The sequence below is a fragment of the Amblyomma mixtum genome, chromosome 2, assembly GCF_055824585.1.
Source record: "Amblyomma mixtum isolate Tamu chromosome 2, ASM5582458v1, whole genome shotgun sequence".
NCBI classification, from domain to species: domain Eukaryota; kingdom Metazoa; phylum Arthropoda; class Arachnida; order Ixodida; family Ixodidae; genus Amblyomma; species Amblyomma mixtum.
In genome coordinates this window covers 138,431,617-138,503,705 of record NC_143013.1, presented here as the reverse complement: position 1 = coordinate 138,503,705, position 72,089 = coordinate 138,431,617, and the positions used below count along the sequence as shown (strand labels likewise).

The 72,089-nt window shown below is 46.6% G+C and overlaps 1 protein-coding gene across 1 annotated transcript; it reads right to left on the bottom strand.

The window, feature by feature from the left end:
- Positions 1–51,901: 51,901 nt before the first annotated feature.
- LOC149361078 (uncharacterized) lies at positions 51,902–65,808 on the bottom strand. Its single transcript, XM_089572583.1, has 4 exons — positions 63,487–65,808; positions 55,620–55,717; positions 54,680–54,900; positions 51,902–53,848 (listed from the first exon to the last, which is right to left on the bottom strand). Exons 1-4 carry the CDS (start codon positions 63,530–63,532, stop codon positions 52,126–52,128), a joined length of 2,088 nt encoding a protein of 695 aa, XP_089428709.1. The 5' UTR covers positions 63,533–65,808; the 3' UTR covers positions 51,902–52,125.
- Between the last annotated feature and the right edge of the window lie 6,281 nt (positions 65,809–72,089).

Here is a 72,089-nt window from a genome sequence, read left to right as displayed (position 1 = left end):
TGATTCAAGGCACAGGAATTGGGACAGCGTCCTGCCGTTCATCACGTACGCGTTCAATACCGCGCGTCATGAGACTACTGGCTACAGCCCCTTCTTTTTACTCTATGCTCAGCCCCCCACGCTACACCCTGGACACCATACTACCATGTTCTGACGAGCTTCCTGAAGATTCCGTCACCACTGAGACACTCTGTCTAGCCGAAGAAGCCCAACGCCTTGCTCGTCTTCGTGTTCTCGCCTCCCAAGATCGGTCCAAAGCCCGCTACGATGCCCGCCGCCGTCACGTCACTTACAGGCCTGGTGATTTGGTCTTGTTGTGGCGGCCTATCAGAAAGCGAGGATTGTCTCAGAAGCTGCTGTTCCACTACGATGGACCCTATGTCATTATTGAGCAATTTAGCGAGCTCAATTACCGCGTGGCTCACCTCACGGCAAGCGGACGTCGTTCAGCGCGAACTGAAGTCACTCACGTTGCCCTGCTGAAGCACTACCATTCGCGCGGCGCTTCTTAACTCGCCCAGCGGGCTTCGGCTGCGTAGGGGGATGTGTGACGCCCATGAATAGGCCTATTCTACCTATTCCTATTCTACATGGTCGGCGTTGCTGACTAAGCCGAAGATGAGGAGAACGAGGTTGGTGGCATCTGGTGCTCGGCAAGCGGACCCAGCTGATCTCAGTCTTCCGTCCCGGTCTTAATAAACCCTGGGCGTAACAATATGGTTCCCAGCTGGCTAAGCTCCTTTACGGCGTTTAACATTTTATTTTACTTGAAGCGGTGTATCCAGGCAGAATATTTCTTCTTATCGCAACTTTCGACGCTGTTCTGCATCTAACGGACCCTTAGGTGGCGTCCCAATTCCCGATTTTGGGACACTGCAATATGCAAAAACAAAAGATTGAGTGCATGAAGAAAAGAAGGCCTCGGTATTCAGGGTTTCATATACTTAAAGCGATCCCACTATTCGATATTTTAACAAGCAATGGAAATATATCCGCAAGCTTAGAGAATGGACGGCGCCATTGGTTCCAAAACGCACTGGCTAACCTGTTGCTGGAAGTGGTCATGTTTCAGAACTGAGAGATTTCTGAACTGAGAGACTTCCGCATGCGCGATGTCCCACACGGCACCGCCTTGGTTTCCGCATAGCGTCCCGGATAGTCAGCCGTGGAAATTATCCATTATTGCCGGCCTATGATACAAGGAGTTTACCCAGATGATCCATGTCGACTTGGTCAAAGGGTACGCAGGGCGGTGCGACTGGTTGGAGCAAACTCACGGGCTTTAGGAGAGGTGACTTGCTACGCTGGCATTAACGACATCTTCGAGCGTAGTGGCGGATTGTGGCAGCAAGTTTTGGCCAATAATAGGCCTCGTGCACTCGAGCGAGGGTGCGTGTAAATCCAAAGTGACCAGAGGTGGGCTCGTCGTGAGAGACAAGAAGGATGTTGGTACGGAGGTCTTGCGGCACAACGAGGAGGTAGGCGCGGTCACTGTGGCTCGAGTTTTTCTCGAACAGGATGCCACTACGCATGCAAAAGGAGGAAAACTGCCGCGAGTTCTCCCGGGGTACAGTGGCAGTGCGTCCCTTCAAATGGTCAATGACAGATCGCAAGTTCATGTCAGCTGGCTGCCTGGCCATTGCGAAGGAATCTCTAACCACTACCAGGAAACAACTGGCGCCATCCGTGCTGTCACCATTTAGCTCAGTCGCTGTGCGGGAGAGTGTGTCGGCATCTTCCTGTTTGCGTCAAGACTTATACACAATTCTGTAATCAAATTCCAAGAAGCAGAGGCTCCACCTTGGTAGGTGGTCTGATGGGTCCCGTTGATGGGCCGGCCAGCACAAGGAATAGTGGCCTGTCACGACTTTGAAATGCCGACTGTAGAGGTAAGGTCGAAATTTCATCGTGGCCTCCACAACCACGAGGCATTCATTTCCCGAGGTAGAGTACTTGATTTTAGCGCGAGGCCGATCTCGACTCGCATATGCAATCACTCGTTCCACGCCATCTTGGTGTTGGGCTATGAAAGCTCCCTGGTCGACGTTGTTGGCGTCGGTGTGGTTCTCGGTGGCAGCGTCCTCGTCGGAGTGAGCAAGGATAGGGCTTGTGTGCAAGCTTTGGCGCAGCTCCATGAAAGACTCCTGTTGCTCGGTAGTCCACACGAACGGGGTATCGTCACGCGTTAAACGCGTAAGGGTTTCGGTAATCTGGGATAAGTCGGAGATAAAGGGTCGGTACTAGGCGCGCAGACGAAGGAAGCTTTTGAGCGTTTTCTTTGAAGTAGGAACCAGAAATTCGACTATGACGACAGTTTTGTCGGGATCGGGTTGAGCACCATCGGCGCTGACAACGTGGCCGAGAAACTTGAGTTGTTCGTAGCTAAAGTGGCATTTTTCTGGCTTGAGCGTTAAATTTCATCGTGGCCTGCACAACCACGAGGCATTCATTTCCCGAGGTAGAGTACTTGATTTTAGCGCGAGGCCGATCTCGACTCGCATATGCAATCACTCGTTCCACGCCATCTTGGTGTTGGGCTATGAAAGCTCCCTGGTCGACGTTGTTGGCGTCGGTGTGGTTCTCGGTGGCAGCGTCCTCGTCGGAGTGAGCAAGGATAGGGCTTGTGTGCAAGCTTTGGCGCAGCTCCATGAAAGACTCCTGTTGCTCGGTAGTCCACACGAACGGGGTATCGTCACGCGTTAAACGCGTAAGGGTTTCGGTAATCTGGGATAAGTCGGAGATAAAGGGTCGGTACTAGGCGCGCAGACGAAGGAAGCTTTTGAGCGTTTTCTTTGAAGTAGGAACCAGAAATTCGACTATGACGACAGTTTTGTCGGGATCGGGTTGAGCACCATCGGCGCTGACAACGTGGCCGAGAAACTTGAGTTGTTCGTAGCTAAAGTGGCATTTTTCTGGCTTGAGCGTTAAATTCGCCAACCACAGAGCATTTAATACATTTAGCAGGCGCTCAAGATGTTCGTGAAAGGTTTCAGAGAACAGGACCACGTCATCCAGGTAAACTAAACAGGTTTGCCATTTCAGGCCAGCGAGGACAGTATCCATCATTCGCTGAAACGTGGACAGCGCTGAATAGAGACCGAGGGGCGACATCTAAAATTCAAATAGGCCATTAGAAATAACAAACCAGTTTTTTCTTGGCCCATTTGATCTACCATATCTTCTAGTACCTGCTCTTTACGTCAATCGAGGAAAGATATTTGGCGCGGTGAAGTCTGTCGAGCGAGTGGCTGATGCGGGGCAGTGGGTATGCGTCCTTTTTAGTCATGGTGTTCAACTTCCAGTAATCTACGCAACAGCGCATTGTTCCATCCTTTTTCTTAACCAGAACGACAGGCGAAGACTCTGAGGTGGTCGAATATTGCGGTCATTAAGCATCGCCTTCGGTTGTGTTTGTACAGCCTCGCATTCTATAGGTGAAATATGGTACGGCTATTGTCGTAGGAGGTCGACATCGGCGCACACGATGATGCAGTGTTTTGTAATGGCCGTCTGTTGAACTTTCGAAGACGTGATGCAGGCTTTGTATTGAAGCAGTAAAGCACGTAGAGCACGGTGTTGAACATGTGATAGCCCTGAGCTGATGTAAGTGCGATCGAGAGTCAAGTTCTGACCAGGGTGTCGAACCGGCATTTTTTCGGGTTCGGTTCGGGTTCGGGTTCACGCCTTTCGGGTTCAGTTCCGGGTTCAGCTCCAAAGGGCTATTCCGTTCCGGTTCGAACCGGTTCGGACTGTCCCGAACCGGTTCGAACGGGTTCAAACGGGTTCAAACGGGTTCAGGACAAAAAAAATTAGAACGCAGATGAGTTTCAGTCAACCCTGCTATGCGTTTTCATTTTTCTGGCACATCGGTATACAAAATAAATGCAAAGATTTGTTTACGAGAACATAAAACTGTGATAGTTGGTAAGAGTTCATGCTTAAGCAGCGCAGTAAACAGGACAAAAGGAAGATTGGAGGCGACACAGACGCTGACTAACAACTGGTTATTACATTCTCGGAAAAGTGTATGAAGGTGCAGGACACAGTGAACAATCCAGAAAACAGAAGAACAAAGATTAAAACTAAAAAACCGTACTGCGCATGCACATCATAGTCGACTCATGACATCTTTTTCCACGAAATATGAAGACTATATTCCATAGTAGACAGCACTCAGCTATCTCCTGGACCTCACGCAGTTGCAAGGAAAGCCTGACTCCTTCTCTACCAAATTGATGGATTGTGAAGCAGCACGCCCATCTGCTTTCTTCCTGATCTTAAAGGCCTCCACCATCTCCCTACAAATTCGATCTGGGTGAATAAACAGGATACTTGTCTTTCTAAGTGGGGAAGGAGTGGGCATTTGTTCGAACATCACAGATGGGTGAAAAAAGTAGCGGTGTCGTACAACTTGGCTTAGCATTCCAGCGAGTGCAACGATTGCTTCCCCCAGTAGATAAGACAAGTGTCGTGTTTAATAACCATTTTTGCATATGTAGGGAGTTGGTCGAGGCCTATGTGATCAGGAAGGAAGCAGATGAGTGTGTTGCTTCACCATCTATCAATTTGGCAGATAAGTAGTAAGGCTTTCATGGCAATTGTGTGAGGTACAGGAGATAGGGGAGTGCCGTCTACTATGGAAGATAGTCTTCGAATTTCGTTGAAAAAGACGTCATGACTCGACTGTGATGTGTATGCGTAGTATGGTTTTTAAATTTTAACCTTTATTCTTCTCTTTTTGGGGTTGTTCCCTGAGTCCAGCGCCTTTATATACTTTTCCTAGAATAAAATAACCAGCTGTTAGCGCTCCTGTCATCTCCCGTCTTCCTTTTGTCGTGTTCACTGCGTGACTTAAGCATGAAAAAATTGTTTAATGCGAGATGTTCTCACTTTACCCATTTTACTTATTGTCCGCAGCAAAGACGAATTTGCGGCTAGAGCCGCAAAATGAAATGAACTCGAAATTAATGAAAATCGGCTATGTGTACGCTGTAATCCACCTTATGGGGTGTAAGGCGAAAAGCCGGTGGATTTTGCATCAACAAGACCCTCCTGATTGAGCAGTTCGGGAGACCCCGTCGCGCGATTAATAGGCCTCCCTTGAAGCTGGAGTCAGTTGGGACTTTCTCGTACACAGTCTTCTTACGGGGCCCCAAGACTGCCGCCTCACGCGCCCTCTACGTTCCCGCGCACCACTGAGAAACAAAACTGCCATGTATCGGTACCTACCTACAGACGGACACCTTTCCGTAGCCTCAAAACCGACTTGCCAGTCCCCCCTCCTTTACTAAATGGTAAGAAAATGGGCGAGAATCCCTCCACCGCCCATCTGCCGCCCAACGAGAGCCTCGTTGGAGCACAGGTTCTCCCTAACATCCAGAACTTACGAAACATATTTTATTTAAATCACCTATTCGACATCGCCTTTGTGACTCCCGTTATGTATCGCGAACCCCTATAGCTCAGTATCTTCAAAAACACAGCTAATCGTAGCTTCTCACTACAGTACAGTAAGAAATTACGATATTGTCTTATTATGATGACGTCAACCTCCTCTATTCTGATAAAAATAGTATCATAAAAACACACGCTTGGATGGGTTGAGAACGCTTCGTTTTTGCACGGACACGAATTTTCAACAGCCCCGACGCGGTGGCTCAGTGGTTACGGCGCTCGGCTGCTGACCCGAAAGACGTGGGTTCGATCCCAGCCGCAGCGAACGAATTTCGATGAAGGCGAAATTCTAGAGGCTTGTGTACTGTGCGATGTCAGTGCTCGTTAAAGGACCCACGTGGTCGAAAATTCCGCAGCCCTTCACTACGGCGTCTCTCGTAGCCTGAGTCGCTTTGGGACGTTAAAATCCAATAAACCAAAACAAACAAACCAAATTTGCAAATGCGACTTTTCCTGGGGCGCTATCAAAGGGAACCTTTGAGTTAACAAAATTTTTTGTGCCCTTGATAGAGTGATAAAGAGTGGTTAATCTGGCGTGCGCAATTTGTCCACCAACTTGTTTCAGGCATTTATTTTCAAAACTACAAACGACCTCTTTCTGGCATCTATGCTTAATAGGCGACTAAGTGCTCGCCTGTCTTTTCTGGACATGCTCGCGAGGAAAACCGCGTCGATGGCCTACGAGGGCAATCATTGCCTACGCGTTCGCCGGCTCGGCCAGGCATCCCGAATGGAAGAAGCGCGGTGAGCGTGAGACGGGGGCATCGCCGAGAGCGAAGCTACTGACCATGGTCGAAGATCAACTAACAGCAGCGATTTGATAATTTTGAAATCCTTGCTGGCCATGCCGGTCACGTGGTATGCACAGCCTGCCCAGTCGTCTCCATCTTTTGCGCCGCTACCATATGCACGCATTGTCATACAGCGGACAGTGCAACGGATGCATTCTGCGCCACAAGTGCTTCGCTACTTCGTCGCTGCACCAGCCCAGGAACGACAGAAGAAGCTCGAAACACACGTGTGCAGATTTCTGGCAACGCTTCGTTGATCCATAGCCGACCAGATGTTTCCTCGGATAACTACATTCCTGCGGACCACAAAATCGCAGAAGCGCCTGCTCTGACGGAGACGTTGAACACCAAGTGCGAGCTCTCCCTACTGCCAGGAGTAATTTATGTGGCCGACCTGCCACCAGTTGCTATGCACACTTCATCCATGATTAGTTATACCCGTCCCTAAATTTGATAGTTCGCAGCAAGGTCCCAACGACGATTAAATGACCGCCCTAGATAGCCTGGAAAGAGCAGCGACAGGCTCTGCTTTGCACAAGTAGGCACGCATAACGCAGTTTTATAATAAACGCCACTTTTAGCGGCCTTAGTATTTTTGGCTGTTGTGCGAAGAATCCACTTGCTACGAACATCAGATATAACGAACGGAAGCCGCGTGACCGTCAGGTTCGTTATAAGTGGGCTCGACTGTAATTTCAATCGGTCACAAAAACCTTTTCCACGCTTCAGACATGGACCTTGCATGTTAGGATGAACCTTAGCGCCAAAGGGAAGTTTGTGCCGTGGTCAGTGCATTTCTTCCTGTGCGAGCAACGAGAGATAATTTGAGAAATAAAATGATATTTTTGTCGTAATGCTGTGTTGTTTTAGGACATACTTACGCAGTCTCTTAAAAAACCCATTGACATCATACATTTCTTTAAAACATTTATATCTGCAACTAAAAACTCCGGAACTCCATGCGAACTCTTCGTGTTGATAGGACCGCTTAGCGTGTGGAAAACACGCATGATGAATGAACACGCAGAACCGCCGCGTTCAACGAGGTCACTGTTCAGACAACAGTGCACTTAAGCGCGCAGGAGGAATACGCTGCGCAAGTTCGACCTCCTGACTAGTTCCCCTTTCTTGACGTGTGCGCCGTCTGGAATTTTCATGAGCGGGCGGAGAAAGGGAGTTATGGTGGCATGAGGCCTTATGCCGAGATCGCTGAATTCGACGCTGTCAAGTAAGGCATGAAGAGGATGAGAGAGGTTCCAAATATTCCATGCAACAACCATAAAAAGAAGCCTTGAAGATAGCCGAGTAGCCTAAGGCATCTGTAAAGAGAGTTTTCTGTTGCGCCGCCATGGGTACAAATCGCACTCGGAGTCAGAGAATAGAGAATGAGTACTCTTATAGTTGTTCTTTTTACTGCGTTAATAGTATAGCTTGCTTTCCCCCCCCCCCCCCCCAAAAAAAAAAAAAAACCGCACTATGTGTGTGTGTGCGTGCGTGCAGCCTCCATCCTTGATGCACACTCCGGTGGGCGCACATCCGGGCATTCCCTGGTAAAAATGCACCTTAAAAAACTTTCACCCATCTCCCCACCCCCCATCACCCACCTGTACGCGTATAGCCAAGGCAGACTGTTGTCGCTCAAAGTATTGAGTCGCCCAAGCGTTGTACGCGAAAAAAACGCCAAGAATCATAAGCCTGCCTTGTCAGACACTAGGAACCGGAAGTATGACAGCAAGAAGTAGATATGAGCCGCCAGAAAGAGAATTCAAGGTCGAGCACTGCGATAACAGCGGATGGAGCCGCACGCTGGCGACTGGCAGCAATTTCTTCTCAGAAGCAGAACGATTTCAGCGAATGGGCGTAATGAAATCACTTCATCGCCGTTACATTTAATCGCAGTAGCATCTTTCTGGGCGTAATCACTATCGCATGCCAGCGAGCGCATATATTTCCTCATTGCCCTTTTGATTATCCGGCATTTAATTTTCTGCTTATTAGATCATCTCCACCATTGCCAAGAACTCGCCTTTCGTTGCTTATTTCCGTCACGTGCAAACAAGACTCTTCTAAAAAAAAAAGAAGCTGCACCAATTTATACATCCTTCCTTTGGTAATACTAGTAGTAATATCGCGGGTTTAACGTGTCGAGTAGACATTGAGGCTATAGGATATACGGTGTAGTGGAGGGCTCCAGATTAACGGAGATCAGCTGAGGATTTGCGGCATGCATGCGACAGAGCACACTGGTTTTTGTATTTTTGAAATCAGCAGCAGAGCTCCACAGCCATTGAGCCATTTTTTTCTTTGTTGCCCTACATCGTGAGGGGTTTTATTTAGAACCTGCTGTCTGAGACAATGAGCGCCTACAAAAGTAAATGCTGCACTAAATCTATGCGCTAGATCATCTCATTTTGTCCGGAAACAAGAAGTATGCCGAAATGCAAAAAAAAAAGTGGGGCTGAACCGGGTCTCGAACCGGTTCGGAGCGGTTCCTTTGAATCGTTCCGGTTCGGGTTCAGTTCCAAGATGGCGAAAAAATTATGGGTTCGGTTCGGTTCCGGTTCCGGGCGAAAATTCGGGTTCGGTTCCGGTTTCAGGTTCGGGTTCGGTTCCGGTTCGACACCCTGGTTCTGACGCCCTATGTCTTCGCAAGTGAGGCATTCAAAAGGATCGGCTAATTGGTCAGCCATCGCGATTGCTGCCACACGGAAGAGGTGCAGAAATTAGTTTGTAGAATTTGTAACAAGTAGTTGGGACCTACTATTACGCAAATTGCCCTCGGCGATCACGGAGCCCATAGCAGTCGATACTGACAAAAACACACTCACGCGTGACGGAATCAAAACGCACTCGGAGGAAACTGGAAGAGCGGTGCTGCGTGGGCGAGTTTCAGGTGGGCCATTGGCGTTGTCTGTCGAAAAAGTAACTATGCGCTGCCGGGGTTGGATGATGCCCCCACTCCCTCGGAGGAAGCCAACACCGATATTGAGGTCACGAGAACAATCACGGGGAACCAAGCAGCTAACAATTAACGTAGAGTTGGGGATCTGAACCTGAGCTGTGCACAGGCCGAGTGGAGTGACGATGTGGCCGCCAGCCGTGCGGATTTGCGTGCCAGACCATGGTGTCGTAACTTTTATTTTGGTGGCCCGTGCGCATCGATGGAAAAACCCTGCAGGCCGAGCTCGCGATGTGGGTACTACCAGAAGAGATGGCCGGAAGAGATTGTGCCGCTTAAAATTTAAAAATTGGCTTCGATGTCCAGAAACGCAGTAAAGCTGTGACCGTCGACGAGCACAGGCATGTCGAGTGAAAAGCGGGCCGCATGTTCAGAAGCTGCGGTTGCCAATGTCGTCAAATAACTGTCAGGCGATGTCCACCGCATCGTCAATGGGGGAAGGGGACCTTGCTGCGTCGAGTTCCAGTTACCCCGCCCCCGGAGGTCGCTGTATGTAGTTTTGCCGGTGAGGGCTTGGTGACCGTCCTTGCGCCAGTCGTGAGAAGTGCTGGCTTGCCGGTGATAGTGATGGTCGGCGAGGTGACGGCGACCTTGACTGCCGTCGTTCTCATGATGGCAGACGCTGCAGGGTCACGTACTCTTCAAACTCGCTGGCTTCGTGCGCATCGATGGAAAAACCCTGCAGGCCGAGCTCGCGATGTGGGGACTACCGGAAGAGATGGCCGTGCTCTCCACAGTGGAAGCACAAATGCCTTCGTCCGGGGCCACACCGAATGTCCGCCTTGCGCAGAGGTGGTCGATCATTCGGCAAGTACTGCGCCGGCTGCACGGAAGGTAGCGGGACGCGATGGTCGGGAACGAATGACGAAGAAACTGGGACAGGGCGTCGCAGAGCTCAGCGTATGTAGAGAGGTGGAAGTCATTTTGATACAACTGAGGCTTGTCACCCAATAACGCAGGTATAATCCTCGCGAATGACGCTAGCAAGAAAGCCGGTCATTGTTTGTGACGCACCGCAAAATTTCTGACGCTCTTCACGTACAGTGGAGAGGACCATGTCCCACAGGAGGTCAGGGTTGTTTCCGAATACCGGGAAGGACTCCGTGCGTGAAAGCAAGTGCTGGCCTGTTGTATACGGTGTAAAGTGTTGAAGGACCCGCTCCATTGTAACCGCCTCCCTACCCCACACATCCACCAAAAATTTCTCACGGAACCAAGAAATAAGACAACGTTCAAACCGCCTCCGTACCCCACAGATCCACCAAAAATTTCTCACGGAATTAAGGAATGAGACAACGTTCACCGCCAGCGTTCAAAGAAAAGCTCTCAGGGCGCGTTTGCAAAGCCTTAACCTCGTTGCTTTTTTGGTGCTACCAGGGGCCACCTGGTAGCAATACCTTCTTCCGGAAACACGTGAATAGGAAGCGCACGTGAAAGAGCCCCAATAGGGCGATTAAAAGTAAATGGCCTTTATACTGTGCGCTCAATCTGGCATCGTGCAGGATGTGGAGCCCCTTGGAAAGATAGTTGCAGCGACCACAGAATTGGTAGGGTCTCAAGTTAGCCTGGACTTGACGAGGGAACAGAAGAAACTAGAGAGGCGGATGCCCATGAGTGAATCAGCGGCAAGAGAAAAAGTAACGGAATTCAGTACCTCGCTGCAGAAGATATTCAGCTTCAACTGAGGACGGTGGCCCTAATATTCAAGCAATGAACAATAATGCCACAGCTATCATTACGAAATGGGCCGTAGAATTAGGTGACAGGCGTGACTGTTAGACAGGATCCCGGCAAGCCCTCTCTCTAGAAGAAAAATCCTTTATTGAAACGCCAGAACATAATAGGCCTGCAAATCCTTTTCCGACGCGAATAAGTTTATCGCGAAGGAAGCACTGGTGAGCTGTCGTTAACTGCGCCGCATTCGTAGTTTAACAGGTTTCTTGGGCTTACAGAAAGCAGCATGGCAGCTAAGCTGGCAGAACAATCAATGGAACAACAGCACCTAGTATAGGCATTGAAAGTGTCTGATATAGGTCATGAACATCCTGGATTTTATCAGTTCAGAACAGCCAATGGAAGAATACTAAGTAGTATAGCATTGATAGTGTCTGAGATATGTCATGAACATCCTGGTTTTTATCAGCTGTGGTTCCTTCATTTCGAATGTGCGCGATTACAGCAAAAATAAATTCAAGTAATTTTCAGTACTCTTTAACATCTTCGCACAAAAATCTAGAATGAAACATGGTGGCCCGTGTACTAAACTTACAGCGGCATTCTAAATACTAAAATTGCACAGCGGCTACGGATAAGAAGGAAGGACAAGCGCTGACCACTCCCGAAAACAATGTGGGTGACTTCCGGCAGGGATAAGCGACGAGTATGGTGTTTTGTGATGGGTCAGCGCTTCTCCTTCTTCTTTCTAGTCCCTCGTCGCGATGCTGCTTTTAGTTTTTCAATGATGCACCAACTCACTGAGTTTTCGGTTCTTCTAAAATGCTCCATAACCTAAGAATGAACAATTACGACCCTAGAAAGTTTAAGCTGTTTTTTTTGAGGGTTGGTTTTCCGTTGATTTACTTTTCAGCAGTGCTCCTGCGTTTCAGGTAGCCAAATATTGGACGCGTGTTCCTTAGATAAATACGTGAAAAAGATCCTTTCTGCAATATTCTTAACAAGCCGAGTATTTCGCCAAGTAGAAATGCAGACTCATTAAATTCATATGCTGTGTAATGCAGGCGATACGCCAATCATTCCAGGCTTACGGAGAGTTCAGATAATGCCTATCACTCACTTGGAAGGTGGAGGAGAAATTCTAGAGGCCCGTGTACTGTGCGATGTCAGTGCACGTTAAAGAACCCCAGGTGGTCGAAATTTCCGGAGCCCTCCACTACGGCGTCTCTCATAGCCTTAGTCGCTTTGGGACGTTAAACCCCATAAACCAACCATAAACCAATCACTTGGAAGGAGCGGGTGACAAGGTTTTCTTGGCAAGCAGTGTCGGACCAGGAGCTATGCTCAGAACTGCGGTAGTACCGTCATAATTGGGAAATATAGGGTCGCTATCAGACATGACATTCGATCCCGGAAATTCTCTAGATGTGGGACAGGCTGTACGAGGTCGTCCTGCTTCTTGTTTTTTGGGTAGGCGGCCGTCCTATGCTTGCGCCACTGACATCGTTGGCCTCAGACGTCCCCCGCATATTGTTGAATGTCACCTTCTCGATACCGCCATATAATTACGCGCCCGTGGCAGCAGCTTCTGATTGCCGGGATTTACAGGCGCCGCTGCTTGGAAATTCTGGCTGAGTCACGAAAGCATGCGTTTACAGGGAAGCTGCAAACAGACAGGTATATAAATGACTGTTAAATGATCGATATATTCATGTGTAAATTCTGCAGTCGAGTTTATTTTTCCCTATTTTTTCTTTCTTTTGCCTTGTGTTCCTAGCATAAGGTGGTAAGGAGTAGAGTGACTACAACTTTTCGTTTTAGAAGTAACCTTAAAAAGCATGGATCAAAGAAGAATCACTGGTCGTTCGAAAAACACTGTCACATTTAACACGCAGTACCACTGCGAGACGTGCGGACAAGTTAGCACCTGTCGAAACCTTTGCATAAAACGGCACCACTTATGCAATCTAAGGTGGTGTACTCAGCAATAATTCAAAACTAGCTTGTCTATGTTTATTACATGAATTTAGTCCAATGAAATTGGTTCTCTGGATCGCTCCGTTAGAAGGAGACATAGGTTTAGCGCGAGGCCATCTCAACCTATACTGCATGTCTAACCCATCACAAAGTCCTTAAAAAACATGACCGCTTGCAGAGCATACCGCTCATCCATGGGTAAGTACTTTTCCGCACAGCTCTGAAAATAAAAGAAAGAAAGCACAGTAAATGCCCTTCTGCAGGCTTCAACGCTGAGTAAAAACTGAAACAATTTGTCGGAAAGCGCCCAGACAGCACAATCAGAAGGAAAGCGCACAATGTTAACTTCAGTTTTCAAATATTTATTAGTTGGCATTTGTAGTAAATAAGATAAGAAAGAACGATTCAACCAATCAAACCCATCAAGAGAACACTTAATTTTCGGCTCAGAGTCTTACCTGCAAGATAACGCGTACTTTTTTGTATGCTCTGACAGTTGCAGCGTTCGCGCATCCCTTCCCGCGCCTAGACAATGTCCTTTACCAACTGATCTCTATTACAGGAGGTCACTTCTTATCAGATGACAACATATAAGCATGCGCACTGGCATCTAGGCATTTTTAAATAGCCGTAGTTGTCCCTACGTGGCCGTAGTCAGGCTGATGATGACGATGACGAAAGTTTTACGGCGTGAGCAGTGAAATGAAGCCCACTCTTGGCCTTCGAAGGACGAGGTACTTATAATTTGGTGATCAGTGGGTGGGAGATGCCCTTTTATCGCTGGGTACCTGAGGGTGCTCTGATCTACTAGAGGCGGGGGAGACGGGAAGTTCCACGCTGCGTACGCTCGCAGAGACCCGCAGAGAGGAAGATTGCGGCTTTCTCGTTGAAAGAAGACTGTACTGCTAAGGTAGAAACCGAAATTAAGATGGGAGAGTAAAATAAGTAACATTAAAAGAGACCTAGATATGATGCTGCGGGAAAAGTGGCTTTTAACAGAAAACCACAAAAAAGGGAGGCTCGCGGAATGCGCCACCGCAGCCTAGGTACCATGGGCAACGAAAGCAGCGCAGCAGCAAGCGCGGCGCCTGCGTCAAAGCAAAGAGGGCAGATCTTCAACTCCCGTCTCGGAAGAGGTTCCTGGCAGGAACGCCTTGAAGCAGCGAGAGGATAGGAGTAGGAACCGTCAGCGCTAAGCACCCACCACTGGCGCGCGGGGTTTTGCGACGAATGATGGCTCTCGCCTAATGTTTTCACTAAGCTGTGCCTACTTCTGCAGCCAATATCATCACGGTCTTCTCAACTGCTGCTAGTATACCTGCGTGCCTAGCCAACAGTGCAGCTAGACAAGCGTAAAGACCGAGGCACAACTAAAGAAAGACATCATACGAAAGTATTACTTCCACCTAGTTGCCGATTTATTGCGAAAAATATGTTTATATGTGGCAGATTGGAACAATAAAAAAAAACGAATACAATTGCGGCTTTGTGTCACTGTTGCACGAGTGATCAATCAAAATGCGCGGTTTGGAATGGTGAGCCCACGCAGTTACGTTCGCGTTAAAAATGGCGCATGCTGCTATGATTTCTCGTGTTTTCACGTCAGGCTGGTGTTTTACGATGGAACGCAACATGACGACGGAAAAAAAGGCTGCAGTTCAGAGATGCACTCACTATGCATGCATTTACCACAGATGCATTCAGCACGCATGAATTCATTATGCATTCACCATGCAGATGCGTTCACCAGATGCAAACTCACATATCGATGGTTTGCCCACTGCGTGAGCAAGCCATCGATATTTCTGTTTCCAAGCCTTAGCGCACAAGTAGTACTAATTCTCACTTCTGTTTTTGTTCAAACCTCGCGGTGTTCAAACCTCGTATCGCCTTAATAGGCGATATCCTTTAATGCCTTATACTGTGGTTAGCAGCCGTGTCGGCAGATATGTCCGCGTTCCGGTTACGTGCCTTATATGGGCATATGCCAATCATTACTTAATCGATACTTAATCGATACTAATCGATGACATTCTAATGATAATGGAACGCGATTGAAGGCATTCTATGACAATTGCATGGTAATTAATTACTAATTGAGCCTAATTAACCTTTCTGGTCAGACCTCATAAATAAATAAAACCCAGTAGGAATTTGGGTGAGTTGGGGAATCGAACAAGGGTCTCCGTAGTGCGAGACGAGCACGCTAACCACTCCGCCATGCCAGTTCGATGGTTTGGAATGAACTAAGGCGTGTCTAGTGAATACGGTTTTTTCGTTCACTAGCATCTTCCTCCCTTCCCATTAAGGCGAGGTTCAGGTGTCCACCGAGATATGCACGAGAGATACATTTCCTTTCCTCAAATACCAACTTACCGACGAGCAAGGCATACAGCTGAACGGGCGATGGCGTTCTGTGCTCTTCCTGGCAGCGTTGCAAGACGCTGTCGCGTTCCACTCTTAGAGGCGAAGCTTAACATCTTAACCACACATCAGTGACACAAGCACAGCACCGCGATTAAGGCTTTCGCCTCACCGCACTTTAGGTGAGCAAAGTGCCCCCCTGAATTTTTTTATTCATATTGTAAAGGAAAATTAATTGACTGTGCTGCCGATCGACCTTTGCAATGCCCCTGCAACCTTCGAAACGATGATAGGCTCCATTTTGCGTCAACTAAATTGGAAGATGTCTCTAAACTACCTCGACGACATAGCCGTCTTTTCTCCCGAATTTAGCACCCATCTATCCCGCCTTAAGCACGTTTTGACCTGCCTCTCTGACGCCGGTCTGAGCTCAACTTGAAGAAATGCAGTTTTCTGCGCGTCAGCTGGCCATATTAGCCAGGTTGTTTCCAAGGAAGGCGTTTGTCCTGACCCAGTTAGTTTCGTGCTGCCGCTTCGTACTTCCACCAAAGACCTGCGCAGCTTCCTAGGTCTGTGCTCTCACTTTCGGCGGTTTATTTGCAGCTTTGGTTCGATTTCTGCCCCTTTAACACAACTGTCCGGTAGTTCCGTTTTATCGGTGTGGTCTCCAGCGTGCGACGATGCCATCACACCTTGCGCCACCACATCATGGCACCGCTCATACTGCGACATTTCGACTCGACCGTTCCTACCGAGGTCCACATCGACGTCAGTGGTGTTGTTGGCTTCGGCGCCGTACTCGCCCAGCGCATCTCTGGTTTGGATGAATACGTGGTTGCTTATGCAAGCCGCACACTCTTGTAGGCTTAGTCTCATTACTCCGGCAGTGAAAAAGATTGCATTGCCATTTATGGACCCTTGTGAAATTCCACCCTTACCTCTATGTCCGCTCTTTTGACGTTGTGGCTGACCATCATGTGCTTTGTTGGTTTTCTTCCATGAAAGACCCATCTGGCCACCTCGCCCGGTGGGCTCTTCGTCTGCCGGGTCATGACATCCACGTGGTCTATCTCTCCGTCCCGCTGCCAACTTCCAGCTGAGATCGAAAGCCTTTCTACCTCTTCCGTCTCGCCGCTGTCGCTTCATATAACCGACATATAAGTGCAACGTTTAGACCCTTGGATCGCTTCTCTTGTCGACTTTCTATCTAACCCCAAGGCTCCTTCTCCGTCGCGTGCTCTCCGCCGCCATCTTTCCCATTTCGAGATGCGTGATAATTCGTGGAACTACAGCTCAGACGGCTGCAAGTGGTACCTCGTTATTAAGACAGCCTCCAAATCGCCCGCTTGCTCACGACTGACACCAATTACCGCCAAAAATTCTGCCAGGGCAAAGCTCCCAACACATCGCCCTTCTCTCCTGGCATCCTTGTGTAGCTCTGGATACCGTTCAGTACTGCTGGACTCTCCTCGAAATTTCTCATCAGGTATCACTGCTTCTACGGCGTCCCGGAGCGCACATCTGTTAATTAGATCGTCGAACCTCTTATGCCGTCTCCCGATCTACGCCCCCGTGGCCTCGAGACAGTTCATGTCCACTGCATGAAGCCTTACTACAAGCTCGCCATCTTACCATCGCCGTAAGTCGCCAGGATGGCTCTTCTTCCCCGGAGGCGATTGTAAAGAAGAAGACGCGTGATCATGGCATGGCCCTGCGCTTAAGCCGGATTGCACCCTGGGCAATCCCCCGCCGTGGGTATGTGCCATTAAGCCTGAGGACATCATCATCATCATGAGCCGTATCGCTATCGGCACGTATATCTGTGCTCGACCTGGCTGACCTCTGACTGTTTTCGCCGCTGCTTCCGTCTTCCCATTCCCTTTCAATAATCCCTCTTCTTAGAACATGTTTCATACCACTAGATGGAAGCGCCACTGTTGTGCAAAGTGTTTTTTTTTCACTTTGCTATAGTAAAAGTTTTTTAAGCAGCTAGTTGAACAGCATCGTTCAACTTGTTTCCGCAATGCCTTGGTGACCTTGCTAGCGGGTGCGGTTCGACAGGAAAACGCAACGTAAAAAATAACGCTTTTTCAGACAAAAGAACGCATTGCCTACGACTGATCTTAGATGCTCCCTTCGCTCGCTTTATTCAAAGATTTGTATTTTTACCGAAAATAGACGCTTTTTGCAGGTTTTAAGCAGAACACTTCCATGTGATCGGCTTTTGATTCTATCCGGTTGCGGCAGCTTTGGTCATGGCATAAAAGAGAGCTATGCTTCTTATAGCGTACTCCTCATTCGCATTATGCTACACTCCGCATTACGGTACCAGTGGGGGCTTAGCTATACAGATCATTGAAAGACGTCCTATCTGATGTGCACTATACTCGCAGGTCAGTTATTTGAATGGCTTTTCAGCGCATTTGTGAAGCGCAGTTTATTATTAATTTTGAATGCGTTGACACAGCTGGCAACCGTCGCTTAATAGGCGTACGTTACCTCGCGCGTCACGGAACGGACGTCATGCGCTATCGTTCGTCCATTCATAAAGCGCCCCTCTAAAGCGGATGTGGGAGTTAGGTGCCGACAGTGTTAAAACGGCCGAGTGCAGTAAGGGGTCAGTGTTGAAGGGCGTCTTATGGCTCCTAAGTTGCTGCGACGCATGCCTATCCTGCGCTTTAGTGAGGCGGCTGCGCAAATTGCTTGATACACGGCTGTCGGGGTGCGGTGGGCACGGACCACCCCGACGTTGACACGAACTCGCAAGAAGACAAGAATGCGTCAATCAGTATTAAAATTTGATGGAAAGGCGTTGCTACAACAGGAAAACTCGCTTCCCCTAAAGAACAGTTTTTCTCCCCAGTAAATCGAGGAGACCGCGCCGCACACAGAGTCCCTAAATGCTGTCTGCCACGTTCTAGCTTCAGATGCTGTTAGGTAAGTGTTTTTGTCATTTTCTAGTCTAGACGTAAGCATCATCACACTTGCTACCTCTTTCATACTCTTGCGTACGCTTGCCTACTGACCAGTAAAATTATTTGTTTTCTGGTGCCTTAAAGATACAGACGTTTACAACATTCATAGCGGCAATTATGGGTAGCCTGCCCCTTTGAGCGAATCTAAACCGCAGGCTGTGAACGCGACTCTTGCAAGCCGTATTTCGAAAATTAGATTCAGCACATAAGCTCCGCCTTAGGGGAATGACATGTCAGTGTTAATGGCTTAATGCCCACATATATAGACTTGGTCCTTGTAGTCTTTACATTCATAATCCCATGGGAGTCATTATCCCACTTCTGGCGGCGCAGTGTTGCAGCGGTAAAGCGATGCGGCGCTGCCCGACGATGCCAGATGCTGCCACCGGTTGGGCTTGTGAGACTCACCTTGCTAAGAACGAGCATCCCCTGGTGAAGAAACTTCGATTTAACTTCCAGCTGCCACGCTGACCAGTTTTCTCACAACCCAGTGACCAGGTTGTGATGACACTACAGGGTCACTTGACCCAGATGACCGACCTATGTGCCTCCTCCAATGATTTTTTCGCTCAAAACGCTGACGACAACGACTGCGCCGGATTTTCTGGACAACGGGAGTCCTAAAATTGTCGCGTTAATACCATGTGGGAGTTGCACCGCTCTACCGCTTCAACGCTAAGGATCAATCACGGACAAGCAGTTGCGGATGAGACGGATCACGGAAAGGATGAAACCTTCGCTAAGCAATTCGCTCCTGACGAAGAACACCGGCAGAGCGGGGAATACTCGTGTCCTTAACCAAAACTAACTAACCCTGGGTGCCAATAAGAATAGAAACAAATGATTCTAGTGTGTGCAGAAGTAGCCCTTTCCGCTATACGCCACAGCATCGTTGCTTCTGCACCCGTTCTGTTCATATCTGTTGAGACCGGCGGTAGTTTTAAACAAGTAATGTGTGCAAGCGCCTCCACTCCATTCCTTTGAAGCACTTTGTGACCGTGGATAGAACAATGCAGAAAAATTTACTACCGTATTCGAAACGCAGTCACACTACGACAGCCTTATCAATATAAGCGTGTCTAATTACCACACTCAAAAAATGACAAAAAGCGAACCCATTCTTGCCATTCATTCGCAAATTACGGATATGTGGAGTAAATGTTGTACACTCACGAAGAAAATTCTGGCGACTTGAGTGATATTCACGTCCTGAAAGTAGGCTCCTATCATCTCCTAACAATGAGATACACAATTGAATTATCTTTGACATGGAATCACTCTGCTTCTAACAAAGTTTACTTAGGTTACTTGTTTTGTACTTACTGGAAGAATTTTTTCGATGATCTTAACTTCTTTCATGGCGCACTCCTTGAGCAAATTCTGAAACTTTCTTCTTTCCTAAGGACACAGATGACAAAACTATGAGATACTGCAGAGCAATGGCGTCTTGCGCCGGATACGTGGCTGCATGAATCCTTAGAATGCATTTAAAAATAACCTTATAGTCACATGTTATATCACTATTGAGCAACCTCGAAAAGGAATATGATATAGGCTTTGTCATTTAACAAGGAAAAATTATTAATCATGATCGTAAGCCTGATTACGCTCACTGCAGGGTACGAGCCTCTCCCCTTTCAGTACAATTAACCCCCTTCTATGCCAGCTACGGCCACCGTATCCTCGCAAACTTCTTAACTTCATCCGCCCACCTAACTTTCTGCCTGCCCCTGCAAAGCGTGCCTTCTTTTGGAATCCAGTCCAAAGCGATGGCCTTGTGGTAAAGCATGCACCTAGCATTCTGGAGGTTCTGGGTTCGATCCTCAGTTGCGCCGGGTAGTGGATACAAATTTTGCCCTGGCCTGGAGCTCGGATCTTATAGGATGACATGGTTGGGGAAAATGTCTTCATTCAAAACGGGTGGTGATTCGTTCCGCCGTCAAGTAACCCTAGATGCGCCTCATGCGAGGAAAAGCCACTTGTGTGGCAGTTTTTTTTTGTAAACATGAAATTAAAAAACCAACAGGCTGGTTGAGAACACAGTTAAGGTAACAACTAAGTAAGATGATCATCTCTATTGCTTTCAGTACGTATTTAATAAAATATTATTTTCTTCAACATACCGCTTTAAGGGTGTGACGCGATAGCTAATGGGTGAATGCCCATATGTGCAGAATTTTCCTGTTTCTAAATAAAAATGATACATCCCTGGCAGTCCCTGTACCACTCCTGGCGTTCCTGGTGCTGCAGCGGTTAAGCGGTGCGCCACATCCCTGGGATGGCAGGTGCTGCCACTGGTGGGACTTGAGCGATCTCAGTTGTCCCGGGCAGCCCCGCAAAACCAATCATTAACTTCACCGCCATGTCCCAAGTTGCATCACGACGCCATCTTTTATGAGTACCATCCCGTGTCAACACAAACACAGACCGACGGTTTTAGCGCTGTGGGGTAAGCACGGCTTACACCCTAAAACCAGAGCGCACGGCACGCACGAGCTATCTCACTGATTGACGCCATCTGCGGAACAGCTCCTGGTCAGTAAGCATCGCCTCGATGTTGACTACGGGGTGTCGGCGCAGACAGCCTCATAGGTTTCAGGCCCGGGACGTTAAGAATGTCATGCTTGACGACACGTGATGGTATGCCCGGAAAGGATAGAAGGGTCTCGTACGTCACCGATGATTTCCGGAGAGCACCACTTAATGTTAAGGTGACCGGATGAGAACTAAGAACCAAAATGGGAATACCGCCTTCCGGTGCAGGCTTTTGCAATAGTCATTGTGCGATGCCACTTATACAAGGAACTGGGAGCGGCCTGGTTGGCCAGCGTGGTCGCCACGCTCAGTGGCGTCACATGTGTGTTCAAAAGTGCAAGCAGCAACGGCAGGTAGCACTGTGCCCAGAAGGGGTTAGCTCACGGTAGTATAAGAGGTACGAAGGTGTGTGGTGTTGTGGAGCAGGCGTTATTGGCGGAGGTCACATAGGAGAGGACTATTCATTATAATCAACACTATGCCTACATTGAGAGGATATCTGTAAGGTGTCAGTTGAGGCACTCTGAAAGACCATTTGCATGGAGGAAATGGCCAGTTAACGAGCGTTCGGTAATGCAAAGGGGAAAATTCCACCGACAACACGGAAGATGGAAAATGACACTGGTTTAACTCCGCTAAATGTTCAAAGGATGGTCGAGCGGCAGATGTTTCGTGCTTTAGTATAATTTGAATTACTTTACTATGTTTTAAGGCGGAAGCCTTTAATGCCTCATCGTTGTAAGCAGGAGTTGTCGACAGAAAATGTCACGCTTTTCAATTGGTCGAAATGGTCGTGACGTCACAGTGCGCGAATTTCAAATGGGGCCAATTGTACTTTGGCTAGTAACCGTGCAACCAATCAAAGGGATCGTATAGCGATGCTCCAACCAAGTGGGACTGAGTTTAGTTAATTGCTTAATTAATCAATTAGCCTAATTAAGATACAGGAGAATGAAGAGGTCAGAAGACAGAGGAAAAGAAAAGAAAGACGCGCGTCGCAGCGACAACAGCGTCCGCGGAAGGAGACGCTGCTGAAAAAAACAGATAAGTACGAAGCCGCGTTCGCACCACCACCACGCACTTCCCCACTCAGTTCGACGTTCCTCGTTTCATATACGTTGTGTCGAACATCCTAGACAGTTCCAACATTTGACAGGTGAATGACAGAACACGATGGATAGAAATACAATGATATAAATATGAAATAGCCTAATTAACCTTTCTAGTTACACCGCATAAATCAATAAAACCGAGAACGAAATTGGTCGAGTTGGGGAATCGAACCAGGGTCCCCGGAGTGCGATACGAGCACGCTAGCCACTCCGTAATGCCAGCTAAATGGTTTGGAATGAACAAAGGCGCGTCTAGCTAATACGGCGTCTTCGTTCACTCCCATCTTCCCCCTTTCCCTTACGGCGAGGTGCAGGTGTCCACCCAGATATGCGAGAGAGATACATTTCCTTTCCTCAAAAAATAAATTTACCGTCCAGCAAGGCGTACAGCCGAATTGGCGATGGCGTTCTGTGGACTCCCTGGCAGCGTTGCAAGACGCTGTCGCGTTCCACTCTTACCGGCGAAGCTTAACATGTTAACCACACATCAGTAACACACGCAGACAGCCAATGGACGCGTCATTCGCTGGTAGCACTTCAATCATCATTCACAACCACATTCGTGGCAGAATGCTGTACTCAGGCTTTCGCCTTGCACCACTTTAGTCGCCAAAGTGACTCCTAATTTTTTGCTGATTCTTATATTCTGCTCCACCACCGGATTAAGCACTCGGTTTGCAAATTTTAATAATCTTTTCAGGCATGCCTTCTTTTCTCTTTGCACCTATTCTGGCAAACGCTGTGTTGTGCTCCATGAATTAATTGGCTATGGTTCGCAGTTTGACTATGGTCATGTGTGCAGAGCGAATTCATTCTAAGGAGAGGTCTATTGTGGTGTTCCATTGCGTAACCAAATTTATGATCACCATTGTGTTGGCCAGGGGCGGTCTTATAAGCACGGACAAATTTTTCAAGCAACCAACACCAGTATTACACAGTATGCTGAGATGTAGAAAGGCGTGTGGCGTATACTGTTACAAAGTAGTGGCCAGACTGCTGCTGAGAATGAACAGTGCCTGTAGCATGCTATTCGAGACAGTGTGGATTTCTGTGAGGACTGTGACATTTAAGTGTGCCATCACATGGCATGAGGTTGCTTCGAGGTAGTGCAGCAAAGGCCTATTAGATGGCTGCTAGATCCCCAGAAAAATCTGGCACCTTTTTTTTTGAGAATATCGGTGGACGGTGGATATCGGCTAAGCCTTTTCAAGAAGACACAAAAGTACGAGCCGAGCTCCAGGAACTGTTGTCACCTCTCCAAGAACGCGGCACCGTGCGGTCCTTCATTGCGCAAAGCGTTACTTAGAACAGTTGAGCTGGAAGCAAGCGTTTTGGTAAATAGGTAAGGGATCGTCGAGATGGGAAGGAAATATGACGAAAAACCAGGTTATGTAATCTAGAAACATAACCATGTGTACCAGTACCACATAAACTGTTGCGAAAGCGCTTCCATCATGCGACCCCAATTGGCGGGAGCATTGCGCAGGCCGTATGGAATATCTTTGAACTGATGGAGACGGTGAGTCATTACAGGGGTTGTTTTCTGGCTGCCAATTTCCTCGTATGAAATTTTCTTGTTGAACATTTGTGGGCTCACAGCGGAGCACCAGAGCAAGATGACCAGCGTGGCAGGCTTCTAGTTTCCGAACAGCCCGCGCCCGGCGTGCGCTCCGAGCACTCGCTGTCCATCTTTATTTTCTTCTAGCGCGCGCTGTAATGCCGATCTAAGCGCCGGCGCTCTATAGCGTCGCCGGGCGCTATAGGGCCCCCCGCCTAGACTTCGTACTTCGAAGAGTTCGTACGGAACAAATACACCAGATGCTTATGGTCCGTGAGAACGTAAAAAATTAGGAGTCACTTTGGCGACTAAAGTGGTGCAAGGCGAAAGCCTGAGTACAGCATTCTGCCACGAATGTGGTTGTGAATGATGATTGAAGTGCTACCAGCGAATGACGCGTCCATTGGCTGTCTGCGTGTGTTACTGATGTGTGGTTAACATGTTAAGCTTCGCCGGTAAGAGTGGAACGCGACAGCGTCTTGCAACGCTGCCAGGGAGTCCACAGAACGCCATCGCCAATTCGGCTGTACGCCTTGCTGGACGGTAAATTTATTTTTTGAGGAAAGGAAATGTATCTCTCTCGCATATCTGGGTGGACACCTGCACCTCGCCGTAAGGGAAAGGGGGAAGATGGGAGTGAACGAAGACGCCGTATTAGCTAGACGCGCCTTTGTTCATTCCAAACCATTTAGCTGGCATTACGGAGTGGCTAGCGTGCTCGTATCGCACTCCGGGGACCCTGGTTCGATTCCCCAACTCGACCAATTTCGTTCTCGGTTTTATTGATTTATGCGGTGTAACTAGAAAGGTTAATTAGGCGATTTCATATTTATATCATTGTATTTCTATCCATCGTGTTCTGTCATTCACCTGTCAAATGTTGGAACTGTCTAGGATGTTCGACACAACGTATATGAAACGAGGAACGTCGAACTGAGTGGGGAAGTGCGTGGTGGTGGTGCGAACGCGGCTTCGTACTTAACAGATTTTTTTCAGCAGCGTCTCCTTCCGCGGACGCTGTTGTCGCTGCGACGCGCGTCTTTCTTTTCTTTTCCTCTGTCTTCTGACCTCTTCATTCTCCTCTATCTTAATTAGGCTAATTGATTAATTAAGCAATTAACTAAACTCAGTCCCACTTGGTTGGAGCATCGCTATACGATCCCTTTGATTGGTTGCACGGTTACTAGCCAAAGTACAATTGGCCCCATTTGAAATTCGCGCACTGTGACGTCACGACCATTTCGACCAATTGAAAAGCGTGACATTTTCTGTCGACAACTCCTGCTTACAACGATGAGGCATTAAAGGCTTCCGCCTTAAAAAGGCTGGCCCTCCAAGGAGTGGCGATAGTACTGGATGGTACAGTAGATAGCAAGCAACTCACGGCCAAATGCGCTGTAGCGAGTCTCAGCGGGCTGGAGCTTCCGAGAGAAGAAACCCAGTGGGTGCCACTCGGAGTCAATCTTCTGCTGGAGAACCGCATCAATGGCCACGCTGGAAGCATCCACCATGATTCGAGTGGGCGCGGAAGTCCTAGGGTGGATGAGGACGACTGAATCGGTGAGGGCTTGTTTTGCAGCCGTGAATGCGGCGTGAGCTTCGGAAGACCAGGAAATCGCGGAGGATGAGGATTTGGTGGTGCGGAGAATGTCAGTCAAGGGGTGAAGAAGCTCGGCGCAGTGCGGGATAAAGCGCCGTGAAAAATTCACTAGGCCCAGGAACTCACGGATCTTGCGTACGGTAGTTGGTACTGGGAAGTCCTTAAGAGCCTGGACGTGATAAGGCAATGAACGAATTCCCAGCGCCGAGATGCGGTTACCCAAGAACTCTAGCTCAGAAGAGCCGTAAACACATTTCTGGGCATTGACGACCAAGCCAAACTCTTGGAGACGTTGAAAGAGTTCCCGGAGGTGACGCTCGTGGTCCTCTGGAGTACGACTCGCAACGAAGATGTCGTCGATGTAGGCGAATACCGCTGGGAGACCACGCGTCACTTCAGCAATGAATCTTTGGAAAGTTTGAGCTGCGTTGCGTAGCCCAAGAGGCATGCGCACGTACTCAATAGTCCGAAGGGTGTAGTGATGGCCGTCTTCGGAATATCGGCCGGCCGGAGGTACGCCTTGACAAGGTCAACTTTACTAAAGGTCCTGCAGCCATCCAGATGTCCAGTGAAGTCTTGGATGTGTGGAAGGGGATAGCTGTCGTGGACCGTGTGAGCGTTGAGAGCCTGGTAGTCGCCGCACGGACGCCAGTCACCCGGAACTTTCTTGGGCACCAGATCGAGTGGTGAGGCCCAACTACTGGATGAAGGCGAATAATACCCAACTAGAGCATGTGGTAGAATCCCGTTTTGCAATAGCCAGACGCTCACCGAAGAGGTGGCGCGGGCGAGCTGCGACAGGTGGACCACGCGTGACAATGTGGTGGGTTATACCGTGCTTGGGTGGCTGATGGAGATTACAAGGCTTCGTGACCTCGGGAAAGTCTGCGAGGACTTGAGCCTACGGGCATGACGGAAGCAGAGTTCGGATGCCAGTGGAAGCGACAGCTGATATAACGCCAGTGATAGAAAGGCGCGTCTTGCTGTCGAGGAGACGATGGTGACGCATGCTGACGTCCAGATCAAAATGCGTCAGGAAGTCGGAACCGAGGATGGGTTGATGTACATCGGCGACGATGAAAACCCATTGAAACGTGCGCCGCAGGCCAATGTCCAGAGTGAGGGATCGGAGACCATACGTTGCAATAGAGGATGAGTTGGCCGCACGAAGAATAGGCCCATGTGACATGGAAGCACGGTCTGCCTTGGAGGCCGGCAGTACGCTGACATCGGCACCAGTGTCGACGAAGAAGCGCAGGCCAGAAATGCGATCCATGACGACGAAAAGGCGGCCAGGTTGAAGAGCGAGGTATCACGCTGCCGTCAGTGATCTCGCTGCGCGTTTCCCGACCAGTTGAATGGTGGAGCGCAGTGGCGAGCGTTGTGCTGAAAAGTTCGGTGATACCAGCTGAGACGCGGACTGCGAGGACTGGACGTGTGCGGACCACTCGGCGAAGACGAACGGCGGCGAGGTGTTGAGTATAAACCGTGCGGGGCATGAGAGGACGTCCGAAGGGCATCGATAGAAGCGGCCAGCTGATCGATCCGGGCCTCTAACCGTGAAATGACGGAGGTCTCCGGTGGAGAAGAGAGGGCGGCGACGGAAGGATAAGTCGCGTCGGGGACTCGATCAGCGAGCTGGGCGAGGCGGTCAAGGGTCAAGTCGTCCGCAGCAGCCAAGACGAGGTGGGTGGACTGCGGCAAGCGTTGCAGGAAGAGCTGCCTCAACAGTGCGCCGTTCGAGTCTGCATTGCTTTCGCCCAGGAGCTGCCGCATGCTGTTGAGTAGCTGGGAGGGGCGGCGGTCTCCAAGATCTTCGTAGGTGAGCCGCTGCTAGAGGCGCGCACTCTCTGACGACGTGGTGCGGTCCAGAAGGCCCTGCTTTAGTCGCTGGTACGGGGTATCGCCCAAGGGTGCAGCGATGATGTCCGCTAACTCTTGAGCCCCCTCAGGAGGCAGGTTGGAAAGTAGATGACGAAACCGAGATGCCTCCGAGGTGACGTGGTGCAGATGGAAGATGGCTTCCACTTGGCCGAACCATATCTGCGGACACTTGGGCCAGAATGTTGGTAGGCGGAGCTGTAGAACTGCGACGTCCCGTGGGCGCAAGGTAGCGTCAGGCGGAAGGTGGCCTGAGGGCAGTAGGTTGCTGGGGTCGGTCATGTCTTAGGCCGGAGTGTCACCACTGTTGAAGATTTGCGGGGTAGAAGCGGAGCACCAGAGCAAGATGACCACTTAAACTTAAGAAAAACCAGCCAAAAAGACGGGGACAAAGGAGAGACGAGGCACACACAACGACTGGACTATCAACTGTGCTTTATTCTCTTACGAGATCGCGTTTCTTGATTTTTGGGCTGGTTTTGCGGTGCCGTTGAGTTGCGCATGCTCTGTTGGGTTTTCTTGGAGACTGGCTGTTTTTTCAATTTAAGTATAATGTACCAACTAACCCAGATTTCAACTCTTCTGCAAGATGACCAGCGTGGCAGGCTTCTCGTTCCGAACAGCCCGTGCCGGGCGTGCGTTCCGAGCACGCGCTGTCCATCTTTATTTTCTTCTAGCGTGCGCTATAACGCCGATCTCAGCGCCGGCGCTTTATAGCGTCGCCGGGCGCTATAGTCTCATAACCGGCGTGCAGGTCGATAAAAAAGACTGTCGAGAGAGTGAAGCGCTTTGTTTATGCATGGTAGGGTCTACATGCCTTCTTTTATGAGCTTTGAGCAGTTTCAGTGAGGGAATATGCAGAGAGACCACCATCTTGACTGACGAGGAGATTATGTTCAAGTGGTGGGCACTGGGAGATTTCCGTATCGGGTCGCGTATGCATTGTGGCCTCCAGAAGCTGCGGCGTGAAATCCGTTTTCAATCGTGACGACGGCTCTAACTATCAGTTCAGTGCGCAAAATGCATTGCCTGATCTATCTAATGTAACAGGAACATTATTTCCTTTCATAATAAGTAAATAAACATTGACTATACCAAGACTACAGGATAAGCCAACATCCCGAACACGCTTTAAAAAGTTAGTTTCACTGATCAGCAATATGTCGAACAAGCATTTTTAGTGAATGGTTCCCCTCTACCAGCATTTCGCTTGCAGCAAATCAGCTAATTTGGAACCGATATCTAAATCGGCCAGCAGACAATTCTTACCATACCGGTGCCCCATTTAAAAAAAAAACACTTCCTGTAAGCTTTTAGAACTCGTGTAAAAACGCATCGTCCAGTAGACAACTGAAAACAATATTGCAGAGTGGCACCACCGCTTCCTTTTGACATGGTTTTTTCACGGCAACCGAAATCATCGGATTCGCCCATGACATTGCCTCAGGACATAATAAGCATGGTCAAGGAGATGCTATAATCATTGCTTCTGGGACAGGTTTCAAGGCAGTCTGCCATAAGAGGGTGATCCAACTTCACTTGGTCCTTAAGAACACTGAGCTGCTCAAATGAATGACCGACTAGTTCACTTTGAGATCAAAATTGCCAACTTTTCACTTACGGTTACCTATCATACGGCTGAAGTTTTATCAGTTGTTCTCAGGGCTCTATATCGTGTGCGCTTCATTTTTATTTGTAATAAAGACAATCACCACAAAGCACATAAACACATAAACTATGCTTATAAGTTGTTGGTTATGCTCTCTACTGTAATATCATTACGTAGGGTCAATGAAGAATTGCTGCGAAACAATGTTTAAAGCGGTTCTGTTAGGGGAGGGACGCCAGCCAAGTGAAAATAATTCTACAAATCTCTTACTATGACTTCTATCATCCAAAAATTATTTTCTAGTTTAAATATACTAACACTAGTCGGTAGATTCAGCGAATAAATGAGCTTCTTTAGCTTAGCGTCACTTTCAGAATTGACGTCGAATTACACGGACATGTGGACCTCGTCTGCTCTAAAGCTCCTCAAAAACTAGGCTGTTACACCGACACGGACAAACATACGGAAAAAGAATGCAGGATAACAGCATGCAAAGCTTTAGCGCGGCGCCGCTTGAAGCCATTCATAACAGATTAATTCGCCTTCACTATATCATGAGGACATATCAGTTTGGTGGATCAGAGGCACACGTGCGAACGTCTCATCACTCTTCATGAAGTTGTAAATGCAAACACCGTCATTAAAGTGTTTTATGTATTTATCTGCTCCTCCTCACGCGCTATCTGACATGCTATCATGTTGAACGTCTCTGTAGTGTAAGTATAAGTAAATTTTCTTAGACATTTCGTTTTTCCATCTACAACTAAGCAGTGGAGTCTGATGAGTGAATACTTGCGGACAAAGCCAGCAAATCAATTTGTTCTTTAGATGAGCAATCACGTAATACGTTACACTTCTTCCTTTTGCGTGTCTTCTAGCCTGTAAAATCGAGTAAATGTGAATATTGTTCTTTCTCCTCGCGTTTTGAATACTATTATGTCAAACCTCTCATAGTTGAGACGCCAGTATTTAAAAACTGGAATTTAGGCTTTTTTCAAAGCCAATATCCACCCACAAATGTTCACGAACAAACAAACTAAAATTAACTGTCATTTTATTGCTGTTTAGTGGCAGCACAAATAATTTTGCTCGTCCTTTATTAGAATACAGGTGAATGGAAAAGAGAGTTTCGTTATGGCGTACATGAGAGAAGCCAACATTCAAGGAAACTGAGGAGCATAAGGAATATCTTATTTTTTTTTAATCAATAGGAGAATTGTAAAAGACGAAAAAACAAGCATATACCGATGGTTCAATCCGAACGCACGACCTTGGAATTTCGCGTACGGTGCTCTACCAAATGAGCTACAGCGACGGCTGCCCAAGCTGCTGCTTTCGGGGTGTTCATGTGTAATTTAAGCGAACCTTGAGAGTGTTTATTAGCGCCACCCTCGTACGTTCTGTATTACCATGAGTGTCATGTAAAAACATGGTCGAGCGGCAAGGGCAGGAGCTCTGTGAGAACCCTCTTCTGCCACCCATGGCATCAAGGCTGCCAGATTGGAGGGTTCAGATGCCACAGGTGGCATGCGGTTTCCTTTTTTTCTGCCTGTATAAATCTCCCATTGATGAAAAATTACAAACTATAAAAACATCCCATATGCTCCTCGGTTTCCTTCGCTGTTGGTTTGAGTCCAGCATTAGAGTTTGATATGTATTCAGTGTCGAACATCAGTTCACAGCTGCCTTGTCTTACTTTGCACAGACCATATCCATCCTGTTGTCACAGGCGTACGGGGGTTATAAGGTATCAGTCGCCAGATACATAAGCCGATAATTCACGCTCATGTCCCTGGCGATGGTTTCGAGCTACGAGCAGTAAGAAGCGCTGAGCCGCTGTCGCTTACTTGTTGGTGTCTGCAAAATTTCACCCATCGCCCGTAAACGGCAAGAGAGCAAGGCTATGAGGGTTCATGAGTTACCATTCATTTCAAGAACGAAATTCGTTTGTTCAGGACGGTCTGGATGACGAAGCCGCTGCGTGTCTTTTCCATGATGCATACATCGAAACGGTTCGATGGAATGCTGGTATAAGAGGCGTATTTCACTAGTTACAACCTTCAGCACTTGAGAAATTTAGTTACACACTACGGTGCAGTGTTGCTCAGGTCTGCATTCTTTACTGGGAATAGAATGCATTGCCAAATAAGGATGTATCACCGCTTTTACCGTGTATCTACTGTTTAGGTATTACAAACAAGGTACTAGTGCTATTCTACTCGCATCATAACACGAGGTGACTGAACGTTGAATCGACTGAACGCACCGCTCCGGCTCCGAGTCTCGTCGCTTGGCGCAGGTGCTCTTGTGGCAGGGATAGCCGACGGCCAACTCTAACATCAGTCGCATCGGAAAAAAGCTTTTATGCGAAGCATATTAACGTAGGTTTCGGGCCTTCACGCGACGCCCGGCGGTGGCCACCATAGACCTTCAAGTAGGTCACGTGACATGACGTCACGTGATGGCGTCACACCGGCTGCAAATGGGGCCTCATATCGCGCCGTCGCTCGCCTCCCGGCGGTGGCCACCATTGACCTTGAAGTGAGATCACATGATGTGACGTCACGTGATGACGTCACACCGGCTGCAGATGGGGCCTCATATCGCGCCGTCGGACGTCGCCCGGCGGAGGCCTCCACGCTCCGGTTCGCGCCGTCGCGCGCGACGCGGCGGCGGCGCCACCATCGCTGCATCACGTGATATGTGACGTCGCGCCAGGGATGAGGCGGCGCGCGCCCGCCGTCGCGTCAGTCTCTGTGTCCGCAACCGCGCCAGCGTCTTTGCGCCGGGCGTGTATGCGGTCAAGATGCCTGCAAACGCTAAGGACATGCTTCGCATCCACTGGGCTTAACCTTGATAAGCCTCCAATTTTTTTCTTCTTGGTGGTCAGCGCTCTACTTTATACGACGTGACCAAGAAATCAAAAACGGGGCGGGATGGGAGCATGCCGCTACATCATGAAAGAGTGGTGTGTTCTCACTAGGGAGGTCTACACTTTAACTTGAAGCGTGCCACACTGGAGCCCTGGAGGCTTATTCTGAACCGCCACTACTCCAATCTCGCTACGAGGGTGTGTGAATTTTGCGTGATGTAAAACTTTCCCGCAGTTGCCGGGTCTCTAGTAAGTGGAAATTTGTTTAGATTAAAGTATTACAGCTGGTTCAAGAACAAAAAACTTACCTGTGTTTGTTCTGCAGCGTACCTGTAGCAGAACTGGGCAGCTATACAGACAATGTCCGCCTCCTGTAAAATAGAAATAACCAGCCATCATTTTGCCACTGACGTAAGAAGAAACAAGTATGGCTCGTAAATCACAGTCAAAAATTCATTGGCACCGGTTGCACATGCGGACGATATTCACACAAAAAGGAAACGTATTGGAATTGTTAAAGCAAAGTGAACATTCCAACTGTTGGAAGCTTTAGCCTGAGGCCTATAAAGAGCTATAGGTGTCATGAAGCCAATTTCACAATATGGCGTCCAATACTTTTCGCGTTTCGTCCACTTGAAGTGCGGAGATACTGCCTCAACTGCCCTAAAAAACAGTAGACACAAACAAGCGCAGTATTCCAAACCCTTTAGTGGCGACAATTTATAGTTTTTCCTTGTATGGCCTCGCCGGATCTATTTATGCACAGAATCTTCGAGTGAAGCGGGCCGATCAAACGGCAACGTAGCTGCTGTCAAGTAAAAGGCTTCTGTTATGCTGTTGCTCAACGACAAAGCGTTGAAGTTTCGTCGTCTCGCGTGCAGCCTTTACAAGCTGTTTACTCTGATTTTGTTTTTCACGTATTGGAGAATCTTCTCAATCAACGCAAGATTGTAATATCTGCCTGAAATGCACAATTATGTGGCAACATTTGTAGATGTTCTTGTACTTACAAAGAAAAAAAATGTCCGTCAAGATCACTTCCAATTCGTGACAGATACGCTTACCAATTTGAATTTTTTGTTCGCCGCAGCAGACCTGGAAATAAGGTCATTAGTCCGTCGTACGGCGACTGCTTCAGCCGGGGCAGTGGGGAGGAGGTATTTTCAGTTCAGTTCACCCACAAACAACGCTTCACGCTCTCGGTCGGTGGCCCTTTTTAACTTCATTCCGGGTAAAAAGTATCAGACGTTGAACAGAGCTTATTCGTGTTCCCTCTTCTGAAAGAGTGCGTATAGCTTTAGCGAGAAATTTCAAGCCTCAGTAGGGAACGTATGTTTTTTTACCACAAAGGTGTCTTTGACCGGGAACATATGTGTCCATGGCACATACTGATACCAATTCCCTGCTTGCATGTTGATGTTGCGGTGGCGGAAAGAAGCATGGAGGGCTGACCAGATCTCCAGGTGTTTTAAATGGAAACCAGGAACTGCACGACTTCAGTTGCTAGTGACACGCTGCCGAAGGATAACACCACTCTATTTCCTCGTAGCTCACTATCCTCAATCCATTTGTTTTAGTATCGTTATTACTTGCAGTCAAGCATGTAGAGTGTTAAAGAAAGGAATGAAACGCTGAACTGGCTTAGAAATTCTCAGCTCTTCTGAGAAGCAAAACGGAGCTGCTCTGAAAAAGATGTCTGCTCATTCAGCAATATTTTCAAGCCTTATTTTCTGTCATCTTTATTTTATTTCTTTTTAAGATACTGTGGTTGTGAGACAAGGTAGACACTTTGGAGAAAATAAAAATGCAAGAATGAAAAATAGAAAACCAGGCGAGGAAACAAAGAAGGAATTTAAAGTGCTAGAAACAAAGAACAAAGTATCAACCATGAACCGTACATCGGTGGATGGTCATAGTTCAGCTGTCGTACAAATTGGCCTACGCAACAGTCAGAAGCATCAGAACAAAATGCATCAGCACACAGACGTCGATAGCAAAATACCCCCGTAAGTAAAGGACAATTAATAGATATCAGCTAAATATAACAATAAGAATACTAAATGCAATCTGTGACGAGATTTTTAACTTACTGGCACATTCTAAATTCAAGCAAAGCAATCCATCTGACGTGCAAATTGTTACATATTAAACAAGGTTGTGAACGCTCTGTAAAAAAAGTTCATTGCGCAAGGGACGATGTCAGCTTGTTCAATAGGCCTTATGCAAAATTGCTGCCATCTATCGGAGAAAAGAAGAACCAGTGGAAAGCCGCCATGTTGAAGGATGACTGAAGCTCATTCCGCCTCTGCTCTCTGGATTTAGGCGTGCTCTGCGATAGCTTCCTTACTGCTGTGCTGGCTCGAAAACCTCATTTCCTGTCAGTTGAGCCTGTAAACATGACTGAATGGTCAGTCGACCTGTTTCTGCTGTTCAAGTTTCCATGTGGCTACGCAGACACTTATTACGCGTCCAAAACACTTTCCGAACGCCACCGGATACGGAGCTACACGTTTTTCACGGAGTCCTACGTCAGTTTGCCGACGCTGAACACCAAGAAATGTACGAAGCAAGTGTAATTTTCGTTTACGGCTAAAAATGTGCGCATTTAGGTCTAGTTTAAGTCAGCTTTTATTTGGTTCGATACTTTTTGCGAACGGGCGTGCCGCTTGAATTGCTGTTGTTGTGGTAGCGTTTTCTTTGTGTGGCGTCGGTGTCGAAAGGAAACCATAGCAAACCTCACGATCATGTTGGTAGTGTCGAAAAAAGTGGCCTCTCAACATGCGACGCTTTCCATTTTCCTTGAAAAGTTCATACCGCATTTGTTTGTTGGCCCTAGTGCTCTAGAGCGCCTAGTTTGTCCTAGAGAGAGAAAACACTTTATTATTATTACCGGGCACATAGACCCCAAGGTCCCCGCATGACCCCACTACACAAGCGTTTTCCATTTTTGGACAATCGCCGTTAAAAACAGGCAGCCCGTGAATGCAGCAGTGGCTATGGTTTTACCACGAAGAGCAAGCAGTTAAGCACTGAGATTTTTGGAGGATTCTACACACGTTATGCATTCCAGCTACTAGTTCGAACTATGGTGCGGCTAGAGCGGCTTCTCTCAGGGTGTTTTTTTTTTACACAGTACACGACTTAGTGGAAACCGGCCGGTTAAGTGAACTCGCTACATTCATGCAAGCCGTCGCTCCACAAAATAGGCACCTTTCCCTGGTCTAACCGAAATGATTGACTGACTTGCAGAGCGCGAACGTTCCGTGCCACGGGCACTTGACCCTTGCTATCGAAATAAATATTCGCTCTAAAAACTAACGCGTGTAGCCGCTGCGGCGGATAACGCTAGGAGTGAAGGTTCTCACAAAGCGCGACCCGTACCACTGAACAGCTGATCACGATTACTCTCTTGCGAGGCCGATAATCGCAGCACATCACGGGCTATTGCAGTAGAAAAACAGCTTTTGTGTGATATTTTCTTCGTGCCTACAAAGCTTATTTCTAATTTCATTTGGTACATGGCGAAAACGAAATGTGTTGCGCGAGGTCTCCACATGTAGCGACGGCTCTGCAACATTTGTACCGCGGATGTCGGGGATCGCAGTCCAAAAATAGAAATGCGCTCAAATCAAGTGCTCTTGCCTTTTTTTCCCTGGGCGTCTTTGTGACCCTTCTGCGTACAGCAAGGCACTAGGCAATGTGTGGGCATATTGAAGGCGGTGAAACTCGAGAGCGCGCGACGAGCGTGTACCAGTACGTGCTGTGAATCCGGCGGCTATCCTCCAACATGGCGGATCACGCGCGGCGACCGCTAGATGGCAGTACATTTCGCATAAGGTCTATACGACAAGGGCTGCACGTGCGCATCTGGAATATATCCGAATACATCTGTACCCAGCATAGAGAGAAATTTTATTTTAAAAACCAGCATCTGTGAGCGATAGTTCGGTTTTGCTTGGTTTGTCAAAAGACGGGTCCATTGGTTTGCAGAGCTCTTGCTTTTTTCTTCATGGGTAGACTCTCGCTGTATCTGTCGCCGAGCTCGCTGCTGTTTGCGTCGCTTGGCGTGGGTGCGTCGGTTTCCGCGAGTCCGCTGCGTGGCCGCCAGCGCCATCTATTAAGAGGCGCTGCTCCCTCCGAAAGGTGTGAAAGGAGCGCCATGGGTCACACACTTTTCTTGCTCCTTCGTGAGTGCGCTGGTCACCCCGAGCCAGGGCCTGACCTTGGCTGAGCTTGCAGTTGAAACTGACGAAACTCTTCGGTCTCTGGGTTTGTACGTCAGGAATAGAGCTTTCGCCCTCAAAATATTTTCTTTTGGATATTTGAAGAAAGCTTGCTAATATGAAGAATTTAATCACCTACGTGTAATTAAAGCATCAATGCTTATTGAGAATAAAGCGGATGGCTACCCTTCGAATCGTTACTGCTATCTGGTTTGCTTTGAATGACACGGGTGGCTTAGAATCAGATTATGTACTTTATTTACAGAATAATTTTTTCAGTCCGGAAATTCCTACTGTATATCCAGGAACCGGCGGCGTAGATGAAACATCATCGGTCAAAAGTTTAGGAGAATCTCCCAAGGTGGAGTAGATTTGAAAAAACTGTTCCCACTTTCAGTATTGATGAATTCGCTCTCTCCCAACCATAAGCTTGCCGTCCCGGTTAGCTCAATTTGTAGAGTGACTGCTCCGGTGAAGCGGTCGTCCCTGGTTCGAACCCCGGAGCAGGGCGAATTTTTTATACGAAGTTTCTGAGAGTGCTGCACAGCTTTCCTTTGTAGCCGTATGGCTGCTTTCGGGTGGATGTCAATGAGTAATTACTCTCTTATTATGAAACATCATCATCACCATAATCATCTGGAGCAGCCTGACTACGCCCACTACACGACCAAAGCCGCTCCCATAACTCTCGAATTAATCTTTTCCTGCGATGGTTGCAGCCACCTTATGCCCACGAACTTCTCAATCTCATCCGCCCGCCTAACTTTCTGCAGTCCCTATGAAACATCCAGGAACGGCAATACCTCCTACTCGGCAGACAGCAAACAGGTTACATACTGAATGCGATGGGCCCGTATAAGAGGTCTTTTAAACAACATGGGCTATCAGATTATCGATAACCGAACAGTGAGCATGCGCAAACAGAACGCGATAACATTTGCATGCAGTTTCACGCGCATAGAAAACCGACTGACGGTAAGGTATTAATAATAATTGACATAAGAAGCCGTGTTCAGATGCTGCCTAGAAGCGAGTTATGTAGTTACGTAGGCGGGTAGACGGGTTAGAGCACTGCACGAGCCTCAATCTGAGGCCCAAGCCCGGCCCGGGCCCGAGACCTGAAGCCCGAGCCCGGCCCAGGCCCGCAGCTTCAAGCCCGGGCCCTGCCCAGGCCCGCTAAATTATCGCTCTAGCGAGCCCGGCCCGGCCCGCGAATCCGGGAGTGAAGCCCAGCCCGGGCCCGGCCCGGCCCGTTTCACAGTAACGCTTGAGGTATACTGCTCACTCTCAGCAAGTAGACTGCTACTCTATAGACCGATAAGAAACTGGCCGACAAAGGTTCTGAAACCACAGTTTGGCTTCCAGAAAGTTGGTTCTTTTTAACTCAGCAGGAAGTGATTAAGAGATGTGCTCGCCTTTTGGACAGTGATCTCGTGTAGGTGAGCAAAGATAAACTCGGAAGTTCCGAGAGCCAAATAAAAAGGGCTGCATACGCGCGTAATAGACTACTTTGCATTCCCCCATGATTTTAATCAGTTATAGTTAGCCACTTGGAAGTATAAACATTAAAGCTGCCTAGCAAGCAGTGGGATGACATTTTTTTAGTGAACGCGATCTCAGGGGTTCAACTCATAGCCGAACTGGTCGCCTTTCCGCAGAAACGAAAAGCTAAAAGGCTTGGAGTATTTCACGGTGTGTATTTTGAAGACTATAAGCGTCCTGAACTAATATGTTCTTCCCGAATGCATTTCTAGTAGTGCATAGGTATGTTTTGGGATGACGAACGATCAATGGGAAATTAAGACCACTTGAATTTTATTCTTACTGGTGGAGCAGAAGATAACGCGCGAACCACGTGATAACTTAGAGGGCAAAACACTTGTCATGACAACCAGGCTGAAGAAGCGAAGCGGGATAGATGTGGTTATGAGATGAGATGTACGAACTCTCGCGAGCTTTTGTGGCTATTTCATTTACGAGACGTTCCGGTCAGCTGATCAAAAAGAAAACCAAACGCGCTTTAGTTTGTGAGTTTTCTCACATGAGAAAAATATAGCTATAAAATAAAAGCTATGTTTTGGGGGCTAAACGGCCCAAGGGGAGTCAGGCTTTAAGAGACACCGAAACAGAGGGCTCCGGATCATTTTGACCACCTGGGTTTCTTCAACGAGCAATGATACTGCAAAGTACATGGCTGTCACGCTTGCCGCCTAAATAGAAATGCGGCCGCCGAGGCTATAGGAACAAACCCTGGATCCCCGGCTCAGTAATTAAGCGCCTTGACCTCTAAGCCACCGCGGCGTGGAAATAAGGAAATAAATAAGTCAATGAATAAAGCTTACTTTTTTTTCTTAGCGCGTACTATAACCCGTAGCTCATCCGCGTCGCTGCTTCAATGCCGCAGTTGTGTACGTACTTTCCTCTGCAATAGTGAATGAATAGTTGGACACCTGCAGTTTCTGTACAGACCCAAGCTCGACTCGGGTCCGCAGCTTTAAGCCCGAGCCCGGCCCAGGCCCGCAACTTCAGGCCCGAGCCCGGCCCAGGCCCGGCAGAACAAATCATGTCCCGGCCCGGCGCGGCCCGCTGGCCGGCCCGAGCCCGTGCAGTGCACTAAGACGGGTTGCTGTGGTATTCATGTGAATACCTATGTAGCGAAACCTCTGGAATCTGCCAATAGCTAATTCCAATGCGTTTTACTTGCGAAAAGGGCCGGTGATGGGTACAGCTGTAATTCGTTTTTATTTTTATTTCTGTCTCATAAAGGCCCAGTTTTTTGGTGACAATATTCGTTCTCTTTTTAAAACGAGGTTCCTTAGTGATGTAGGCGTACTGGAATTCAACCTCGATGTCTATTTGACCTCAAAGTATTGGCACCTGACCCTACACTTCTGACTTAATCCTTATATTAATTCTTTGTTCCAATTACTTTTAATTGGTAGTACTTCAATACGTCGAACTGAGCTTCTGATCGGTATGTCCACAGCATCGCGCTGCTAGACATCCTGGAATATTTGGAACAACTCCGCGCACCGCAATAATTTTGTTCTGCCGTAAACTTTGAAAGCCTCTTCAATGATTGGGCAGGCAAAGAAAAACGGTGGGTCTAAAACTTAATGTGCAGAAACTGGCAATATTCAACAGCCTGGGATGGAAACAGTAGTTTTGGATTGGTAGCGAGACGCTGGAATTGTAAAAGAAATATTTCAACTTTGCGCAGTTAGTGACCGCAAGTCCTGCTCATGGGAGCGAAATAAGCTGATTAATAAGTATTGGTGATGCGCACCTGGAAGGTTCTCTCAAAACAGAAATGGCAGTTTACTAATATACGCAAGAGAAAAGTATATAAAACAGATTTATCTTAGCAGCGCTCCCCTATGGATGAGAAACTGGGGGGCTGACGAAAAGAGTTGAACGTAAATTGAGGACAACGCAAAATGATAGATTTAGCGTTGAGTCAGGACAAGTGCAGAGTGAATCAGGCCACAAACGCGAGCTAATAACATCCTAGTGGAAATCAAGAAGAAAGGGGATAAGGGCAGGGCATGTGCTCCGCAGACAAGATAACCGATGGTCGTTAAGGTTAACGGAGTGGATTCCAAGAAATAGCAGCACTACCAGGAGGAAGTGGGCATTTAGGTTGGCGGATTAGATTAGGAACACAACAGCAAAACAGGCGAGTTGGTGATAGATTCTTTAAGAAAATAGAACAAAAAGCAAGGATGGAAAGAAACGCAACAACTGGACGAGCGCTAACCCACAACTGAAGGTTTATTCACAGGAAACAAGAAATAGAAAGAGGGTCATCAATCAAACTAGTTGTTTCCTTTTTCCGCCCTTGTTTTTTGCGCTATTTGCCTTTGAGATTAGGAAGTTTCAGGGTGTAAGATGGCCCTCCGCCTATCCCATGGGATGGGCTTCTCCGCAGATCAGGCAGATGGTTTCGCATTCGTGCTCGTCCCCTGATGTGGCTTCCCCACACGGTGGACATCGCTTTCGGTTTGGATTGGAACACACTTCCACTCGATGATCGAATGCCTCGCATTTCGTGTAGGCCGGGATAGTCGACCGGTACAGTCTAACCGCTACAGCCTCGTTCCAGTAGTGTAATAAGGCATATGGTTTCCTCCGAAGGTTATCACTGCCACGGTCCTCTTTCCGAGCTTTCCTAAGTTGATCATTTTCGACTCGTTCGAGTAGAAGACTTCCGAAATTGCTCTCTAGGTCACCTCCGGGTCCACTTGAATTACTCCGCGGCAGTAGTTCTCGGTGGGCTTGAGGTGTATCCGTACTGCTCGCTTCTTGCCGTTGATTGTGAGTTCTCCCACTGTGAGCACCTCCCTTATATGCTCAGGATTCCGGATGCCTACGATTATGATGTTTTGGTCCCAACCAGGCCAAATGGATAGCTCATGCCTGGATAGAGGGATCACCGTAACCACACCGAGGGCCTCCACTATTTTGCTAGTTCCTTTGTAGGCATCCAGATTGATGGTAACCTTCGGTTTTATCCCGACTACAGAGTCCTCCTTCCCTAGTTTTGGCATATACACCGACTTCCAATTTGCGCGGCGCGGCGTCTTGAGCCGCAGGTGCGACGGAGCGACGCGATAGCTGTCGGCCTCCCCGCCGACGCCGCCGTGATGCTGCTCCTCCCGATTCAGATTTCCTTTCATGCGCTATGTCGTCTTCCGGATCACATACTGCGTGAATTGATCAAACAGTGGATGGCTTGTGCCCGAAGCTTGAATTTCAACGACCTACATGGATTCTGGGGGATACCCCTTCTCGGTCGTCATATGCGTCGTTCATGGGGCGGCAGCCTATCACCGACTTAAACACTTAGGAAACTGTGCAGAAACTAATACACAGAGAAGAACACAGAGTGCGCGCATTCCTGGCGTATGAGTGGAATGGCGCGGTATCTGGTTGCATGAAAGGCGACAAGTGTGGAAGAACCGTCAATGCTTTCGCATCCCCCAAAGCGGGTCGCCGCAGTGATGTCTAATATTTTATTTTTTAAACATTATCATACCTCACTTGCTCCGCACCTATCCCGAATTGAAATTTCATAGGAGCGACTCAATGTGTCAGCAAGGGCTTATGGAAACTCAGTATTACACCGTGTTACCTAGCTCTAGTTTTCGCCTGCGTCCACGATTATCCAACAATTCGTCAGCCGCATCAACAACGCCGCCACAAGAGCATATAATATGAACCGATAGAGGCTCACAAGCTGCCGTTGAGACCGGGAGCACGCCCTACTTTAATGGAAAACTGAGTCTTATTGTTAGTAGAATTCTACTCTCAGTTTTTGTGGCTCTCGTAATAATCGTTGGCCAGCATGATGTGCATCTCTTGCACACAAATTCGGAGTTCATATTGAATGTTACCCCCCTTAGGTTAATTCTCACAACAATGCTGGTGATGTAGCTGCACTGCAACTCGGGTATCGTATACTGCAAATGCATGACGATGTTGTTTAGGCAGAGAGAGGCTAAATGATTCTGACGTTAAGAAGGTTTGCATGTGAAAACTGCATGCATACTAATTACCGGTGTTTAATTTTGTGTCGTTTGTGTATGTTTACTTATTCACTCAATCTAAGCGTTCAGGTCCTCTTTGCAGCGTTTCAGGAGAAAGCGAGATAGCCTAGATGATGGGCCATGTGGTGTCACATCATGGAGGCGCAACAATGTAACGACGCAAGGCCAAAGCAGGGAGCGGAGGAAAGAGAACAAATGGACACAACACAGCGCTGAACAAACAACTCGCGCTCTATTGACGAAAAAAGTACTGTTTTTGCTTTGTATTTGCCAGTATCGATGGGTGAGGATTCGCCATTTTCACTGCACGTTTGTTTTTCATTTCTGGTTTGCTCGCGTCTGTGTACGCGCGTAGCGCACCAAATGAACGCAAGTTATCAGTACAGCACAGTATTTTCTCTGTTTCTACTTTTCCCTCTGCTTTCTTATTTTGCCTTTTGTGGGGTGGGCTGTTACACCACCACTAAAGTGGCGTAGAATGCGACGTAGGGCAAGAAGCGACATTTTATTTTTATTCAGCGCCAAGCGATCTTTAACATTCACAGAAATGATTTGAATATTTACCGGAAGGGGCCCAACACAGATAGACTGCAATTCATGATCGAAGATATTGGCCTTTTCTTAGCTGAGGAAAATACGAAGTGGGCATTAATAAAGCATGAAAGAGGTAGAAAAGGAGTGAATTTCTTAAACATTTCCTGTTTTTCTGTACTAAGCACCAGAAGTGATGAAGACGGCTAGGTAAGGTTAAAAACTTATAGGTCAAATTTAGTTACTCATATAATTTTACAAAAAGTTTATGAAGGTTTGGTCGTCACACCCTTGCCCGAAAATTAGTATCAACAGTCTAAAGTTCGGGCAAAACGAGACATCATCATGTTCTGCATGACCGTAGGGATAATGGTTCCTTTGGCTGCGGGGAAACTCTCACCTTGTTTTATCGTAGTTGAGGACGGCGCGAGCGTACATAAGAAAAACATTAGCGGTTGCTGAAAATAAACATTTAAAAAACTGTGGACAGCAGAAGCAGCCCCAGTGCCAGCGACTATTTCTGTGTCGCCAAAGACGCCCACCCCAAAAACAGTACGGAAAATGAGGGAACATCAGGGCCAGGAACTGCACAAACTCTCTTTGTAATCTTAGCGGCGTTCTCTTTCCGGCGCTTAAAAAGGCTTATAAGCCTAGACGCATCCTGATAATATAGCATGCGGAGCTTTACCTAACGTGCAATCATGTTTAAAAGCTCCTGTTCACGTTTTGCCAATCCAACCAATTCTACAGGGACGAAGCAGCCGCCGCGGTGGCTAAGTGGTTATGGCGCTCGGCTGCTGACCGCGAATTCGCGGGCTCGATCCCGGCCGCGGCGGTGGAATTTCGATGAAGGCGAAATTCTAGACGCCCGTGTTCAGTGCAATGTCAGAGAACGTTCAAGAATCGCAGGTGGTCGAAATATCCGGAGTCCTGCGGTACGGCGTCCCTCAGCCTCAGTCGCTTTGGGGCGTTAAACTGCCATAAACAGAAACCTAATCCACAGAGTCGAAGCGAAAGAGGTACTGCTGTGAGCACTAAGAGAGAAAAACATTGCGAAGGCAGGAAACGAAATGCCTAGAAATTCATCTGGGCGAAGAATGGCCACATTTGCCTACGTAAGAAGTGAGCCAACTGATCCCTTCGTGTAAGCCATTTCTTGTACCTAACTTTATTTAGGCTGTTTTTTTTTGTCTACGTTTTAAGATTTGCTCTGGTTCCGAGATTTTCCTACTTTTCGAGATAGATTCCTTGCTACTATTGACGGCTCTTTTATTGTTCTTCATTTAAACATCGGAAGCTTAAGCAAGCCCTGGTACGAATTCTGCTTGGTTGTGAACATGTTATAAAATTTCATATGTTATCGTTTATACCGAGACAATCATTTTACAGTGACTTTCTCGGCAATTCTGGTCACCAAGAAATAATAGCTTTTTCTTTACTCGTGATTGTGAACTGGGGAGTGGAATAGGGGTTTCTAACGCGAAAGCGTTAAAGGCCCCATTGCGCACAAAATCCGGCGTCGCATTTATCGGCGTCGAAAAATAGCGGGCGTGATTCTGGGAGGTGGCCCCGAGAGAGCAACCAAGCAGACGGGTGGGGCACCTAGGTCACGTGCCCTTGTGTCAGCATCAAAACATGCCCATCAGATACTGAGAAAGCTGCCCATTGTGGCTGATGGCAGTTAAATTAATTATTAGTCGCTCGGGAAGAGCAATCTGAGTCGTGCAAGGCCCACCGCTGGGAGCATCTGCAATCGTAGGGCATTGCCGCATCGTTTAACCGCTTCACGACTGCGCCGGGAGGTGTATGAGACTTCCAGGCATCTATGAATGTAAATTAGAGATCTACCTTCGGCATATATGGGAGTTTACTCATTACGCTATAGCGGCATATCCTTATAAAGGAGCTTAATGCCTCCTTCGATTTTTGTTAAAGACAGTTGGGTTTGGCTAACTACTTTCGTCGCTTTGACTACAGCTGAATCACTAGCTGCCTGCATTCACAATGAACTCTTTTATCACCTTCATTGCAATTTATCAGCCACCGAGACAGTATACCCTCTTAAATGGAAGACCAGCCAAGGCTTGTATTTGTTTGATAGGTGACGTCAACACCGACCATATAAAAAAGAAACAACAGTTGATTGTTGAATATTTAAACACTTTTGCCGATGCCGGCGTTGAACCTAAAATCAATCTTCGTACGGCTACTGATGTTTTTGAAAATAAAGTAGTATCGCCTTGCCTTGACCATGTCAACATCCGACTTTAACAGCATGAAACACCTCTTTTATCACTGAACAAAAAATATCGACCTATTTCTTTGTTGTATTGTTTTTGAAAGATTAATGTAAGATTAATTTGACACAGTTGATGCTGCCGACAAATCCCGGTTTGACGCTGGCGTGCAAAAGTACGCCTGGGATCAATTCCTTACTATTATCCCCGCAAGCTCGTTTTACGATTCCTACGCTGAAATCATCAGGTAGTTCTGAACTCCCTGCAAAAAAAATCGTGAACCTGAAATAAGGAAACGTTGGTTGTCTTTGGGTTGCGAACGGAGTTCTGTCGACGATTGCAGAGGGGAACTGGCTTGAGCTCGATGCAGCTACTTGCGTGAGAATACTCAATTGAGGGCAATTGTCACATAGGCCCGCCATATGACAAGCGCATTGCTGCTATGATAAGGAACCAAATGTTTCTAGTCAAGCCTTGTGTCATCTAAAAAGATTCCAGCGAAGTCGTGGAACGTTGTTAGTCGCATACATGGCTATGTACCTCGGAGCGCCTCGCAAAACTCTTTCCGCAACTTCGGTGCGTTATCTGTGGCACTTGCAGATGAGTTCAATGCTTTTTTTTTCGGCTGCTGCTCAGGCTGTTCATTGATCAGTGGGCAGTTAACTGTCTGACAGCATGAAATCAGTGTTGAGTCAGCATTTCTGTCGCCTTGCACGGAATGCGGTGCTCGGTGTATTCTTTCCGGCATTAATAAGCGAAAGTCTTTTCATTGATCAGTGGGCAGTTAACTGTCTGACAGCATGAAATCAGTGTTGAGTCAGCATTTCTGTCGCCTTGCACGGAATGCGGTGCTCGGTGTATTCTTTCCGGCATTAATAAGCGAAAGTCTTTTCATTGATCAGTGGGCAGTTAACTGTCTGACAGCATGAAATCAGTGTTGAGTCAGCATTTCTGTCGCCTTGCACGGAATGCGGTGCTCGGTGTATTCTTTCCGGCATTAATAAGCGAAAGTCTTTTCATTGATCAGTGGGCAGTTAACTGTCTGACAGCATGAAATCAGTGTTGAGTCAGCATTTCTGTCGCCTTGCACGGAATGCGGTGCTCGGTGTATTCTTTCCATAGTACCACACATCTTGAAGCTCTGGTTATCCCTCTGCAAATAATGGTGCAAGAAACAAAGTCGAAAATTGTGCCGTAAAGATTTTACCCTTCCTTGCGCTTGTTTTAGGAAATAAACATTTCCTTTGTGATGACCGGTTTCCTTGAGGCTCATCTTCTGTTCTCCTCTAATCAGTTAGATTTTATCAAGGCTCGCGGTACGCGAAAAGCGCTGGATGACCGCTCTGATCTTTTAAATCATGCTATTCACGAAAATAAATTTCCTTGTGCATTACTTTTGGATGCTTCCAAGGCATTCAATTCCGTGAATCATGTTGTATTGCCTGATAAACTTCCAAACTATTGCAATAGAGGACATTTTCTGCGTTTCTTTATTAACTATCTTCCTAACCGTTCACAAATCCTTGGTCTGGGTAAGCATAAAATTTATTTGCAAAAACTAAGCTTCAGTGGTCCGCCACGATCTGTGCTTGCCAGTATATCGTTTATTATTTATGTAAACGATCTGGGTCCTTCCTGCAAGCATTTCCGTGTATTCCTGTTTTCAGGTGATACGCTTCTGGTTTCTAGATACAAAGAGCATGCAACTGCATCAACATTTGTGCAACGCGATTGCGAATAAGTCTTTGAATGCTTCAACAGCAACCAAATTACTGTTAATGACAAAAATACTCAGTATATATTCATAATTATGCTCAACAAAATCCTCATGATTTACCAGTTGTTCTCTACCGACCAAAAGGCGTACAATGAAAATGTCCTCCTTTCATGCCTGCCAGAACTGTAAAATACTTGGGTGCATTCTTTTATTCAGTCATGTCTTGGAATAGGCATTTGTCTTTTGTGTGTTCCCAGTTCCTTAAAGTCGCCCCTTTGCTGCATTCTGCAGGGTGTTTTCAATTATTAAATATAGGGTTTTTTTAAGAAGATATGAAAGATACTTCGGTACAAAAGTCTGTAGTTTAGTTTTATTTGACGCAAAGGGCAACATTATTTTTTGTAATAAAGCGCAATGAAATGACTAAGAGTTACCCAAAATTAACTGATTACCTTTTAGAGTTTTCGTTTTATAGAGCAAGGTTATATTGCGAAATTGATCGAAGGCGAGCACTGTTTCTGAAATTACAGGGTCGGCATCACACTTCCACAACAGAACTTGAAAAAACACTTTTGAGATCTCTTCAAATTGGCTTTTCTACGATGCATGTTGTTAAATTAGTTTTCCTTTACTGAAATGAAGCCGCTGTTTAATTCTTTTCGGACTTAGATGATGTTGATGTAATTCCTGTGACGATACATGGTTCAGTTGTGCCATTTTATCAACATGAAACGCGGAAAATCCAACCGAACGAGCTGCGAAAAGCGTATTTTCTACGCATCATATTTGGAACCACGACGCTGATTCATAAATTTTATAAACTTGGTTCGCCTTCTTTGTCCAAGGCCTTGAATTTTTCGATATGATCTTGTGTCCTGAGCTCAAAAATTAAAAAGCTGATTTGTTTATTTTAGTTATATACTTGTATTTTCGTTGCTCTCTGTTACGTAAATAACGTCCGCAAAGCCGTACGTTCAACGAGCACAAACCGAAGAGATGTATCTTCCACGACTTTCCAAAGAAAAATCTGCACCGAATAACTTGAAACACCCTCTATTAAGACCCATTGGCCATCGTATGTTCGTATGGAAACTGTGTACGCCTAAGCCTAGAGTGTGTTACGCTATGGTATATCTTCCTTTTACTTTTTCTCAGCCATTTAGAAAACGAAGGTGAAATGTATACTGAAATTCGCCCTTCAGTGGGTAATGCATGCTTTGTCATTGGATGAAGAAAGCAGTGTTCTTCAATTTTTACTAATTCCTGATTTTTCCCACGTCAACAAAACAGTTGCATTGTAATGTAACTGGACCAAATATTTTTGCACACCATATCGTCCCATTCGTAGTCTTCGCACTGGTGATCACTTTATATTAGCGAGAATGCTTACTGGCGATGCCAAGCACCTTCGCAATCATTATGTGTCAATGGTTCTTAACGAAACACCAAAAGAAGTATTTTCCCTTCGCATTCGAAATGAAACGAAATCGTTGCTTGTAAAGCCATCCGGTTACTTTGTAGAATCTGTTTGATAGCTTGTATTTCTTGTCATTTTCATCTTTTTACGGACAGTTTTTTCTCTCCTTTCATCCTTTCAGTTGCGATGTCTCTTTTCGTAACGGTATGCCTGTTGTGTTGCCCGCTACCGGGCGCTGCCACTCCTGCCTTTTGAAGTATCGGCCGGCCCCCTTTTTTCTCTATTGAAAATGAACAATACTTTAAATAATATTATTTAAAAGGCTGGAAATTAAATGAATTATTGATGGAGAAAGGCCGCGTGACGTGCAGACGTCATCGCACCTTGCCCACGGAAGAAAAATCACCTGTAAAATGCGGTTAGAACGATTTCATGAATACTTGTATGCACAGAAAAAGAAACGTAGCACCAATGGGGACCTCTAATGCAATTGCAATCCACTGTGAAGTTGCGTTAATTTTCCTCGAAGTTATATTTTAGATCTTTTTCTTTTTTATATTTTTCCTTTTTCTTTTTCTTAATCAGAGAAAGAGCTGCTGCAGCAGGAAGTCCACTTACGCGATTAGGAACTGATAAATAAGCAGTTGACTCCAAATTCCCAAAGTAAACAAGAAACCCGTATTAAGAACGTAAAAGCGGCTCGCAGCGCAGTACCACCACTTCTAAAAAAAATCGCAAGCACTATGAGCGTATATGAAGACGTGCAATATCCAAACCTTTCATACCGCGTTTTTACTTTCCTCATTCTCGCTCATACTCGATCTTTTTTTTTTTGTCACGTCATCCCGGGACTGGAATGATCTACAACAGGACGCCGTGCATCACATCAACGCCATCCATTTTAAGAGCGCCATCAAGACCATAGTTGTTTAACTGCCATGCCCATCCCTCATGTAATGCCCCATACCAGGGGCCTTCGAGGTATCAAATAAAAAAAATAAACTAAATAGCGCCAGAGACCTCAGTTCCTCCGTAATTTTACATAATAATAACTGGCAACGTTCGCTTCGTAAATCTCAGCTATAGCTCCTTTTTTGCATTCAGTAGATCAAAATAGAGTACGCTGGTTTACCTTGACAAACTCAGGGTTGATGTTCAGTGTGATGATGTGCCTCTTGCATGCCCACAGTATATCCGTGGCTGCGCGCATGGCCTTGGCAGCATCCATTGGGTCTAAAAGAAATCCACACAAGAAATATTGACCGAAGTGGTAACTCAGTTTTCATAGTGCAAGGCTCATTTTAGAAAGAATTTTACAAAAGAGCGAGAAAAAGCAATGGGCCTTGTTAACGGCATTGGACACACATCTATGACACGTTGATATTAGACATTATGGGAACGGTTTTGAAGACACCCGCGCGGGTAGGGGGCGGCTGCATCACAGCATCGGACGAACGCGAAGTAACCACGCCGCTTTGAAAAGAGTGCGACCTTTCTCCACATGTCGAGGCTTCAAAATTTCTTCCTCGGCGGTAGAACGGACTAGCGCGCAGCGTTTAGTAACTTCATTTCGGCATTCGCAGTCAGTATATAACAGTCATGGTGTGTGCGCCCATATATCTATATATATATAGCAGCCGAGCGCCATTACCACTGAGCCACCGTAGCGGGAATATATATATATATATATATAAGGAATAAGAAAATCTTCAAGGCAACTGACTGATATATATATATATATATATATATATATATCAAAAATTATTTCTTGGCAGCTGATTGATTAATATAAGATAAAGTCACCAGAAATTGAAAAACATAAAAAGATTTAATTCACGACGTTTCGGCTGGAGGACCAGCCTTTTTTGACCAGACACTCGAAAAAGGCTGGTCCTCCAGCCGAAACGTAGTGAATTAAATCTTATGTTTTTCAATTTCTGGTGACTTTATCGTATATATATATATATAGAGAGAGAGAGCTCAAAAAGATAAACGTTATTAGCTGCCAGAGGTAAAATCCGAGAGATTAAATGTCGCACAGATGATTTCAAAACCTCTTTCTTTCCACGGACGATCAATGAGTGGAACAGGCTACTAGCCGGCGTCACTGAGTGCTGCACGGAAGGCCGATTCCGCGCATTCTTATCTGATGTGTGACGTGGCGCGCAGTTGTCTTGCGCGTGTATTTTTCATTTCATTAGTGTCATTTTATTTGTGGAGCATGGTTGTCTTCCTTCATGGTGGAAAAAACAGCGCGAACTAAGACAGAAAACACAGAAAAGAGGGGAGACACTACAAGCGCTGACTCGCAACTAAGGTTTATTAGAAAGAACAATACACAATATATACAAAAACCACCTACGACTGCGTACGTCATAACAGATTACGTGCAAGCGTGCAAGATAATCTAAACAGAAGCATCGCGCGTGTGCACCCGGTTATTTAAGTACCTAAATTCCAATTCTGACATTCTGTGTTTTCTGTCTTAGTTTGCGCTGTTTTTTCCACCATGAATTCACACCAACTAGCCCAAACGTCTGCTTTGTCTTCCTTCAGTGCATGCTTTTCCTCATCTATTAGTTATATGTATTTCTGTTATCATGTGTACTTTCGGCCAAATGAGCAGAAGTTATTGTGTTTCAATCACCAACAATATTGCCCTCGGGCGCTGCAGGAATCTGTAATAAATAAATAAACATTTCTTGCCAGTCGAGGGTTCGGACAGAGCCTGTCCTTTAAGACAGCTGTGAATGTTTACCTAAGCGAAGCAATATATATATATATATATATATATATATATATATATATATATATATATATATATATATATATATATATATATATATATATATATATATATAGCACAATAAGGTAAACGTACTTGGTTGCTAGTTTAAAATAAGATGCGAAATTGAGAAACGCTTCGTTTATTGGGAGTCGACGTTTCGGACAGAGCCTGTCCTTTTTCAAGACTGAGGTTACATGGTTCTTGCTTCTCTTCTTAAAGGGTCTCCATCTGTACACGTGTTCGACACCTGAGCCAAAACAAGCCGACGTTGCAGAAGGAAGAACGGCTCAGGGAAGAGAAAAAAAAAGAAAAAATTAACAAAAAATACACAAACGGGACAGGGGGTGGGGAGGGTAAATGTCGTCGCCCGCCACCCACGTATGCGGTCGCGGGGAGAAAAGAAAAAAGGAAAAAAAGGGGAGGAAAAAAAAAGGAAGAGCGGGAGGGGAATATGGACAGAGAACTGAGTCCTAACACAGCGGACAGCTAGCAAAGTGTATAGAGACAAACAGTGGCCGACGCACAGCATAGATTTGAGATGCACTCAAATGTTGTCCACTTAAACGAGTAAACAAGATACAATGGAGCAAAAGGGCGGGGGAAAAAAAAAAGAAAGACTTCCGCCATGTGCAGCTTCTTTGGCAGGAGGAGTCAAGGCGGGCAGAGTGGAATTTAACGAGACACACGTGGAGTGTACCTGCACACACCCACACAGGCAACAAAAAAAGGAAAAGAAAAGGCCGGAAACGGAGGCGACTTTGGGGAAGAATCGTCGCGTGGGGCCACTATGAATGGCGGGGGTGCTTAAGTTCTTTGACGGCGCCGCTCTCGTCAAGATGGTCGAACGGGGGAAGGTAAGAACGCTGTGGGCGATGAGGCCATCGGCGTAAGCGTATGGGGGAAAGCTTGCGAGGCCTGTCAGGCCGGAACTCCGAGGTCAGTACTGGATTTGAGGGGGCGTATTGAAGACAAAGCGCCCAGGTTCTCATTAATGCCTTGGGCAATTGTTCCAAACTTATAAATAAAGTACGACTCGCGTTGCTCCCGCTCCCGGGTGTTGTTGAACCCACCCTGTAAGACTGTTAATTTAAGTGCTTCAAATGGGTGTTTTTTGTCATTAATGTGTTTTGACAAGGGGAGGTTAGGTAGAGATAGGGCATGAGCGCGAGAACCATGTAACCTCAGTCTTGAAAAAGGACAGGCTCTGTCCGAAACGTCGACTCCCAATAAACGAAGCGTTTCTCAATTTCGCATCTTATATATATATATATATATATATATATATAGCACAATAAGGTAAACGTACTTGGTTGCTAGTTTAAAATAAGATGCGAAATTGAGAAACGCTTCGTTTATTGGGAGTCGACGTTTCGGACAAAGCCTGTCCTTTTTCAAGACTGAGGTTACATGGTTCTTGCTTCTCTTCTTAAAGGGTCTCCATCTGTACACGTGTTCGACACCTGAGCCAAAACAAGCCGACACTGCAGAAGGAAGAACGGCTCAGGGAAGAGAAAAAAGAAAAAAGAAAAAATTAACAAAAATACACAAACGGGACAGGGGGTGGGGAGGGTAAATGTCGTCGCCCGCCACCCACGTGTGCGGTCGCGGGCGACACGTCCCAGTCAAAAATTCCTTCAGCCTATCGGTCTGAAGGCTGAAGGAACCCGTAATTTGGGCCTGTTGGGCTGTTGGTGATGGGCCTGTTGGGCTGTTGGTGTTGGGCCTGTCGGGCCTGTTGGTGTTGGGCCTGTCGGGCCTGTTGGTGATGGCCTGATGGTGATGGACCTCTCGGTGTCAGACCTGTTGGTTCTAATGGCGTCGGCCTGTTGGCACAGATCCTGCTTGCAGGTATCGGGATAGTGTTAGGCCTAATGAGGGACGCCAGTCCTAATGGCGCACCATAGATAAGTTTTTTCATCACTCAGAAATGTGTGCTGCACATTGCGCATGATAACATAGCTTCTTCGATTAGTGCATCGCAAGCTGTTGCAAAAAGGCAGCGCCTGCTACTAATAATATTTTCCAATTAAGCTGGCCAAAAGGGTCTGTAATGCCCTACGATATATATACTGACAACCAGATTTAGGGCAAACGAAAGCTTTATTATAAAATAGAAACCTGTAAAGAGGAAGATGATCAGCAGTCAGAGCAGCAGAACCGAGGCGAGGCGCGAGATGAGAAGACGACGATCGGCAGCTGAAGCAGCAGAGCCGACGCGCGGCGCGAGACGAGAGCGTGAACTGTTCCGGGACCGGACCTGTCCTTGCCCGCTCTAACCGGCCTTCACAACTGTCAATAAAGGCCGTTACATCTTGGTGGAGGTGCGGGGTAGCGGAGAGGCGTCTTTTCGGGTGATTTTGTTGAGGCGCCAGTAGTCAACGCAAAAGCGGATAGAGCCGTCTTTCTTGGTGACAAGGACGACGGGGGAAGCCCAAGGACTGTGTGATGGTTGTATGACGCCACGCTGCAGCATATCATTGACCTGGGTGTCGATAACCTGGCGTTCGGTGGCCGAGACGCGATATGGGCGTTGGCGCAACGGCGAATGGGCACCAGTGTCGATCCGATGGGTAACAGCTGAAGTGCGACCAAAACGGTGGTGAGAGAAGTCAAACGATGACCGAAACTTATCTAGCAGGGCCGCAAGCTGGGTCTTCTCCGGTGGCGAAAGATTTGTGTCGATTGAGCCCACAAAGACGGCCTCGGGAACGGGTTGAGGAGACGGTGAGGAGGAAGTAAGTGAAGACACTTGCAGGCGGCAGGAGTCGTCCTCAGAAGGGTCCCAGGCGACGACGGAAGCGAAAGGCTGGACACATCCCAAGCATTCACCATGAAGAAGAGTGGAGGGGCACAGGAATGGATTCGTCAGGGGCAAGGCGCTGCAGCCGGCTGAGACGGCAAGCACGGCGAATGGCAGGGGTAGACAGTGGCGAGAAGCAGAGGAGTCGGACGGGATGAAGATGACAGGGCCGTTGGATCCAGAGTCGCAATGAACAGAGGCGAGCACAGCAGAGCACGGCGGGATCATGACGTCATCAGCCACAGTCAGCTTGGAGCACAAGTTAGTGGAAGCGTTCACAGAGTCGTCGCCGAAGGGAAGAAGGGCGACTTCGGAACGAGCGCAGTCGATGACAACGTCATGTTGGGAGAGAAAGTCCCAGCCTAAGATGACGTCGTGAGACGGCCATGGGAAGACGATGAATTCAACAATATACAGAACGTCCTGAATAGTAACTCGGGCTGTACATGCCCCCAAAGGCGCAATAAGTTGCGAATTAGCGGCGCGAAGCATAAAACCATATAGCGGAGTCATCACTTTTCGTAACTGGCGGCACAATTTCTCACTTAGTACAGATACAGCAGCACTGGTGTCAACAAGCGCGAAAGCATCGGTGCCCTCCACAGAAACCGCGATCAAATTTGTCGGAGAAAGTCGAGGTCTTGAGCTTGGTGACGAGCAAGCAGTTCTTGCCTCCGGAACTGCGGGCACTAGTTTTCCGAAGGGGGAAGAGGGACGACGGCGCATCGGGGAAACCGAGCGACGACGCGGAGATGGAGCACGGCGGCGAATAGACGGCCTGAGATCGGAGGAAGCAGTGGTCTCAGAAGGCGAAGTGCGGTGAAAAGGCTGGGGAGGGGCATAGGCGTAACCTCGAGGGTCAGTATTGGCAGCAGGGGACAACACTTGGCGGCGGCAGGGACGCATCACATGGCCAGGAATGCCGCAGACATAACAAATGGGTAGGTTGTCCGGTGTCCGCCATGGACGGAAACGTTGCGGTGGTGGCCAGGCAGGACGAAATGGTGTCGACTGCGGTGGATGCTGGTACGAAACGAACGTTTCTGGGCGGGGACGCCTGACGGCTTCGGCATAGGTAAGTGGCAAAATAAATTTATACATCATGACCTCCAATTTTTCGTTGCACGTCCCCCAGCTTCTGTGAGATGTGAGAGGTGCATGCGCACGGCTTTCAGTCTCTTCTCTGCGAGCTCCTTTGGTATGTCTCCCATGTAGATATGAAACAGAGCTGCACAATAGAACACAAAATAGGCCACATTTGAACACAACTAGATACATGATAAATGCAAAAGTGAGATTCAGAATTACCACTCTCATTGTAAAAACACAGAAACGAATGTTCGCCATTAAAGGGGCCATGAAGCCTACTTTCGTGCATACCCTTGTTGTAGCATTTAATTCCCAACACATTAAATTACAATACCCAAAACTTTCAGTTGATTCCGTGCGGCAGATATCTTTAAAACGATTTTCGTTTCCTTTGCGAACTGACTGCTTGTCTGGCAACCTCTGATTGCTGACGACACATGGGCCTACCCACTCCGCGTCTGCTGTGTGTTGTTGGATGCATTGAGATGCTTGCATGAAAACCAAAGACAGAGATTACTCGAAACAACGGGCAATGCTATTTATACATTCTGTGCAGATATGTCAATTGCACTATCTTTGTCGCAGCAAGATCGGAGAACGCGCACAATGACTTGCCACCAGTCGTTGAGAATGCTAATTTCACAACCAAATAGATAAATCAGGTTACTGGCAGAACGGATCTTAGCGAGAGCCACACAAACAGTGTGGAGATCTCTGAAAGTGCTGTGATAGAGCCTGCATGAAGAAACGTATGGGCATAACACACCTTGCAAAAACTAAACGTCACTTTTGCCCGACTTTGCAGTTTTGGATGCAATAAGGACATTGCAGTTGTTACAAACCTCGGATACAATGAACAGGATCTCCATGACTATCACGCTTTCTGTAAGTGAGCGCGACTGTATTTGGCTGAAGCAAAGTTTGATTGCCTAGGTGTTACTCAAAGCAAAGAAAAAAAAAGCACTAGCACCTTTCAGAGAAGACTTTTTCCGGTGTAAGTGCCGGTTTCGCCTCTGTTCTGCCAAGAGACTGGCACTTATTTGAAAGCACGCCAGTCACGCTGCGGCTCTTCAGCTCATCAGGTGTCCAATACACCTGAGTAGCACCGCGGCAGAACATTGAGTCTGTTGGTGCTCTCAGGAGCATCTGCCAGGCACCAGGCTCCATCCAGAGCCCACTGCCTGCATAGACCTGCAGCAAACGTGGAGAATTTCGCATTTGTACACATTAACAGCAGTGAATCAAGGGATTTTAAATATTTCATAACTTAAAACAAACAGCTGAAAAACATAAAAATTATGTAGGCATGAATGCACTCTTTTACAGCGAGCAGTGTCCAAAATCAGTAGATTTTTTATTTCTAGCCTTATAATTCGAAAAAAAAGAAATTGCTTGCGTGCAACATGAAATATATAGCACAATCTTCTGACAGTTCTAGCTTCTCTTCATTCCGAGTCAAATACCGCCAAAAGTTGAAATAATGTTCTCTGCCCCAATTCAAACAAACTTCAGAAATGAGAATAAATTTCACATACCAACAACTAGGCATACCTGACAGAACAAGGCAGCCTCCTCATGATCAAAAATTATTTGTGTACTAAGAATTTCCTCAGGACAAGAATAACTGCAGACCCATTATGGCATCGTCAGGTAATGAAGTACAAAAATGACAAATTAGAAATGCTGACCTGTGCCTTACATGATATTGTCTGAAACCACACATCTATGCTTTGCACACTACCCTTTTCGGCACACTTACTGGGACTAGTATAAGTTTCTACTGTAAGCTAGCATCATCCTCTAAACTGTACCCATTTCACTATGTACCAGCCCCAATTTAATTAAGAATCATTCACTCACTCTACTATGGTATTTGATACACTATATGACTTAAGAACACGCACAATCACCTTTCCATCATCCCTAGCAGAACCTATCACAGTGTCCTGCCCACCAGGCAGCTGGAGCTGGCAGTCCGCGGCGCTCTCCATCTCCTCGGCTGAGCATACTTTTTTGACAAGAAAAGGAAGTACACAAATATCAATGCACCTCAGCAGCACATATAAGCAAAAAGCAAACTGAGTTCAGTTTGACATTGTGGGCTATCAAGTAAATGAAAAAAATTAAGTATTTTGCTCTCAAGGTAACAGTGAAAGCTTTGCACAGTAGAACCTCGCTGCTGAGTTGATGGGTGCTGCATTTTCCTGGCTGCTACACATTGTAGTGGTCTAGATCTGGCATGATGATAATAGGGTTCCATGCATTATAAACCCTGCTGTTCGTTGCATTGTAACTTCGGCCACATTCCTACACAGTAATACTTGTGAAATAACACCCCATGCCAGCCTAAATGAGAAACGGTGGCGGTCTTATGTTTACTTCTAAAGCGGCTTTACTTGGCCTGGCATGTCTAGCACCACTGTGTTAGGCAGACGGCATTCAGACAGGCTGTGCCATCATCATCAACAGTGGTTGCACTTTTTTGAAGCAGTAGCTTCACTGCTACAGGTGCACGGCTGAGATCGCCATGTACGCAACATGACCTTCAAGTCTGCCACAAATAAAATAAACAAACAAATAAACCTCACAATCAGTGGGATTCAAACTCAGGTCCATTGGGCGAGAGCCAGGTGCGCTAACCACTAAGCTTCAGACCCACGGTGTGACAATTCAATAAAACTGGAGATATACAGGGTGTCCCAGCTAAAAGTAACCAAGCTTGTTAAAAAGAGGATGATCCCTAGCCGAGTGAGACCAACTGAGGGTTGTTGATAGTCACGTGTCCTAGTCTGCAGTATTTTTTTATTATGCAAACGTGATTAATTAGCAAAGACTAATTAGCTAACTTTTTAATTATTGCTTTCAGGAAGAAATTGTCAATGCAGGAGTTGTAGATCCCATAGAAAAATAATCGTTTGCCTTGTTTGCAGCTAAGTACCACTGATACAACTTCTTTTATCTGACTTAAAAGAAAGCCCGCGAAATACAAAAAGAACCACGTGATAGGGAAGCAGTTACAGCGCTCCCAAACGAGCGATCAAGCAACGACATCCGCTTATGTTTGCAACGCTGTCCCGTACAGCTTTTGGCGTCTTGAGGAGGTGGCGAGATATGCACCAGGAACTGCTTATGTGTCATGGAAAGTGAGCGGGTGCTGCTTTTCAAGGAAGTGAAGCGCGGCTCGCATGGAGCGCTTTTTCACGCGTAACCTCGCCTCGAGTGATAGGAATGTGGCCGTGCCGCTAACTTGCACCGTCACGCGCTGAAGAAACGGTCGCCCTAGCGCCGATGCGAGAGTTAATTACGTATATCTCGCAACCATCACAAAACGCCGAACCCCGTTCGGGACAACGTTGCAAAGATAAGCGAATGTCTTTGCTTGGCTGGTCGTCTGGGAGCGCTGAAACTGCTTCCCTATCACGTGGCTCTTTTTGTATTTCGCGGGCTTTCTTTTAAGTCAAATAAAAGAAGCTGTATCAGTGGTACTTGGCTGCAAACACGGCAAACGGTTATTTTTCAAAGGGATCTACAACTCCTGCATTGACACTTTCTTCCTGTAGGCAATAATTAAAAAGTTAGCTAATTAGTCTCTGCTAATTAATCATGTTTGCATAATAAAAAAAAATACTACAGACTAGGACACGCGACTGGCAACAACCCTCAGTTGGTCTCACTCGGCTAGGGATCATCCTCTTTTTTACAAGCTTCGTTACTTTTAGCTGGGACACCCTGTATATGTGCTTCTTGTATACTAACTGCTAGGTTACACAGCCGCTCATGCAATATCATGGTAATTTGTGATTCGAGCGATTCATGATTGATCAGTGACAGGCGATTTCGAGAGGAGTTTGAAGAGGAATAACAAGAGGAAGACGAAGAATACAAAGAGGAAGATTAGCGCTCCACACGCAGAAAATCTAACACCACGGGTATAGGAAAAAATCAGCTGTGGTTTAGCTTCGGTTAAACCTGGTGAGAAGCAGTAGTTTCACGTAGCTACGTGCGGCAAAGTCCAAAGAAACAACAATCTTTCAACAAGCCGAGAAACTAGAAACAAACAAAGCTTTGCAAAGCGCAGCCACATGAAGCTACCGCTTCTCGCCATGTTTAATCAGAGCTAAACCACAGCTAATTTTTTCTTCACCTATCCTTGTTTCTTTGTAATTGTGCTGCTAGTGTTAGTGTGGCTGGTGCGATTGATTTTGTCCTTCCGCACCTCATCACATCTTTTGTGACTTCTGGATGCACACAGCAGTGGCAACAAAGAGGACGAGGGCTAGCCTCCGCTGGAACCAACCATTATGTTGGCTGTAGCGGCATTAGACATTCTCAGAAAGTATGTTTGCAACGATCGCAACAGCCACATAGCCCCGTAAATTCTGGAGAAATGAGTAGTCCTCACCGGACGTAAGAAAATGCAGCAGACAATGCTGCATGATTTTTTCAAGTGCCAGCACTGCAATAAATGTGTTTAGTTCTTCATTCCTGTCATTTTTAAATTTGTCCTACTTCCTGCCTCTAATGTTTCCTCGCTCTTGCATTTTTTTTTTTTTGTAGCAAGAGCTATTGGTCGCAAAGTAGCATTTTCACTGCGGCGGTGGTCACACCGTGGTCACACCGCTTCTTGCGCCGCTGCCTAGCAACCGTTGCCAGATGGAGCCGCGCCATCTGGTGCAACGTCAGAGGAGGAGGAGAGCCAGAGATAGCAGTAGGCACAGCAAGAGACCTCCCAGGTCTACGTATGCATTCACTGGACACCCAGAAATCACGCACAAGGGACCGGGAACAGGACTGCCCACGAGGCTGCTGGCGCGCAGCTAGAGGAAGACCGTCGGCATTGCCTTAACGTGAGCCGACCAACTCGGACCACCCTTATTGTTCTCCCATCCCGCTCATAATACCTGACTCTATCATCACACGCCTTTAACAAGAGCAGAGGGGTTTGTCGTGGGACTTTGTCCCAGACATTACTCCATCCATTCCTTCTGGACTTTCTCGCCCGGCCCAAGTTCTCGCTCACAAGGTGCGAGCCGGTGCAGCGTACACCCCGGACATCCCGAGTCGATGGCACCGAACCAGGATCGGCTGCCCCGATTGCCCTGCTGACTCTGTTGATTTGCACCACCTGATCTGGACCTGTCCTGGCACTGCGAGCCTCTGCGCCTGCTACACCTCTGCCTACCACATCCAGACATACGATGACTGGACGGCCCCCAGTACCGACGCCAAGCGCAAGCTCAGTGCCCTGCTAGACTTCATGTCAGAGACCGACACCCTCACCTTCACCTAACCAACCCACTTCCCCCTTGGGCCTCAGGTCATCCTTGTGATTAAAGATTTATGAATGAATGAGCAGCGGCCTGTATAAGAGGGCGGTTCGTTGAAGCTGTTGTGGCCAGAGATGGAGAGCGAGTCGGAGAGGCTGAAACAAACCAAGCTTAGCTGTTGGAACGAAACAAGGCAAAGGCGACGAGACCGAGGAAGAACATGCAGAACGTCTGAATAAGCGACGCCGTGAAGATGCAGCTCGACGAGTTCGCCTAGCCAATGAAGGTCCATTACCTCTCGCTACGTATGTCTGGCATAGCTGAGCTAAGCCACAGCCAATTTTTTTTAGTCCCGTGAGGAGTACATCAGCAGGATTATGCTGTATTAAAACTTGTAGAAACATTAATACTATGAGAAACACATCTCAGTGAAGAGTTGATCGGCTGCTACACTAACAGTAGTAAAGCTTTTTGACGGGCTAGTTGGTACATATTCATATTTGAAAGGGTGTGCGCTAAAAAAGACGTACACAGGAAAAAGATAGAGACGACAGGAAAGAAGCGCAACTTCCAACTTTAATGACGACAAAAGAAGCCAGGCGCACATATATATCCGCTGATAAACAGATATGAGCTGCGTGATGGAGCGTGACCCCATCAACCAAACATAAGACAGCGCAAGAAATGCATATCTAAGTGACATTAAAAGAAACACAAGAAAGTGAACATATCAAACACCTGCCGAGGTAAGGTAAAAAAGTGGGATTCGTATCGGCTGACAACAATGCATAACAACATGGGAAAACAGAGCTGTATGAAAGATGACACTGAAAAAGAGGATAACACCATAAAAAAGGCTAACAACATGACGAAATTTTTAACAAAGAACAAGTGAAAGATGGAGATAAAAACCGTGTAAAGGGTGGTAAATAAAGGCACATTGGAACATCTAAAAGGACACTAAAACATAGAGAGGCGAACGGGTTAATAGTCTAGATGTACCCATCCAGAAAGGCAAGTTCATTTCTAGACAGGTTAATGGAAGGCGTGCTAACGCACTTGTCTTTCCTGAGGTGAATAAAAAAGGCCTCGATTACTTCTCTTTCTGTCTTGTCCTGAGCCTTAGCTAGAAACTTGGTTTCATTAAACTTAGGGTAGCAGTTCTGGCAACTGCTGCAGTGTAACGGAAGGTTACCTCCAGACCTGTTCTTCATGGTGACGTTGTGCCTGCGGGCGCGCTCATTGAAACATTTCCCGGTTTGACCCACATACACTTTGCCGCACGTCAAGGGAATCTCGTACACAACATTGGCAGTGCATTGTGTGTACACGGTTTGATGCTTGATATTACAGGCCTTCTTAACACGCTTCCTGGTCACCATCGGACATAATTTCGCCAGTTTGCAAGTAGCCGAAAAAACCAGCCTAACCCCGTGACGAGACGCAACTTTCTTTAAATTGTGTGAAAGACCATGCAGGTAAGGTATAACCTGCACAGGTTTCCGTTCTGTTTGATGTTTAGCATGCTCCGAGGCGGTCAAAGGAGCTGAGACCGGATGCCTCGAAATATTCTTTTCAGGTAAAACGCACAAGCCTGCTTGTCCACCACGTGCCATTGTGTCTGAAAGGGATACGTGGCAAAAAGTTGTGGGTGACTTCCTTCGGTGCCAACTGGACAGAATAGCTGGCGCTTACCCTTACCGCGTTCGAAGCTCAAAGGAAGTGGTGCAGGTACTGGAGGGAGGCAAGGTATCGGCCACAACTGGTTTTTCAATTGACGTTGAGGACTTATTTTACTCTGTGCCTCACGACGGGTTGTTGGATGCTGTTCGTGAACATTTGGAAGAATTTGACGAAGTCAGGTTTCAAAATTCTGCCGGTGTCACAACTGAAAAATTTCTGGACCTACTATTGTTTTATTTGGATTCCACTGTTATTTGCTTCCAGGATGAGTTTTACTTGCAAAAAGCCGGAATTTGTATAGGTTCCTCAGTCGCACCGGTCTTATGCGAAATTTTTCTGGCGTCATTTGACCGGCGCCTTGAAGCTAGCTTGAAGGACACAGGGATAACACGTATTTTCAGATACGTCGACGATTATCTTGTCCTTCTTAACGCACCTTCATACTGTGCTGCTGATACACTTGTAGTCCAAATTCTCACTACCTTCTGTTCTTCATCGAGGGGTCTAAAATTCACGCATGAACGAGCAGATCATGATCGACTCCAGTTTCTTGACTTACAGCTTATTTTTACAAATGATCATGTGTGTTGGTCTTATCAGCCGCACTCAAAGAAGTCACTTTTGCCCTATGATAGTGCCCACTCCAAGCTGGTAAAGCTTGGCATAGTATCTCTTTGCATGAAATCTGCATTAGAAAAATCCTGCGGCCACAAGATAGGTGAAAGTTTCCAGTGCCAGATCGACCGAATTTCTGCTGCAGGTTACCCTGCAAATCTGGTCACGAACATGTCTGAAAACCTTTTGCAAAAAATTAAAAATTCGGAGCATGCTAAACATCAAACAGAACGGAAACCTGTGCAGGTTATAGGTACCTTACCTGCATGGTCTTTCACACAATTTAAAGAAAGTTGCGTCTCGTCACGGGGTTAGGCTGGTTTTTTCGGCTACTTGCAAACTGGCGAAATTATGTCCGATGGTGACCAGGAAGCGTGTTAAGAAGGCCTGTAATATCAAGCATCAAACCGTGTACACACAATGCACTGCCAATGTTGTGTACGAGATTCCCTTGACGTGCGGCAAAGTGTATGTGGGTCAAACCGGGAAATGTTTCAATGAGCGCGCCCGCAGGCACAACGTCACCATGAAGAACAGGTCTGGAGGTAACCTTCCGTTACACTGCAGCAGTTGCCAGAACTGCTACCCCAAGTTTAATGAAACCAAGTTTCTAGCTAAGGCTCAGGACAAGACAGAAAGAGAAGTAATCGAGGCCTTTTTTATTCACCTCAGGAAAGACAAGTGCGTTAGCACGCCTTCCATTAACCTGTCTAGAAATGAACTTGCCTTTCTGGATGGGTACATCTAGACTATTAACCCGTTCGCCTCTCTATGTTTTAGTGTCCTTTTAGATGTTCCAATGTGCCTTTATTTACCACCCTTTACACGGTTTTTATCCCCATCTTTCACTTGTTCTTTGTTAAAAATTTCGTCATGTTGTTAGCCTTTTTTATGGTGTTATCCTCTTTTTCAGTGTCATCTTTCATACAGCTCTGTTTTCCCATGTTGTTATGCATTGTTGTCAGCCGATACGAATCCCACTTTTTTACCTTACCTCGGCAGGTGTTTGATATGTTCACTTTCTTGGGTTTCTTTTAATGTCACTTAGATATGCATTTTTTGCGCTGTCTTATGTTTGGTTGATGGGGTCACGCTCCATCACGCAGCTCATATCTGTTTATCAGCGGATATATATGTGCGCCTGGCTTCTTTTGTCGTCTCTATCTTTTTCCTGTGTACGCCTTTTTTAGCGCACACCCTTTCAAACTACACTAACACTGATGGCTAAAAAGATAACTGGTGAAATAATGAGGGCTAAGTGACAAGTGACAGCCGTGGCCGCAGTGGCTCAGTGGTTATAACGCTTGGCTGCTGACCCAAATGACGAGAGTTCGATCCAGCTGCGGCAATGGAATTTCGATGGAGGCGAAGTTCCAGGGGCCCGTGTGCTGTGCGATGTCAGTGCACGTTAAAGAAACTCAGCTGGTCGAAATTTCCGGAGCCCTCCACTACCACGTCCCTCATAGCCCGAGTCGCTTTGGGACGTTGAACCCCCATAAACGAGCCTTAAAGACACAGCAGAACACTGCGGAGCGAGAGCAGTTCAGAAAAATCGCATATCCTGCCAAAAATGAAAGGGGCAGTACAGCAAGCCTCATAGGCAGTGCAAAAAGAAAAAAAAAAGACGTCAGGTTCAATTAACTGCGCATCTGCTGAAGGACAGCAGGAACACTGTGCCAGAAAACTTTTCAACCTGTACACGGTACAACGCCTAACAACTGTGAATGTACCAGACAACCAGAATAATGCTAATATATTTTGTTAATTCACAAGAAAGGGGATGTCAATCAATTAAAAAGCTTTTAATTATTAGATAACTATGGGAAAGAAACATGAAGCTTAATGAAAAGGCTTGAAATGCAACTGAAGGCAGGACGGCAAGCTATCGAAAGGTATAGATGTAATCACACAGTAGAGTAGGAGAGCGACACAAAGTAGAGATAAAAAGTACAGAAAGAAATGGGGCCTGGGAAGGGTATGTAACCAATTTCAAGAAAGGTCAATGTAGCACATACAGTCAAAGTTAGGGGCACAGCAGAGATGGTGGAAGGATGAGAGTAGAAGTTTCAGGGGATAAGACGCCCTCAAGTGGCACAGGACAGGGTTAACAGGCGCTCATTGGACAAATCCTTTGTTTGCAGTGAACAGTTTCTTAGGCCGATTTGATTATGAAAAATAAAAAATGGCATGCAACACAAGAAGGTTCGCTCACCAAACTCGTCTGGCCCACTGCCACTCGCCCCATCGATGGATGTCATTGCTGGGGCCAGTTCTGTGAATTAGGTTTAGTTAGAGTTCATGTCCTTACACCAAAATGCACATCAAAGGTACCGTAAAAACCCGCGTATAATACGAGGTTTTTTTCCCATAATTAGCGTCCTCAATTTCCACCTCGTACTATTTGCGGATCCGAATAAAAATTTTCGAAGTTGCTCGATGTTTTGGTTTCGTTTTTGCGGCGTGGCTATGGCTTCGCTTCGCTATTGGCGCGTGGCTACGGCTTGGCTTCGTTACTCTCGACAAATGACGTCACGACGTCGTTTCTTTGTTGATCTGTTGGGTGCGCCGGGGGGTCGCGGTGTGCCGTGCGCCTGTTGACAACACACGTGCTAGCATGTAAGGCACGCTTCGTGAAGTGGATATTGTTTTAGAGAGCACGATGTCACGGTCTCGAAAACAGTACTCGGCTACTTTCAAGCGATTTTGGCTGCGGAGAACATCGGCAACGGTGCGGCCGGGAGGCAGTTTGGTGTCGTCGAAGGAAGCATTCGTGGATGGCCACAACAGAAAGAAGCCCTTTTCGTGTGCAGCGGAATGCGACAAAGCTTTCGCGGCCGTTTGATGGTTGTGTAAACAAACCGTTCAAGGACGCAGTCAGGCGGTGCTACGCAGAGTGGATGCACTCAGGTGAGCCTGCAGTGACGCCAACCGGGCGGCTGAAGCGGGCTTAAGAAGTGCAGCATCTCGAACGCCCTCGATGGCACGGAAGATGAGTACATTTGGGATGATTTGTCGGACAAAGAAATGTTCGAAGAAAGCGCTACTGAAGAACAAAGTAATTGAAGTGAAGTGCGGGATGCGATTTGAATAAATGTCTTCTATGAGCTTGTGTTACTCGTATTATACGCGGGTGAAACTTTTTTTCCCATTTCGCATCTCTAAATCTTAGCCCCGTATTATATTCGGGTTCGTATTATACGCGGGTTTTTACGGTATATTCACACAACGGATGAGGTCGCAAAAAGATCTCTAGCATCACCTCAAGTAAAGGCAGTGTCCGCATGCTGAAAGCATTCACACATGAGATGAAAACAGCAGATCTTGTCCTAATAGAAAAAAAACGCCCTCCTCTTTCCATCTGCAGACACCAATTGGTTGGCGTCAATTCGCGACGTCAAGCCACATAATGCACAGTTCACCCTCAAGATTTGCAATTCAGTCCACCGTGCGAATTCACCTTAAGATGACTTCCAAGAGCACTTACTTTAAGCTCTAAGATATACATGCATGGTGACACCTACAACATGCAATTTGATGAAGTAGCTTAGCTAAGAAAAAAGGGATGAGCAGCACACATGTGAGCTACTCAGGAACAAGAACCAGAGCTAATGTTTTAAACAGTTACTAGGCACATTACCATAGCATGAAAATGCACACACACCTCTCAACTGGCATGTTAGAAATACAAAACACTTCAGTAAACTATCTACACAACAATAGCACACCTTGCAAACATACACCACCTGGACTTTGTGTTTCCCAAATATAAGACATTCATTTTGTGCACAAAATTGCAACAAATAAACAAAGTAGCAGTGCCACCTAATTGGCCATTTAGAAACAAGGAGCAGAGGTATTATGAACAGCAGAGTTAGTTGTTGGCCTGGTTAGCATCACTGATTTAAGTTCATAGTTTTCCAGCCCTACGGAACACACACACATACATGAGCCGCCACGGCAGTTCAGTGGTTATGGTGCTCGGCTGCTGGCCTGTTAAGACACGGGTTCTATCCTGGCCGCGGTGGTTGCATTTCGATGGAGGCAAAATGCTAGAGGCCCGTAAATGCAAACTGCATGCAGGAGATCTAAAGAATGAGGACAGGTTCCAAACTTGTCAAGCACTGCAGTGATTGTACAGAGATTTTCAAGTGTGAAGATCCTTAGCAGAAGCAAGCCACTTGTGAAGGGACAGAGACGCATCATATTAAAAAAGCTGGTTCACAATGTGCGAGCAATACTTCAGTTGTATCATATAACACAGAAATGATGTTTCTTTCATAGTTTTGATGATAAAGGTGTGATAAGTTTGTTTTTTTCCTGCTCCGCTGGTCTGAAGGCATTTAAGCAGTGTCTGCGCCGTTAAATAACCAGTTGTCAGTGAGTGCTGTGTTTTATCCTTCTTCCCAACTTCAGTAAAACGGCAAGTTGAAGAAAACAGCGCAGCAACAGGCACAAGAAAGAAGATGGGACAGGTGCTGACTAGCAACTGAAGGTTTATTGAAAAGGAACACATAAAATATACTCTCTTCACAACCAAGAGCATGCATGAGCTGCGCGAACAACACTTATAAGCTATCAACTTCAGTCATGGTGGTCAAGATTCAACAGTTCACAGCCATGAACGGCCATCCGTCCTTGTTAATGATTGTGAACTATTGTATCCTGACCACCATGACTGAAGTTGACAGGTTATCAGTGTTGTTTGCGCAGCTCATGCACGCTCTTGGTTGCGAAGAGAGTATATTTTATGCATTCCTTTTCAATAAACCTTCAGTTGCTAGTCAGCACCTGTCTCATCTTCTCTCTTGTCCCTGTTGCTGCGCTGTTTTCTTCAAGTATCCTTCTTCCCTTCTTTGGTCATGCACCGTTGCACTGGAAAACTACAAATTCAAAGTACTCTCAACATTTGCCTGAACAATTTAGCACGTCTAAAATATGCTTATCTTCTGGTAGCCTCCAGCTGCTCACGATGATGGTCTCTTCTAATTCATGATGTGACAAGCAAAGCTGCATCCCTGCAAAAAAAAGAAAGAACCAAAAATTTCCTAATATAAGCATCTTGGTGGGCACACGTCTAATAACAAATCTTTTACAATCCTCAATGAGCACAGACATTGGACAGCTCTGTACAAAGAACTTATGTCCAGTCATTTGGCTCAAACCAAAATAGTGAGAAAAAAATCCGCCCTTCCCTGGCAGCGCGAGCATATTTTAACAGCCTGAGCAACAAATTGTTCTGAAAGTGGCTAAAAAATGCATTCATTACATAAAAGACATCGACTATTCATGCCACCTAAAATTCCTCCAAAGCAAGCAAATAATGTACAAACAAAAATTCTCATTCCCGCACCTCACAGCAATGGCCAGTGCTGCTGTCTCGCTTGAATCCTGCCTTACAAGCGGACCTACTGGTGTCAGCCATGGGGACGGCCATTCAATTGCTTAAACCCACAAGGGCGTTTGTAGATGAAGGCGTAGCCGGCTGGAGGTGGTTGCACATCACTCCCTTTGTCTTCCCTCAATTGTACCATGGCGGGTGGCCGACAAAGTAAACTGAGCGAAGAGGGCAGGCCCAGCCTATAGTCTTTTTCAGCCTCACTGCTGTGCACAATTTGAAAGGCATAGTTGCTAACGGCCGATTCTACGTGGGCTACACAAGCTAGATCACAAACTGATGATGGGTGCAGGGGTCAAGTGGATGCAGCTAGCACAGGAAAGGGCTAATTTGGGGAATATGGGAGAGGCTGTCGCCCTGCTGCGAGTATAGTCCAGCTGATGATGATGAAGGATGATTGCATTCCAATGAATATTTCACTTTTCTTACCCTTGGTGCAAATCGCTGCACAGTCCCATAAATGTTGGTTATAAGAGTATACATCTGATTAAGAATGAGAGGGCAAATACTACACTACTGGCATGATGCAGCAGCGTCAGTGTTAAGTGAAAGAATAAATTCTGGTTCCTTGCTTACAATGTCGCTGGATCTATGCTATCTTCCAGTAGAATGCATGAGAACTGGTGTAATGCCCTCGCACAAAGTGCAGACGTTAAGGAACATGCACAACTTGTTCTTCCAGAGAACGAAAAATCCCAAAGTAGTGGTAATGACCATCGCTCATCACTGCTGGATCACTATGCCTCTGCGTCTTTAGTAATTTTCTAGAATCCGTGGGTAACTCTGGATGGTATGGCTTCAGCACTTTAAGCAGGGAATGCAGGTGAGAAGCAGGCAATTGGCTATTAATTGCCCACACGCGCAAGTCGTGCTCTAGACATTGAGTAGCGGAACCAGACTCAGGTGTCATCCTATCTTCATAACCCACCAACTCCTCATTGTCAGAAATTCGCGCCAACTCTTACGTTGCACTTTCTATGTCAGGGATGCTGCTAGCGGTGCTAAAATCTGACAAGTGAGAACTGCGGCTTTCAACTGCGTCCTCGACCGGCGCTGATAAAGAGGATAAAATAACATTATGCGATGAAAAGGCATCTTGAAACTGTTCTGCTCCTGTTGCGCACAATCTGCTGCCATGACCATTATCAAGACTGACAACTGCCAAACAGGGTAGCATTTCGTGATGCGTACCCGCAAAAGCCGGCTCTCACCATCGTGGGTACCCTTGACGAAAACAGTTTTCTAGTTCGTCGTGAACAGCCTCTGCTGTTCTTCGGCGTCGTTGCCGAAATGACACCTCGATTAGCGAACACTTCATTCTCTTCATGATACAACGAATGTAGCACTTTATCAAACTATCACGCAGGGCATGGGTAACATATATACACTACTGGCTTTGTGCCAACCAACACAGGTCACAGCACAACAATGCAAGTCTAGAAATCACTCACCATTGAGGTCATCCTCTGGGCAAGCCTTTGTTGTTTCAGCTGAATTCCAGTGAAACCACAACGAAACACAGCAGTGCGGGCACGACGACCGCCAAAAAACTGTACTAGAAGAACAAAAAACGTGAAAATCTTGCCATGACTGCCGCTGACACGCGAGTTCTCGGACCAGCGCACGCCGCAGGATTGGAATTTGTCTCTCGGCGCGGCCGCGAGTAGCCGCGGTTTGGATTTGGATTTGGACCATTAGACTGCAGGGCGTCAGTGAAACCAGAACTAAATTTCTTCGGCAGTTTTAATTTTGTCTGCCTGTTTAATTAAAAACAAAGTAATTCCAGCTGTTTAAAAATATTTCAGATAGAAATATATCTTTCTACCTTAGTGTCACCATTTGCATACACACCACATGCAAACTTGCAATCGAAGTAAAAATTAATAAACAAATTAATACTCTCACGGTGAGGGGAAGTGATCTGGTACCGACTTTTCTATTTGGGCTTCAGAAATAGCCAGAGAGGGCAGATTAACCTATAGCATGAATGTTATAGCAATGCCATCGTATGTGGTTCAACATTTATTCATCATTTGACAATATTGCTGCAATGTGAAAAGACCACTTCAGAGCAACGTTATCAGCAAGTTGCTTGGTAACATTGCAGGAACATTATCTAATGTTGAAGAATGTTAGCGCAACATAGTACAACATTGGCAATGTTGTGGCAACGTTGCAGTTACATACTGTGCTACTAGGGATAGCAGCGAGGCTCTATGGTGAGGCAGCTATGACATATAATGTTCACCAGCTGCTGCACCTTTCTAAGGCTACGCGCATGTTTGGCCCATTATGGGGTGTGTCCACGGTTCCTTTTGAAGATGGGATTGGCCGTGCACTGCGGCTTGTGTCAGCAGCCAAGCTGGTGCCTATGCAGGTCGCTGAACGGTGCATAATGCAGCAGTGCTATCGAAGCTCAGAAAGAAATTTGGAGCTCCCAGCTCATTTGGCTTTTGCCAAGAAAAATATTGGCGCTTAGCACACAAACAGCTACCAGACATGTGCTCTAGGTGTGCCACACCCTGTTCCTTCATTTCCCGAGCAGCTAAAAATGATTTTCAATTCACACTTTGGCTGCATTCCTCAGATGTCTAGGTACTTTCGAGCACAAATTGGCAGCATTATTATACACAGTTCGGATTATTTGACTCCAAAAAAGACCAGCTCTTGTTATGTTAAAATGGTAGACGGCTCATATTGTTATGTACTTGGAACTTATGAGATTGCAGGCTGTATATATTTTCACTCCCAAAGGCTTCTTGTTTCACCACTTGTATTTGATGTCCTACATATCATGCAGTGTCAGCACCCACCGGCTGATCAGAATAATTGTTTGCACTCCCTTGATGATGTGTCTCTGCAATGTGTTTTCTTTAGTATTAATAATGTTTCATACTTGTGTGAAGTGCCCAACCAGAAGGAAAGAGATTGGTCTGGTAGTGATGTATGATGTGCAGTTCAAGAAGGTAGTTTCAGTGTATTTTTATTTTTGTATTCCTTTAAGGTAGCTCTTCAGTGTGTTTAACTTTTTTCAAACTTGTGGCCATGAAATTCATTGCAGTTAGCAGCAATTACACCAATCTTCAGATTGTGACGGGAGGTTGCTCCATATTGTCACATTGTCAAAAGTTCGTCGTCAGTTATAAATTCAGCACGGCCACAAGCGGCAGGCATTGTCTTCGACGACCGCCAAGCACGCTTGTTGCTACACCGCTGCCGAGTCGTTCAGTTCTTTGTGGGTGTGAAACAGCCCAACAGTGTTTCTTTGGAAGCCGTTTTGCTGTCTACCTGACTGCCAAACTGCAGCCATCACAACTACGTGACAATATTACACTAATCTCAAAGTTTCTTTTATTCTTGGAACATTTATGCTTCAAAGTATTTAGTGCAAATAATGCAAAAGAGAACACATTGCCATGTATGCTGACAAAGTCTGTTGATGGGATTTATAAGACATAAATAGAGGCCGGATTTTTAGGCACCAAGAAGGCATGTTTTAGGCGCCAAAAATAGGTGGTTAAGATTTGATTTTAGGCACCTAAAAAGAAAAATAGGCACTATAAACTGCATCAAAATTGCACTTATCAGATCCGAACATCAGCACGCAATATCTGCCATAAAGTAAAAACAGCCGGAATGATTTGAGATCTTAACCATTGTGTGCGAACCTTAGAAGCACTCTTTTTAAAGCTGTCGTGAAGCTTTTCGTACAACACGCATGCTTCAGCAGAGCAAAAGAGATGGTTACAAAGCCTTTTAAAATGCGTTGGCATACCTGGAAACAAACAATTTGCTTGTCGTGCACAATAGTAAAACAAGAGGCCGTGCATTTAGCAATTGACGCAAATGTGACTTTAAAGCATCCAACATGTGTTCAGAGTCATCCTCATAGGAATTAAACTTATCTATTGCAGGCATGCACGGTGCTTTAACATTAATAAACGTGTCGCCATTTGTGTAAACTGCGTTTTATAGTTAGTGGCTCCAAGTGTCGGAAGTCACGCGGACTTAAAATGGTGCTTGCTATTAAAAGGGTCTGGAAACCATAAGTACGAGATGCTAAAAATGTAGCCGCTTAGTGCTGGTGATGCTTTATATGCCGAAAATAATTATATAGTTCAGCATGGGCCTACGTACATCCACTGGGGATTCATAATAAATAAACACCGTTCATATAGTAATCACTGCTAAAGTCATGAAAGCAGTAGCACACAAGCAACGTCTCCATGTTGGTGGGCTTAAAATTGTGCCTCTTCTCATTGAGAACAAGCTTGTAAGCTGAAAAGGAACGCTCCACACCAACAGATGTTACAGGAGTGTGCTTGTAGGAAACCATTTCGATTGAAGGGTTGAGATAATATGACATATAGGAGTGACGCCAAAAGAGTGATATTCATACAAGCATCAAACATTGTTTGAGTGCATGAATGTGTTCCGTATGCACGCACGACTGGCACGGCTCTCAGCTGTCCAGTGCGGCCTGCTCCAAGAAAACTGCCGCCAAAGGCTATTTGATTAGGATGACATGCAGATGAGGCACAAGGAATGATCATAAGGCAGATTACCAATATGGCAAATTTTATCCAGTTAAACTTTATCCAGCCAGCTTATGGAACAATTTGCAGTCAACTCGAACCCACTGGGAATTATGTGGACGAAACTTACGTACTTCATGTACTTTCCAAAATGTAGCACCATCTGGTCAACTACCATTTTAACGGCCAGAGTTTACAAGCTGTAACTACAAAACGGCAGAAACAGGAAAAAGGTTATTTCGATATTTTTGGCTGATGTGGTTGACATTGTCTACACAGTCGGCGTTGGAGTAGTGTTCACCACACCCAAGTGACGAAGTCATTTAATGTTGCCATGTGTGGGTTCAACTCGAAACCGAAATGGATTCGAAAACAAAGAGAATCTGAAAACAAAACCACAACGTATATCAGGGCCATTTTCTTCAAAATAGGGCATTTTTAGGCACCAACGTTGGAAATCGGCATTTATAGGCGCTGACGCCCAAAATAGGCATTTATGGCACCATCAAATATGTATTAAACATGTCGTGAACGCCTAATTCATGCTCATATGTAAAAATGGTGCGCCTATGATGCCTTGAAAAAAATAGGCATTTGCCTAAAATCTGGTCTCTAGACATAAGGATATACCTGGCCTTGCAGCCTGATAGTATGATGCTTTGTCATCCTTGTTTTTTCATGTGTTTAAAATGTTTGCTGCTTTTAAGTGTAAAGAATAATGCACGTTCCTGTCCAACATTTATTACTCCCTCTGCTTTGTTGTTGTGGCCTAGTGTGTGTAATAAATCATGTTTGTAGATCACATCACATCACTTTATTTTCCTTAAAGACCCTTTTCCAGGGTGTTACATAAGGGGTGGGGTTTACAAAATGCAGGAATCAACA

What these genes read in the sequence shown, in the direction of transcription:
- LOC149361078 (XM_089572583.1), bottom strand. Translation starts at nt 63,532, where the DNA reads ATGACATCCATCGATGGGGCGAGTGGCAGTGGGCCAGACGAGTTTG. An exon ending in CAGTGGGCCAGACGAGTTTG is followed by an intron (nt 55,718 to 63,486) that starts GTGAGCGAACCT and finishes TTGTCAAAAAAG; the next exon opens with TATGCTCAGCCGAGGAGATG. An exon ending in CTGCTAGGGATGATGGAAAG is followed by an intron (nt 54,901 to 55,619) that starts GTGATTGTGCGT and finishes CGTTTGCTGCAG; the next exon opens with GTCTATGCAGGCAGTGGGCT.